This window comes from Nelumbo nucifera, chromosome 8 (genome assembly GCF_055504915.1).
Source record: "Nelumbo nucifera cultivar China Antique chromosome 8, China Antique-T2T, whole genome shotgun sequence".
In the NCBI taxonomy this organism is placed as follows: domain Eukaryota; kingdom Viridiplantae; phylum Streptophyta; class Magnoliopsida; order Proteales; family Nelumbonaceae; genus Nelumbo; species Nelumbo nucifera.
This window is the reverse complement of record NC_142656.1, coordinates 36,334,881-36,406,969: the sequence shown is the minus strand read 5'-3', so window position 1 is coordinate 36,406,969 and position 72,089 is coordinate 36,334,881. Positions and strand designations below refer to the sequence as shown.

The 72,089-nt window shown below is 42.6% G+C and overlaps 1 protein-coding gene across 1 annotated transcript in view; it reads left to right on the top strand.

Moving 5' to 3' along the window:
* The window catches only part of LOC104590926 (uncharacterized), a 4,226-nt gene extending 2,779 nt beyond the window's left edge, over positions 1-1,447 (top strand). Inside the window, exon 3 of the mRNA XM_010249700.3 lies at positions 337-1,447. Within this exon, the coding sequence (XP_010248002.1) occupies positions 337-1,065 (729 nt within the window). The 3' untranslated portion in view covers positions 1,066-1,447. The remainder of the gene's footprint in view (positions 1-336) is intronic.
* The last annotated feature ends 70,642 nt before the right edge of the window (positions 1,448-72,089 follow it).

The following is a 72,089-nucleotide window of genomic DNA, read 5'->3' as shown; positions in this document are numbered from 1 at the left end:
CTTCTACAAGTTAAACTGGATGTAAGCATAGACTGCAGTGTTATTTTGATCCTCTGTTCCATACCTTTTCATTGTTTTTTTCTTTTCGAATACTTTTTGCAGAGTAAAATGGTTAATTAACACTTTACAACCACCTGATAGGTTCAATTAATACACCCATTCTAATAGGTTGGACCGCATTTAGGACCAGTAGATCCTCACATTTTCATCCAGTGTACTGTTTTATGTTGCAGTAGCTTCGTTTTGTTCCTGCTGATGGGGAATTTTGCTTTCCTTTCTTTCATTTCAAGTTTTTAGTGTCATGAATCTAAATACTAAGATAAATGAATGATGCAGGTAAGAGAACTCCATCGGCTGTATAATGTTCAGAAGATGCTCATGTCTGAGCTTAGAAATAAGGAGCAGAAGCTCAACCAACAAACCAATTCAACCAATCAAGTAATTCGGCGGATTGGACCTGACTTCAGTGTCTCAGATAATTCAACTGGGTTTTGGAGTCCTGGGACTGGCTCCCAGCCTAACTACCCCTTTGGTATCTGGAACCAACCCTCTACCCCAACAAAATCTAGTTTTTATGGCACGATAGCTGATCCAGGCTCTCAAGATCGATGCAGTAGCTCTGGGGATGCTTTCAGAATTCCTAGAGGCTTTGATCTTGAAAGACCTGCTAAAGAGGATATCTCAGCTAAAACCAGTGTAATTGAAGACCACTCTGGACCTATCCTCCAAAGGCCCTCAAAGGATAAGATGATCATTGATGGCTCTCATGATCCACAGATCTATGCAGATACAGAAAGCAACCTGGAGCTGACACTGACTACTGGATGTGGCAGTAGAACGAGGAAACCTCAAAAGCATCACGAACATTCTTCTCTTAAATTATTGGGTTGTCGAGAACGTGATGAAACCAGGCAGCTGACCTTTTCCATGATGTTCAGATCAGATCAACAGGAGGAATTTTGTGACACCAACACCATCACTCGTGCTTCTACTGCAACATTTGATCGAGAGAGCTTGCAGCAGCCACAATGGTTTTTCCAAGCTCTAAGTTTTAATAGGGCATGAACGTTGACTTTGTGTGTATGCTGGTGATGTTCTTCCAACGCTATATGAACCATCATACAGAATGGGTATGCATTGGCATGTGATAAAAGCTACCATTGATAGATTTATTGAAGTATCTGAATCAATTCAGAGACCATTAACCAATTACTCAGTCAATGTTACCCTGGTTTTTGTACATAACATTTCTTACATTTCTTACCCTGATCCTATAAATCTCCCAGATGTTTTTAACTAATATTCAAGACTCAAGAGAAATCCATCTGAGTGCATTTATGAAAAGTTACTGAAATTACTTTCACTACTAACTGTGTGAATTATAATCTGGATCAAGTTTCTTTTCTTTGAAACCATGTGAGATTGAATAATAGATTTCTTTCTTCTCTCACAAGCAAAATTTCTATGGGTTCATCACAGAACACCCTACGTTAAATTCATACATGAGTTACATGTAGGAGAAATTGAGACAAGAACTTGGGATGTAAAGATCTAGGGTTTGCAACTGCTGGAAGTGTTAGAGTTCAGATTAGAAATGACCGAACCAGATCTAGTAGTTGGCCCTATTTTAAAAATTTTCTAACCCATCCCAAGAACTGGTTTTCTGGTGATTTTGAAATCTGAAATTTCAAGGTCGATCTTGCACTGATCTGAATCAGATTTGAAACCCAAATTAATTTCCGATCATCCCTGATATGGGGTCCACAAATGCAAATCCCAAAGTGGTAGTTCATGCCCAATGTTAGACCCAAACTGGCCTCCGCTGAAGATGGCACAACAATAAAGTGAAGCTGATTTAACAACGTAATTTTTTGCACTTCGGACCTCCAATCTTCTTGGGATTGATGCAACAATGTGAGCCTTCTTACGACTGATGTTATTTTCCAAAAACATAGTTAGTAATTGAAAGAAAAACATCCCTACTAGGGCTGGAACAATCTAGGGTTTTATGGGAGCAAGGGAGGAGAGAGAGTGGTAGAGAGAGCTTATGATAGAATGGTTTGCCCATCTCTTTCTTCCCTTATATAGAGTACTCCCCTAGTCGCCCCAAGTTGCAAGACCCCTAATTGCCCCTAAGATAGCATGGTTTTCCCATCCTTATGACTAAACTCTAATTTTATTACATGAATAGGTGCTCCATACCCATATTCATGACCCAAAATTGCCCCAAGTCACATGACATTATATGATGTGAGTGTTAGACAGTTTTGTATGCCCTTAGCTTCAATCAGAATGATGTACTTTATGAGTTTATTGTAAATGAATAAAGATACATATTTAATTCATGTTCCCTTGGTATGTTTCTGTGTAATACCCTTAAACTGGACACTTAATGAGACTCGTGTTAGTTTAGAATGTTCACAGCCAGTGGGTCGGTCTGGGGAGACCTATCCTGACAAGGCTGACACTGTGGTGCCACCAAGTCGGTTGGGGTGGCCTGTCTCAGCTGCCAGGGTGAGACCCTAGGCACATACAGTGTAGGATTAATTGAATCTTTGAACTGGACCAGATTTCCAGTATTGCCCTGGACCTTGGAGATTGATGGGCAAAACTGGAAAGTTACACCCGACCCCTAGACTCGATTATGATACTACACTAGGTGTCGGATTGGGCTATCTTTGATGTACCAATCAGTGAGATCCTTAGCGGGGGTCAAAACCTGGGTATGTTGGGACAGTCCGAGAATTCATCTGAGTGGGTGATCATAGTGACAGGATCAGCCCCTTTGTCGGACAAAGGTAATGATCAGGGATGCACTCTCACTGATGGAAACCAAGACTGCCGGCAGCCGATTTCAACCGTTGAGATTTGTTTTGCAAAATATATTTTATATAAGATATAAAAGTATATATGTATGGTTTCTAAATTGTTTGCAAGAAGGTTTTAATTCCCGGGATCCATATAAGTGGAGAGTGCAACACTGTTCCTTGCAGCCGAGGGAGAGGTCCTCTCTTGTCGGGCAGTGTATAATCATTATGGAAAGAGAGGTTAAGTCTAAGACCATTGAGGATAATGCCTGATGGGCTAATCTTGCATCTGCCCACAGTCCCTGGGTGTTACAAGGTGGCTTGGCCCAGGGACCACTTAGTGTAAGTGTTGGGCCCATAGAGCTCATTTGATGAGTTTCAGGGGGTACACTGTCTTCAGCAGTGCATTCGGCCAGGCCTTGTAACAAAGGCTGGGCTGAACCCATGTGGCTGATGTGTAGATCAATGCTTGGGTCCCACGCCATACAAGGAAGCCCAACTGGGTAGCAATTTGGAAGCCTTTTGAGTACATAACCTTAAATGGGCCTTAAGCCCATTTCGAACTGGGCTGATTTGATCAGTCATTTAAAGGGGGCAAATTCTGAAGTGGGTCAGCTAAAAGGATTGGGCTTAGACCCTATCCACTCAGAGAGTCCAAGATCTAAATAAGATTTAGATCTAGAAACCTCCTAATTAGATTAGGAGACAGCTGATCTGATTTGCAGATAAGATAAGGATTATCCCTTATCACTAAGGGACTTCTAACCCAAATATGATTTGGATTAGCAGCTCCTAATCTGATTAGGAGCTGATCCCTTTGAGATTATAAAAGGGGAAGGGGGCAGCAGCCTTTTACATCATCAACAGCATTCTTCTCTTAAAGAAAGAGAGATTGAGAGATTTCCTGCATACTGCGAATTCTCTCCTACCGCCACCTTCCTGCCATTGCCATTCCTTCAGTTCGATCTCCAGTTCTTGGGAGCAATCAAGATTGGATCTTGATTTCAATCTTTTGTGAAAAGATTGGTTGGAGCTGTACTCAAGTCGTCCAGTTGATCCTTACGAAGGATCAAGTTCTTTTGAAGAACGTTGCTGATTCTGCTCCACCCTGCACTGCGCCATCTTCAGTGGGAGCAGATTTTGGATTCTTCCTTGGGCGTGAACACCTCCATTGGGAGATAGTATTACTCCGTATCAGGTATAATCCTCTCCCACTCCTTTTGGTTCAGATCTGGTTCAGTTTATGGTTCAAGATTGATCATTGAAAATATGATTTTCTAAATAGGGAATACGATTCCCAGTTGAAGGGAGAGATAAAATTTTTGAAATTCGCCCCTTATTCCGCAATCATTGGGCGTACATGGGATGGATCTCTCATCCCTTCAGTGGTATCAGAGCCATGGTTCAAATCTTGAACCAGTTTGTTTCAGATCTGAACCAGCGCAAATGGGCAGAAGGTGTTCTACCCGATTTGCGCAGATATGGGTTTTGGGAAATTTTGTTCCCAAAATTAATGGGCGAATAATCTGAAATTAATTTTATATAAATCTGATTATTATTTAGAATTGTTCTTTTTGATTTTCTTGATTTATGGGCTGTTCGTACAAGAGGAGATCGAAATCTTGGTTTGCACAGGGAACCTGCAAGATTTGCAGTTTCCTGATTTATTTATTACATTTGGTCTGTAAATAATTTTTTTTAATTTTAGACTCAATGTATAGGCATTCGATCTGATGTAATAATTAATAGAAATAGGATTTCTATTTTATTTTATTTTGGATCGAAGATGGCGGCGCAGAAAGGGAGAAATCGCAGAGAAGAAGATTTCACAGATGGGAGAATCGCTATCTGCGATTTGCAGTTTGTGAAACTGCATTCTATGATCTAACCTCTGTTTTGCAGGATGGATTGTGCGAACAGCCCTGATTTACTGATTGTTGTTTTTCTTTTATCAGTAATTAATTTCAGATTATTTTCTTGAATTAAAGATTTAATTAAAGATCAAACCCTAGACCCATTCGAACCAAGATCGGTTCAAACTGTTTGGACCGAATCTAGGGTTTAATCAAGGCTGAAAGTCAGCCCTAATTTTCCCACTGATGGGCCTAAGGATTGATATTTAATTGAATGGTTAATTCGGCCCAACCTGTAAAGGCCCAGTTTTAAACAGTTAAAACTGCTAAAAGCCCACTTAACCTTTAAAGCTATTGTTAGACAGTTTTGTATGCCCTTAGCTTCAATCATTTTGATGTACTTTTGTTATTTAGTGGAAATAAATAAAGTGCATGTTTGATTCATGTTGTTTGGTTTAATTCTGTGTAAAACCCTAAAACTGGACATTTGTAGAGACTCATGTTAGTTTTAAATGTTCACAGCCGTTGGATAAGTCTGGGGAGATTTATCCTGTCAAGGCTGATACTGGTGTGCCACCAAGTGTTGGGATGGCCTGTCTCAGCCATCAGGGTAAGACCCGAGGCACATACAGCATGGGATTACTTGAATCCTTGAACCGGACCAGATTTCCAGTCTTGCCCTGGACCTTGGAGATAGATGGGCAAAATTGGAAAGTTACACCTGACCCCTAGACTCGATTATGACACTTCACTAGGTGCTGGATCAGGCTGCCTTTGATATGCCAATCAGTGAGATCCTTAGTGGGGATCAAAACCTGGGTATGTTGGGGCAGTTTGAGAATTCATCTGAGTGGGTGGTCATAGTGACAGAATCGGCCACTTTGTCGGACAAAGGGTAATGATCGGGAATGCACTCTCTCTGATGGAAACCAAACTGCCGGCAGTTGATTTCAATCGTTGGAATTTTGTTTTTGCAAAATTAATATATTTACATATATATGTACGGTTTCAAAATGTTTGCAAATGGTTTTAATTCCCGGGATCCATGTGAGAGGAGAGTGCGGCACTGTTCCTTGCAGCCGAGGGAGAGGTCCTCTCTTGTCGGGCAGTGCTTGATCATTAAGGGCTGAGTGGTTAAGTGTAAGACCATTTAGGATAATACCTGATGGGCTAATCTTGCACCTGCCCACAGTCCCTGGGTTTTTATAAGATGGCTTGGCCCAGGGACCACTTAATGTAAGTGTTGGGCCCATAGGGTTCATACGATGGACTCAAGGGGTTCATTGAGATTTTCAGTGAATTCGGCTGGGCCTTGTATTAAAGGCTGGGCCGAACCCATGTGGCTGGTGTGTAGATCAATGCTTGGGTCCCACGCCATACAAAGAAGCCCAACTGGGCAGCAGATTGGAAACTAATTAAACACTGAATACTTAATGGGCCAAAAGCCCATTTCGAAGTGGGCTGATATGATCACCCATCAATGGGGCGAATTTGAGATTGCAGTTAGCAAAAAGGATTGGGCTCTTAGCCTTATCCACTCTTAGAGACCAAATTCAAATCAGATTTGAATCTGGTAACCTTCTGATAAGATCAGGAGTAAGCTAACTCTATCTGGGAAAGGGATTAAGATTATCCCCTATCCAAATACTGATTTGGATTGGGATAACTCCTAATTAGGAGATTTCTTAATCAAGAAGAAAAGAGAGGAGAATTTCGAATGAACCAAGACAGGGAAATCAGATTTCGATCCAAGAGGTTCTGGTAAGCAAGAAAGGTTCCTGCGAATTGAGATTAGATCTCATTCTCTCCAGAAAAGGAAACAATTCAGCTTTTTCGTTTCTGGAAATCTCCTCCTGCCGCCGCCATCTGCATTGTTGCAAGATTTGATCTTTGCAGAAAAGAAAGTCAAGAAACCAGTTCTTGACATCAGTCTTGCATGAAAGACTGAAAGAATTCAGTGTTTAGTACATCCAGGGGATTCTTGTGAAGGATCCAGTGTGTAGGACGCACCCTGCTGGTTCTGTTCCATCCACAGCTGTGTCATCTTCAGCAGGGACAGATCTTGGAGCATTCTTTGGGCGTGAACACCAACTTTGGGAGATACTGCTTCTCCGGATCAGGTATAATGCTCCCATTTATCTTTTGGTACAGATCTGGTTTGATTAGGGTTCAAGTAGATCCTTGAATATTGTATTCTAAATTCAGGGAATATGATTCCCAGTTGGGAGAAGGTAGGAAATTTTGAAATTCGCCCCACCCATTCCGCAACCTTTATGGCGTCCATTAGATGGATCCTACCATTCTTTCAGTGGTATCAGAGCCACAGGTTCGAATCTTGAACCAAAAGAAAATCAGATCTGACCCTGCGCAGATGGATAGAAGGTGTTCTTTCAAGATTTGCGCAGATTGTTTCCTTTTTTTTTCAAGAAACTGTTTCTTGTTAAGGGCGATTGATCTGAAATTAATTTCTATTAAATCCAAAATTTATTTGGAATTGTTCTTTATTTATTTTGATTTAATGGACTGTTCAAACCTGGAGATCGCAGTGCAGTTTTAGCGCAGATGGTCTGTGCACCCTTTTTCTTTTCTATTTATTTATTTCATTCAATTCGGTCTGTAAATAATTTTTTTTATTTTTTAGACTGAATGTATAGGATTTGATCAAGAATGTAATTAATAGAAATAGGATTTCTGTTATTTTTCTTGATTAAAGAAGATGGAAGATGATGGCGGCGCTGGAGATTTGCAGATGGAGAAATCGTTTTCTGCGATTTGCAGTTTATGAAACTGCAACCCTTGTGATTAACCTCTGTTTTGCAGGTGGTGCAAACAGTCCATAATTGTTTTGTGTTTGCTAGAAATCAAAACTATTAATTTCAGATCATTCAATAATTAATTCTTGAATTGAAAATCAGTTTTGGACCATTTCGGACTAGATTGGACCAAAACTGTTTGGACCAAATCTGGGTTTCGAAAGGGGCTGTTCTCAGTCCAATTGTCTCACACTTTTGTTCCAAATCTGATGTTCAATTACAGGGATTAATTCGGCCCACCTGTAAAGCCCAGTTTTAAAGGGTTAAAACTGCAAAAGCCCATTATTGTGAGATAAGCTGTATGGGCCGAACTGCTATCTGCGATTCAGCCCATACACCTAGTGGACATTAATCGTTAATGACTTAGTTTTTAAATGGGCCGTTGAATGGGCTTTACAGCAATTAATTGATTGGATCAATTCCTCCTTTACATGTGATGTTTGGATGTTTGATGTGCTGCGACCATGGGCCATAAGTACTTGGCCCGTGATGACTCGTTAGTGGCTCTTGCGCACACCATGGCTGAATGCACATCATTGCCATGGTGTCCCTGAAGGTCATTGGATGACCCCCCTCTTTGCCTGGTGGGCCCCACAACCCTGAAAAGGGATGCGTACGGAACCCCTAGCCGATTAAGGCCCACCAGAAATCTGACTTTATGAAAGTCACTGGGAGCCACTTTGGTTTGACCTAAATTAGAACTAGGCCGTGATTTTGTTCCCTCCAGCAAATATGAATGCAAGTGATAGGGAGATCCATATGATGGACTCTCTAAAGGCCTTCCGTCATTAGCACAATGATGGGTCCATCAGTAATGAGGAAACGCACCATAAAATTGGGCTATCCATTTGCTGTTGGATCTGTTAGAGTGTTTCATAAGATGATAGGGGCGTCATAGACCGATGTGGGAGGGGCTTCACCAGAAAATGGGAACTCTCTCACGGTACCTTGGCGTAACCTGAATATGATGGGTGTGCACTCACTGACAGAAGGGTTTACCTGAAAACGGCTCTGAACCTTGTCTGACAGAGGCCAAAGGGAAACTCATTTGATGAGTGGATATGATCCGTCACAGAAAGGTGGTGGGGTTATGCAGCTGAAACAGTTGGCTTCACGCACCCCATGTGATTTCCCACATTTCCAGAGACATTTCGTCGTCTCCGTCACTGAGATAGGAGGGAAATCTCAGAGATGAACAAATGGGAATGGAACATAGATTAAAAGCCATATCTATGTAGGTAAACATGAATCAAACTAAGGTTGTGGACTAATGATTTTGCTGTTTTTATCAGAAAATGGCAAACGGTCAATTTGCAAAGCTTCTAGACGATAACAAGCTTAAGGGCCCAAACTATGCCGACTGGTACAGAAATCTTATGTTGGTCCTAACTTCTGAAAAGTTAGACAAGGTAGTGAAAAATCCTGCCCCGGAACGTCCGGGTGATAGGGCTTCTGAGGCCCGTAGGAGGGACTACCAAGATTGGGAGGATAAGAACTCCCTAGCCCGCTGCTTTGTCATTGCCTCATTAGACAACTCAATACAGAGGCAGTTCGATCAGATCGAACTTGCCAAGGACATATTGGACAGTCTAAGGACAATGTATGAGGAGCAGAACCGTTCTACTCGACAGAAGGTCCAGAAATTGTTCAAGATCCGGGCTAGATCTTGGCACGCAAGTGGATGCCATCCTAAATTCTTTGCCCTCTTCCTTCAATGCGTTCACTATGAACTACAATATGAATAAGCTGAATGTCAGCGTCCAGGAACTCAGCAATATGTTGCAGAGGGCCGAGGATTTACTCAAGAAGGATGAGCCTGTGGTTATGCTTGCTGAAGCTAACAAATCGGGCAAGAGAAAGAGAAAGGCAAAGAAGCCCCAGAAGAAGACTACCAAACCCAAGAAGCAGAAGAAGAACAAGGCATCTGATGTCTGTCACTTCTGCAAGCAGACCGGCCACTGGAAGAGGAACTGTCCTACCTACCTGGAATCTAAGAAAGGTAATATCGAAACTTGTGTCATAGAAACTAATATGTTAGTTACTTCTGTGTCCTGGTGTGTTGACTCCGGGGCTTCAACTCATGCGTGTAATTCACTGCAGGGGTTCAAAGTTAGCAGAAGGCTGAGTGAAGGTGAAGTGACACTGTTCTTGGGAACAACTGCAAGTGTTGCAGCTGCGGCAATAGGAACCGTAGAATTAGTTTTTAAAGAAGGAGTCCTTGTACTTAAAGATTGTCTTTATGTACAGAACTTGAGAAGGAATTTAATTTCTGTTTCAAAATTGTGTGCTGATGGATATACTGTTTACTTTAGTAATATGATTACTGTTAAACGGAATAATAAATTCATCGCATGCGGGGAACTAGAGAACGGTCTCTATGTTCTGCATCCTTCTTTGGAAACTAACTTAACCGAAACTACGTCGGTCGAAAATCCCAAGAAAAGGACTCGTGATACAGTAAATCTCACGTGCCTCTGGCATTACCGACTTGGCCACATCGGTGTCGACCGAATCACAAGACTGGTAAAGGATGGTCCTTTGGATTTTCTAACCGTAGAAAATCTTCCCACTTGTGAACCTTGCCTCCAAGGTAAGATGACTAAGCGGCCATTTGACGGTAAGCCTGAAAGATGTGCAGGCACACTTGACCTAATACATACTGATGTATGTGGTCCCCTGACTGTTAGGACACGGAATCAACACGTGTACTTCATCACCTTTACAGATGATTTTTCACGATATGGTTACGTGTACCTAATGAGACATAAGTCTGAATCATTTGAAAAGTTCAAAGAGTTCAGACAGGAAGTCGAGAAACTGTTAGGGAGAGAAATTAAGGCCCTTCGATCAGATCGAGGTGGCGAGTATCTCTCTGACGAATTCAGGGACTACTTAAAGGCCAATGGGATAGTGTCACAACTAGCTCCTCCTGCTACACCTCAACTCAACGGTGTTTCAGAGAGGAGAAATAGGACCTTATTAGACATGGTCCGGTCACTTCTCGTACGCTCAGAATTACCCACATCCTTTTGGGGATACGCATTAGAGACTGCTACCTACGTGCTGAATAGGGTTCCAACCAAATCAGTTCCGAAAACTCCATATGAACTTTGGACCGGAAGGAAGCCAAGTGTGAGACACTTGAAGATTTGGGGTTGTCCTGCACACGTTAAAAGAACAAGTGCGGACAAGTTGGAATCTAAAACCAGCCGTTGCCTGTTTATAGGCTACCCAAAAGATTCGGTGGGTTATCTATTCTATGACCCAAGTGAGCAGAAAGTGTTCTGCAGTCGAAACGCCCGATTCTTAGAATCCGATTACATCCTGGACACCCATCGTCAGGAAATAGTTCTTGATGAGGAGAGCTCAGGAGCAGTGGGAGATGACCCACAAGTTCCAGGTAATGACCAACCTAGAAGGTCCACCCGGGTATCCAGACCACCAGTCCGATATGGTTATGACCAGGATAGTTACCTGGTGGAAGCCTTGACTAGTGAAGAGGATCCCGTGTCTTACGCGGAAGCTATGTTAGACATAGACTCCCAGAAGTGGGTGGAGGCCATGAGAGCCGAGATGGACTCAATGGAGACCAATGGAGTCTGGACTCTAGTGGATCCGCCCTCCGGGGTAAAAGCAATTGGTTGCAAATGGATCTACAAGAGGAAGAAGGGCCCCGATGGCAGGATTGAGACCTTTAAAGCTCGTTTGGTGGCGAAAGGGTATACTCAGAAAGAAGGCATCGACTATGAGGAAACCTTTTCACCGGTGGCCATGCTTAAATCCATTAGGATCCTGCTAGCTGTAGCAGCGTACCATGATTACGAGATTTGGCAAATGGATGTCAAAACACCGTTCCTGAATGGAGATCTTAGTGAAGATATCTACATGCAGCAGCCGCAAGGCTTCATTGCTGCTGGTCAGGAACACATGGTATGTAAACTTAATAGATCCATATATGTACTTAAGCAGGCTTCTAGGAGTTGGAACATCCGTTTTGATTCTGCAGTCAAAACGTTTGACTTTGAGCAGAATCCGGATGAGCCCTGTGTTTACAGGAAATCCAGTGGGGATAAGATCACCTTTTTAGTCTTGTATGTGGACGATATCCTACTCATTGGGAATGATGTAGGAATGTTGACTTCGGTCAAGGTATGGCTATCACAGCAGTTCTCCATGAAAGATCTTGGAGAAGCTTCATACATACTGGGTCTTCGACTCTATAGAGATAGATCGAAGCGGATAATTGGATTATCCCAGGCTGCTTACATTGACAAAATTGTCAAAAGATACAGCATGGAAAACTCCAAGAAAGGAAACGTTCCTTTCAGGCACGGAGTCACTCTCTCCAAGAAGATGTCTCCTAAGACTTCTGAGGAGATTGAGAGCATGAGAGACGTTCCCTATGCCTCAGCTGTGGGGAGCATCATGTATGCCATGTTGTGCACTCGCCCGGACATAGCTCAGGCGGTGAGTGTGGTAAGCAGATTCCAGGCAAACCCAGGACAGGAGCATTGGACTGCTGTGAAGAACATACTCAAATACCTTCGAAGGACGAAAGAGTTTTGTCTGGTATTCGATGGTAGTTCACTGCAAGTTCTAGGATATACCGATGCCGATTTCCAGTCGGATCCAGATGATAGAAAGTCTACATCTGGGTATGTTTTCACGATAGGATCGTGTGCTGTTTGCTGGAAAAGCAGCAAACAGGGGTCCACTGCAGACTCCACAACCGAGGCCGAGTACATTTCCGCAAGTGAAGCTGCCAAGGAAGCCGTGTGGATGAAGAAATTCATACACGAATTGGGAGCGATTCCATCCAGCACATCACCCATCCCGTTGTTGTGTGACAACAATGGAGCGATCGCCCAGGCTAAAGAGCCTCGGGCCCACTCGAAGTCAAAGCACATCGAGAGGAAGTACCATGTACTGCGGGAGATCGTTGGTAGAGGGGACGTCCTAATTCAAAAGGTAGCATCAGCGGATAATGTGGCAGACCCATTGACTAAGCCACTGACACAGAAGGTGTTTGAGAAACACGTGGAAAGTATGGGACTCCGGCTTGTACCAGATTGGACCTAAGTGCAAGTGGGAGCTGTTAGACAGTTTTGTATGCCCTTAGCTTCAATCATTTTGATGTACTTTTGTTATTTAGTGGAAATAAATAAAGTGCATGTTTGATTCATGTTGTTTGGTTTAATTCTGTGTAAAACCCTAAAACTGGACATTTGTAGAGACTCATGTTAGTTTTAAATGTTCACAGCCGTTGGATAAGTCTGGGGAGATTTATCCTGTCAAGGCTGATACTGGTGTGCCACCAAGTGTTGGGATGGCCTTTCTCAGCCATCAGGGTAAGACCCGAGGCACATACAGCATGGGATTACTTGAATCCTTGAACCGGACCAGATTTCCAGTCTTGCCCTGGACCTTGGAGATAGATGGGCAAAACTGGAAAGTTACACCTGACCCCTAGACTCGATTATGACACTTCACTAGGTGCTGGATCAGGTTGCCTTTGATATGCCAATCAGTGAGATCCTTAGTGGGGATCAAAACCGGGGTATGTTGGGGCAGTTTGAGAATTCATCTGAGTGGGTGGTCATAGTGACAGAATCGGCCACTTTGTCGGACAAAGGGTAATGATCGGGAATGCACTCTCTCTGATGGAAACCAAACTGCCGGCAGTTGATTTCAATCGTTGGAATTTTGTTTTTGCAAAATTAATATATTTACATATATATGTACGGTTTCAAAATGTTTGCAAATGGTTTTAATTCCCGGGATCCATGTGAGAGGAGAGTGCGGCACTGTTCCTTGCAGCCGAGGGAGAGGTCCTCTCTTGTCGGGCAGTGCTTGATCATTAAGGGCTGAGAGGTTAAGTGTAAGACCATTTAGGATAATACCTGATGGGCTAATCTTGCACCTGCCCACAGTCCCTGGGTTTTTATAAGATGGCTTGGCCTAGGGACCACTTAATGTAAGTGTTGGGCCCATAGGGTTCATACGATGGACTCAAGGGGTTCATTGAGATTTTCAGTGAATTCGGCTGGGCCTTGTATTAAAGGCTGGGCCGAACCCATGTGGTTGGTGTGTAGATCAATGCTTGCGTCCCACGCCATACAAAGAAGCCCAACTGGGCAGCAGATTGGAAACTAATTAAACACTGAATACTTAATGGGCCAAAAGCCCATTTCGAAGTGGGCTGATATGATCACCCATCAATGGGGCGAATTTGAGATTGCAGTTAGCAAAAAGGATTGGGCTCTTAGCCTTATCCACTCTTAGAGACCAAATTCAAATCAGATTTGAATCTGGTAACCTCCTGATAAGATCAGGAGTAAGCTAACTCTATCTGGGAAAGGGATTAAGATTATCCCCTATCCAAATACTGATTTGGATTGGGATAACTCCTAATTAGGAGATTTCTTAATCAAGAAGAAAAGAGAGGAGAATTTCGAATGAACCAAGACAGGGAAATCAGATTTCGATCCAAGAGGTTCTGGTAAGCAAGAAAGGTTCCTGCGAATTGAGATTAGATCTCATTCTCTCCAGAAAAGAAAACAATTCAGCTTTTTCGTTTCTGGAAATCTCCTCCTGCCGCCGCCATCTGCATTGTTGCAAGATTTGATCTTTGCAGAAAAGAAAGTCAAGAAACCAGTTCTTGACATCAGTCTTGCAAGAAAGACTGAAAGAATTCAGTGTTTAGTACATCCAGGGGATTCTTGTGAAGGATCCAGTGTGTAGGACGCACCCTGCTGGTTCTGTTCCATCCACAGCTGTGTCATCTTCAGCAGGGACAGATCTTGGAGCATTCTTTGGGCGTGAACACCAACTTTGGGAGATACTGCTTCTCCGGATCAGGTATAATCCTCCCATTTATCTTTTGGTACAGATCTGGTTTGATTAGGGTTCAAGTAGATCCTTGAATATTGTATTCTAAATTCAGGGAATATGATTCCCAGTTGGGAGAAGGTAGGAAATTTTGAAATTCGCCCCACCCATTCCGCAACCTTTATGGCGTCCATTAGATGGATCCTACCATTCTTTCAGCTATATGGGTTGAACCGTTCGGCCCATATACCTAGATAATGTTAATGGTTAATGTTATGGATTTAAAATGGGCTTCAAATGGGCTTTACAGATAATTAATTGATTGGATCAATTTATCCCTGCATGTGATGTATGGATGTGTGATGTGCTACGTACATGGGCCATAAGTACTTGGCCCATGCTCAATCGACAGTGGCTCTTTCGCACACCATGGCTGAATGCACATCATTGCCATGGTGTCCCTTTTGGTCATTGGATGACCTCCCTCAGTGGTGGGCCCCACACCTCATCATGAGGCCTCGTGCGGAACCCTAGCCGATTTAGGCCCACCAAAATCTGGCTTTATGAAAGTCAGTGGGAGCCACTTTGGTTTGACCTAAAGATAAAACTAGGGCGTAATTATCAGTTCCCTCCAGATAATATGAGTAAATGTGATAGGGAGATTCATATCATGAACTCTCTAAAGGCCTTCCATCATTAGCACAAGGATGGGTCCTTCAGTAATGAGGAAACGCACCAGAAAATGGGCTATCCATTTGCTGTTGGGCTTGTCTAAGTGTTTCATAAGATGATAGGGGCGTCATAGACCGATGTGGGAGGGGCTTCACCAGAAAATGGGAACTCTCTCACGGTACCTTGGCGTTCACGAACATGATGGGTAAGCACTCACTGGATAGAAAGGTTTACCTGAAAACGGCTCTGAACCTTGTCTAACAGAGGCCAAAGGGAAAACTCATATGATGAGTGGATATGATCCTTCACAGAAAGGTGGTGGGGTTATGCAGCTGAAACAGTTGGCCTCATGCACCCTATGTGATTTCCCACATTTCCAGGGACAACCCGTAGTCTCCGTCACTGAGAAATGAGGGAAATCTCAGAGACGAATAAATGGAAATGGATCGTAGATTAAAATCCATATCTATGAAATGAACATGAATCAAATTAGGTCGTGGACTGATGTTTGCTCTTTTATCAGAAAATGGCAAACGGATCATTTGCAAAGCTACTTGATGACAACAAGTTGAAAGGCCCAAACTGTGCTGACTGGTATAGGAACCTTATGTTGGTCTTAACCTCTGAGAAATTGGACAAGGTAGAAAAGAATCCTGCCCCGGATCGTCCGGGAGATAGGGCTTCTGAGGCCCGAAGAAGAGAATACCAAGAATGGGAGGAGAAAAACTCCCTTGCCCGCTGCTATATCATTGCCTCCTTGGACAATCCAATTCAGAGGCAGTTCGATCAGATCGAACTTGCTAAAGACGTATTGGACAGTCTTAGGACAATGTACGAAGAGCAGAATCGTTCTACTCGGCAGAAGGTCTTGAAACAGTTCATGACCGCGCAGATGTCCAAGGGCCAACAAGTTCACGACCATTGTCTTCGGATGATGGGCTATATCAACGAACTAGAGGCTCTTGGATCCGGGCTGGATCTGGTAACTCAGATCGATGCTATTCTCAACTCTCTGCCTCCATCCTTTAATCCATTCATCATGAACTACAACATGAACAACCTGAACGTCAGCTTGCAGGAACTCAGCAATATGTTACAGAGGGCCAAAGAATTGATTAAAAAGGATGAGCCCATTGCCATGCTTGTTGAAACTGGCAAATCGGGCAAGAAAAGGAAGGTGAAGAGAAAGTCCCAGAAAAAGGCTGCCAAACCCAAGAAACAGAGGAAGGACAAGGCATTAGATGCCTGTCATTTTTGCAAGAAGACCGGCCACTGGAAAAGGAATTGTCCTGCCTACCTGGAATCCAAGAAAGGTAATTTCGAAACATGTGTTATAGAAACCAATTTGTTGGTAGCTTCTGCGTCCTGGTGTATTGACTCCGGGGCTTCAACTCATGCGTGTAACTCACTGCAGGGGTTCAAGGTAAGCAGAAGGTTGAGTGAGGGAGAAGTCACACTCTACTTGGGGACCACTGCAACTGTTCCAGCCGCGGCCAAAGGAACCGTGGAATTATATTTTAGAGAAGGAATAATTGTATTGAAAAATTGTCTTTATGTACAAAATTTAAGAAGAAATTTGATTTCTGTCTCAAAACTGTGTGCAGATGGTTATTCTGTCTTCTTTAGTAACACGATTACTATTAAAAAGAAACAACAGATTCATCGCATACGGGGAACTGGAGAACGGTCTCTATGTTCTACATCCTTCTCTAGAAACTAACATAACCGAAACTACGTCGGTTGAAAACCCCAAGAAGAGAGCCCGTGATACAGTTAATCCCACGTGTCTGTGGCATTACCGACTTGGCCACATCGGTGTTGACCGAATCACAAGGTTGGTAAAGGATGGTCCTTTGGATTTTCTAGCTGTAGAAGATCTTCCCACCTGTGAGCCTTGCCTACAAGGCAAGATGATGAAACGGCCATTTGACGGTAAGCCTGAAAGATGTACAGGCACACTTGACCTAATACATACTGATGTATGTGGTCCCCTGAGTGTTAGGACACGAAATCAACACGTGTATTTCATCACCTTCCCAGATGATTTTTCACGATATGGTTACGTGTACCTAATGAGACACAAGTCTGAATCCTTTGAAAAGTTCAAAGAGTTTAGACAAGAGGTCGAGAAACAGTTAGGGAGAGAAATTAAAGCCCTTCGATCCGATCGAGGTGGTGAATATCTCTCTGATGAATTCAGGGACTACTTAAAGGACAATGGGATAGTATCACAATTAGCTCCTCCTGCTACACCACAACTTAACGGTGTTTCAGAGAGGAGGAATAGGACCTTATTAGATATGGTCCGGTCGCTTCTCATACACTTAGAGTTACCCACATCCTTTTGGGGTTACGCATTAGAGGCTGCGATTTACGTGCTGAATCGGGTTCCAACCAAATCGGTTCCGAATACTCCATATGAACTTTGGACCGGAAAGAAACCAAGTGTCAGACACTTGAAGATTTGGGGTTGTCCAGCACACGTCAAAAGAACGAGTGTAGACAATTTGGAATCCAAGACCAGCCATTGCCTATTTGTAGGCTACCCAAAAGGCTCTATAGGTTACCTTTTCTATGACCCAAGTGAGCAGAAAGTGTTCTGCAGTCGAAATGCACAGTTCTTGGAAACCGACTATATCCTGGACACCCATCGTCAGGAAGTTATTCTGGATGAGGAGAGCTCAAGAGCAGTGGGAGATGTCCCACAAGTTCCAGGTAGTGACCAACTTAGAAGATCCACTCGGGCATCCAGGCCACAAGTCCGTTATGGTTATGACCAGGATAGTTACCTGGTGGAAACCTTGACTAGTGAGGAGGATCCCGTGACTTACGCGGAAGCTATGTTGGACATAGATTACCAGAAGTGGGTGGAGGCCATGAGGGCAGAGATGGACTCAATGGAAACCAATGGAGTCTGGACTCTAGTAGATCCGCCCTCCGGGGTAAAGGCAATCGGTTGCAAATGGATTTACAAGAGGAAGAAGGGCCCTGATGGTAAAGTTGAGACCTTCAAGGCTCGTCTGGTGGCGAAAGGGTACACTCAGAAAGAGGGCATCGATTATGAGGAAACCTTTTCGCCTGTGGCCATGCTTAAATCCATTAGGATCCTGCTAGCTGTAGCAGCATACCATGATTATGAGATTTGGCAGATGGATGTCAAAACTGCATTCCTGAATGGAGATCTTACTGAAGATATCTATATGCAGCAGCCGCAAAGCTTCATTGCTGCAGGTCAGGAATACATGGTATGTAAACTTAACAGATCCATTTATGGGCTTGAGCAAGTTTCTAGAAGTTGGAACATCCGTTTTAACTCTGCTGTTAAATCGTTTGACTTCGAGCAGAATCCGGATGAACCCTGTGTCTACAGGAAGTACAATGGGGATAAGGTTACCTTCTTGGTTCTGTATGTAGATGACATTCTACTCATTGGGAATGATGTAGGAATGTTAACTACGGTGAAAGTATGGCTTTCGCAGCAATTCTCCATGAAAGATCTTGGAGAAGCTTCCTATATACTGGGTCTTCGACTCTATAGAGATAGATCGAAGCGGATAATAGGATTATCCCAATCTGCTTACATTGACAAAATAGTCAAAAGATACAGCATGGAAAACTCCAAGAAAGGAAATGTTCCTTTCAGGCACGGAGTCACTCTCTCCAAGAAGATGTCTCCCAAGACTTCTGAGGAGATTGATGGCATGAAAGACGTTCCATATGCCTCTGCCGTAGGGAGTATCATGTATGCCATGCTGTGCACTCGTCCTGACATTGCTCAGGCAGTGAGTGTAGTAAGCAGATTTCAGGCCAACCCAGGGCAGGAGCATTGGACTGCTGTGAAAAACATACTTAAGTACTTTTGAAGGACAAAAGAGTTTTGTCTGGTGTTCGACGGTAGCTCAGTATAGATCCAGGGGTTTACAGATGCCGATTTCCAGTCAGACCCAGATGATAGAAAGTCTACATCTGGATATGTCTTCACGATAGGATCGTGTGTTGTTTCCTGAATGTCAGCAAACAGGGGTCCTAACTAGCAAATTAATAGTCCACAACCCAAGCCGAAAGCATTGCCGTAAGTGAGGCTGCCTTATGAATGAAGGTGTTCATTCCTGAATTTGGAATTCAGCACATCACCCATTCCACTGTTGTATGACAACGCTGGACCTACGGGAGGATAGTGTAAAGAGGTAGCATCAGCGGAGAATGTGGTAGACCTATTGACTAAGCCACTATCACAGAAAGGGTTTGAGAAACACGTGGAAAGCATGGGACTTCGGCTAGTACCTGATTGGACCTAAGTGCAAGTGGGAGCTGTTAGACAGTTTTGTATGCCCTTAGCTTCAATCAGAATGATGTACTTTATGAGTTTATTGTAAATGAATAAAGATACATATTTAATTCATGTTCCCTTGGTATGTTTCTGTGTAATACCCTTAAACTGGACACTTAATGAGACTCGTGTTAGTTTAGAATGTTCACAGCCAGTGGGTCGGTCTGGGGAGACCTATCCTGACAAGGCTGACACTGTGGTGCCACCAAGTCGGTTGGGGTGGCCTGTCTCAGCTGCCAGGGTGAGACCCTAGGCACATACAGTGTAGGATTAATTGAATCTTTGAACTGGACCAGATTTCCAGTATTGCCCTGGACCTTGGAGATTGATGGGCAAAACTGGAAAGTTACACCCGACCCCTAGACTCGATTATGATACTACACTAGGTGTCGGATTGGGCTATCTTTGATGTACCAATCAGTGAGATCCTTAGCGGGGGTCAAAACCTGGGTATGTTGGGACAGTCCGAGAATTCATCTGAGTGGGTGATCATAGTGACAGGATCAGCCCCTTTGTCGGACAAAGGTAATGATCAGGGATGCACTCTCACTGATGGAAACCAAGACTGCCGGCAGCCGATTTCAACCGTTGAGATTTGTTTTGCAAAATATATTTTATATAAGATATAAAAGTATATATGTATGGTTTCTAAATTGTTTGCAAGAAGGTTTTAATTCCCGGGATCCATATATGTGGAGAGTGCAACACTGTTCCTTGCAGCCGAGGGAGAGGTCCTCTCTTGTCGGGCAGTGTATAATCATTATGGGCTGAGAGGTTAAGTCTAAGACCATGAGGATAATGCCTGATGGACTAATCTTGCATCTGCCCACAGTCCCTGGGTGTTACAAGGTGGCTTGGCCCAGGGACCACTTAGTGTAAGTGTTGGGCCCATAGAGCTCATTTGATGGGTTTCAGGGGGTACACTGTCTTCAGCAGTGCATTCGGCCAGGCCTTGTAACAAAGGCTGGGCTGAACCCATGTGGCTGATGTGTAGATCAATGCTTGGGTCCCACGCCATACAAGGAAGCCCAACTGGGCAGCAATTTGGAAGCCTTTTGAGTACATAACCTTAAATGGGCCTTAAGCCCATTTCGAACTGGGCTGATTTGATCAGTCATTTAAAGGGGGCAAATTCTGAAGTGGGTCAGCTAAAAGGATTGGGCTTAGACCCTATCCACTCAGAGAGTCCAAGATCTAAATAAGATTTAGATCTGGAAACCTCCTAATTAGATTAGGAGACAGCTGATCTGATTTGCAGATAAGATAAGGATTATCCCTTATCACTAAGGGACTTCTAACCCAAATATGATTTGGATTAGCAGCTCCTAATCTGATTAGGAGCTGATCCCTTTGAGATTATAAAAGGGGAAGGGGGCAGCAGCCTTTTACATCATCAACAGCATTCTTCTCTTAAAGAAAGAGAGATTGAGAGATTTCCTGCATACTGCGAATTCTCTCCTACCGCCACCTTCCTGCCATTGCCATTCCTTCAGTTCGATCTCCAGTTCTTGGGAGCAATCAAGATTGGATCTTGATTTCAATCTTTTGTGAAAAGATTGGTTGGAGCTGTACTCAAGTCGTCCAGTTGATCCTTACGAAGGATCAAGTTCTTTTGAAGAACGTTGCTGATTCTGCTCCACCCTGCACTGCGCCATCTTCAGTGGGAGCAGATTTTGGATTCTTCCTTGGGCGTGAACACCTCCATTGGGAGATAGTATTTCTCCGTATCAGGTATAATCCTCTCCCACTCCTTTTGGTTCAGATCTGGTTCAGTTTATGGTTCAAGATTGATCCTTGAAAATATGATTTTCTAAATAGGGAATACGATTCCCAGTTGAAGAGAGAGATAAAATTTTTGAAAGTTGCCCCTTATTCCGCAATCATTGGGCGTCCATGGGATGGATCTCTCATCCCTTCAGTGAGACCATGTAATGGAACTTAGGCCCATTTTCTTTAATGGCACACTTTCCTATGCATTTACAAGGACATGTAGGCCTGAACATTATATGATGTGAGACCCACAAATGTATTACACAAGTCCATAAGGATTCAGCCCCACCTCTAGAAGAGGCTAGGCCAAATTACACAAGTCCTTAGACACCCTCCATTTAGATAAACTATTAGACAGTTGTATGCCCTTAGCTCCAATCAGAATGATGTACATTATGACATTTATTGTAAATGAATAAAGTACACATATTTGATTCATGTTATTGTGGTGTGTTTCTAGGTAATGCCCTTAAACTGAACACATAATGAGACTCATGTTAGTTTAGAAGATTCACAGCCGATGGATAAGTCTGAGAAGATTTATCTTGCTAAGGCTGACACTGGTGTGCCGCCAAGTGTTGGAGTGGCTTGTCTCAGCTGCCAGGGTGAGACTCGAGGTACATGTAGTGTAGGTTTACATGAAACCCTGAATCGGACAGATTTCCAGTATTGCTCTAGACCTTGGTGATTAGTGGGCAAAACTAGAAAGTTACACCTGACCCCTAGGTGTCGGATTGAGCTGTCTTTGATAGGCCAATCAGTGAGATCCTTAGCGGGGGTCAAAACCTGGGTATGTTGGGACAGTCCGAGAATTCATTTAAGTGGGTGATCATAGTGACAGGATCAGCCCCTTTGTCGGACAAAGGTAATGATCGGGGATGCACTCTCTCTAATGGAAACCAAGACTACTTGCAGCCGATTTCAATCGTTGAAATTTGTTTTGCAAAATATATTTTATATATGGATATAAATATATATATTAAGGTTTCAATCTGTTTGCAAAAAAGTTTTAATTCCCGGCATCCATGTAAGTAGAGAGTGCAACACTGTTCCTTGCAGCCGAGGGAGAGGTCATCTCTTGTCGGGAAGTGTATGATCATTATGGGCTGAGAGGTTAAGTATAAGACCATTGAGGGTAATACCTGATGAGCTAATCTTGCATCTGCTCACAGTCTCTGAGTGTTACAAGGTGGCTTGGCCCAGGGGCCACTTAGTGTAAGTGTTGGGCCCATAGATTCTATGTGATGGGCTCAAGGGGTTCATTGGGCTTTCTAATGAATTCGGCTAGGCCTTGTAACAAAGGCTGCACCGAACCCTTGTGGCTTATGTGTAGATCAATGCTTGAGTCCCACTGTTAGACAGTCTTGTATGCCCTTAGCTTCAATCCGATTTGATGTACTTTTGACATTTAGTGTAAATAAAAAAAGTGCACGTTTGATTCATGTTGTTTGGATTAATTCTGTGTAAGACCCTAAAACTGGACACTTATAGAGACTCCTGTTAGTTTTAAATGTTCACAGCCATTGGATAAGTCTGGGGAGATTTATCCTACCAAGGCTGATACTGGTGTGCCACCAAGTGTTGGGATGGCCTGTCTCGGCCACCAAGGTAAGACCCAAGGCACATGCAGTATGGGATTACTCGAATCCTTGAACCGAACCAGATTTCCAGTATTGCCCTGGACCTTGGAGACAGATGGTCAAAACTGGAAAGTTACACTGACCCCTAGACTCGATTATGATACTTCACTAAGTGTCAGATCAGGTTGTCTTTGATATGCCAATCAGATAGATCCTTGGTGGGGATCGAAACCTGGGTATGTTGGGATAGTCTGAGAATTCATCTGAGTGGGTGATCAAAGTGACAAGATCAGCCCCTTTGTCGGACAAAGGTAATGATCGAGAATGCACTCTCTCTGATGGAAACCAAACTGCCGGCAGTTGATTTCAATCGTTGGAATTTTGTTTTGCAAAATTAATATACATATATATATATATATATGTACGTTTTCAAAATGTTTGCAAATGGTTTTAATTGCCGGGATCCATGTGAGTAGAGAGTGCGACAATATTCCGTGCAGCCGAGGGAGAGGTCCTCTCTTGTCGGGCAGTGCTAGATCATTAAGGGCGGAGAGGTTAAGTGTAAGACCATTTAGGATAATACCTGATGGGCTAATCTTGCACCTACCCACAGTCCTTGGGTTTTTATAAGATGGCTTGGCCCAGGGACCACTTAATGTAAGTGTTGGGCCCATAGGGTCCATGTGATGGGCTCAGGGGTTCACTGAGCTTTTCAGTGAATTCGGCTAGGCCTTGTAATAAAGGCTGGGCCGAACCCATGTGGCTGGTGTGTAGATCAATGCTTGGGTCCCACGCCATACAAAGAAGCCCAACTGGGTAGCAGATTGGAAAATAGTTAAACACTGAACACTTAATGGGCCAAAAGCCCATTTCGAGCTGGGCTGATATGATCACCCATCTATGGGGCGAATCTGAGATTAATGTTAGTAAAAGGATTGGGCCTTTAACCTTATCCACTCTGGGAGACCATATTCAAATCAGATTTGAATCTGGTAACCTCCTGATAAGATCAGGAGTAAGCTAACTTAATATGCAGATAGGATTAAGATAATCCCCTATCCAAATACTGATTTGGATTGGGATAACTCCTAATTAGGAGGTTTCTTAATCAAGATGAAAAGAGGAGAAACCCTAAGAGAAATATATCAGATTTCAAACTAGGGGTAGTGTGCAAGAAATTATCCTGCGAATTGAGATCAGATCTCACACATACTCTAGAGAGAAGAGAAGCAGTTCAGCTATCTTTGTCACAGGAGTTCTCCTCCAGTCGCCCCCATTCCCTCTTGCAAGATTTGGTCTTTGCAGCAATAGGAAGTCAAGAAATCAGTTCTTGACATCAGTCTTGCAAGAAAGATTGAAAAAGATTCAGTGTTCAGAGTTTCTAGAGGGTTCTTGCGAAGGATCCAGTGTGTAGGATGCACCCTGCTGGTTTCATTCCACCCACAGCTGTGTCATCTTCAGCAGGATCGGTTCTTGGTGTCTTCTTTGGGCATGAACACCAACTTTAGGAGATACTATTTCTCCGGATTAGGTATAATCCTCCCTTCTTCCTTTCGGTTCAGATCTGGTTTGATTATGGTTCAAGTAAAATCCTTGAATATTGTATTCTAAATTCACCCACCCATTCCACAACTTTTATGGCGTCCATTAGATGGATCCTACCATTCTTTCAATGGTATCAGAGCCACAGGTTCGAATCTTGAACCAAAAGAAAATCATATCTGAACTTGCACAGATGGACAGAAGATGTTCTGCCAAGATTTGCGCAGATTGTTTTCTTTATTTCAAGAAACTGTTTTTGGTTAAGGGAGATTGATCTGAAATTAATTTTTAAATCCAAAATTTATTTAGAACTATTCTTCATTTATTTTGATTTAATGGACTATTCGAACCTGGAGATCATAGTGCAGATTGGGCGCAGATGGTTTGCGCAACCTTTTTTCCCTTTTATTCATTTATTTTATTCAATTTGGTCTGTAAAATATTTTTTTTATTTTTTCTAGACTGAATGTATAGGATTTGATCAAGAATGTAATAAATTAATACAAATAGGATTTCAGTTTTTTATTTTTTTCTTGATTGAAGAAGAAGGAAGAAGAAGGTGGCACTAAAGATTTGCAGATGGAGAAATCACTTTCTGTGATTTGCAATGTGTGAAACTGCAACCCTAGTGATTAACCTATGTTTTGTAGGTGGTGCAAACAGTCCATAGTTGATTTGTGATTGCTTAAAATCAAAATTATTAATTTCAAATCTTTCATGAATTAATTCTTGAATTGAAAATTAGTTTCAGACCATTTCGGACCAGATTAGACCAAAACTGTTTGGACTAAATCTAGGGTTCGAAGGGGACTGTTTTTCAGTCCATTCTTCTCACACTTGCTGTTCCAAATCTGATGTTCAATTACAAGGGTTAATTTGGCCCACCTGTAAAGCCCAGTTTTAAAAAGGTTAAAACTGTGAAAGCCCACTCTTGTGAGAAAAGCTGTATGGGCCAAACTGCTAACTGCGATTCAGCCCATACACCTAGTAGACATTAATTGTTAATGTTATGGATTTCAAATGGGCTGTTTAATGGGCTTTACAGAAGTTAATGTTAGACAGTTTTGTATGCCCTTAGCTTCAATCAGAATGATGTACTTTATGAGTTTATTGTAAATGAATAAAAGTGCATATTTGATTCATGTTCCCTTGGTATGTTTCTTTGTAATACCCTTAAACTGGACACTTAATGAGACTCATGTTAGTTTAGAATGTTCACAGCTAGTGGGTCGGTCTGGGGAGACCTATCCTGACAAGGCTGACACTGTGGTGCCACCAAGTCGGTTGGGGTGGCCTATCTCAGCTGCTAGGGTGAGACCCTAAGCACACATAGTGTCGGATTAATTGAATCTATGAACTGGACCAGATTTTCAGAATTGCACTGGACCTTGGAGATTCATGGGCAAAACTGGAAAGTTACACCCGACCCCTAGACTCGATTATGATACTGCACTAGGTGTCGAATTATGATACTGCACTAGGTGTCGAATACTCTCTTGCTGCCTCCCTGTTCTTGCCGCTTTGTTTTCCAGTTCGATCTCCAGTTGTGGGAGAAGTCAAGATTGGATCTTGACATCAGTTCTTTAAGAAAGGATTGAAAGGAAGTTGTGCTCATGTACCATCCTGCTGATTCTTGCGAAGGATAGAGTTCTTGGAGAAGAACACTACTGATTCTGCTTCATCCTGCACTGCATCATCTTCAGTGGGAGCTATTTTTGGATCCTTCCTTGGGCGTTAACACCTTCGTTGGGAGATACAACTTCTCCGTATCAGGTATAATTCTCTCCTACTCCTTTTGGTTCAGATCTGATTCAGTTTAAGGTTCAAGAATGATCCTTGAAAATATGATTTTCTAAATAGGGAATGTGATTCCCAGTTGAAGGGAGAGAAAAAATTTTTGAAATTCGCCCCTTATTCTGCAATCTTTGGGTGTCCATGGGATGGATCTCTCATCCCTTTAGTGGTATCAGAGCCATGGTTCAAATCTTGAACCAGTTTGTTTCAGATCTGAACCTGTGCAAATGGGCAGAAGGTGTTCTACCCGATTTGCACAGATATGGGTTTTGGGAAATTTGTTCCCAAACTTAATGGGCGAATAATCTGAAATTAATTTTACATAAATCTGATTATTATTTAGAATTGTTCTTTATGATTTTCTTGATTTAAGGGCAGTTCGTACAAGAGGAGATCGAATTCTTGGTTTGTGCAGGGAACCTGCGATTCTGCAGTTCTTGAATTATTTTTGGTCTGTAAATAATTTTTTTTTGTTATTTTCTAGACTCAATATATAGGTATTCGATCTGATGTAGTTATTAATAGAAATAGGATTTCTATTTATTTTATTTTGGATCGAAGATGGCGGCACAGAAAAGGAGATTTCCCAGAGAAGGAGATTTTGCAGATGGGAGAATCGCTATCTGCGATTTGCAGTTTGTGAAACTGCATTCTGTGATCTAACCTCTGTTTTGCAGGATGGATTGTGCGAACAGCCCTTATTGACTGATTCTTGTTATTCTTTTATCAGTATTTAATTTCAGATTATTTTCTTGAATTAAAGATTTAATTAAAGATCAAACCCTAGTGGATGCCATCCTAAATTCTTGGATCCGGGCTAGATCTTGGCATGCAAGTGGATGCCATCCTAAATTCTTTGCCCGCTTCCTTCAATGCGTTCACAATGAACTACAACATGAATAAGCTGAATGTCAGCGTCCAGGAACTCAACAATATGTTGCAGAGGGCCGAGGATCTACTCAAGAAGGATGAGCCTGTGGTTATGCTTGCTGAAGCTAACAAATCGAGCAAGAAAAGGAGAAAGGCAAAGAAGCCCTAGAAGAAAGCTGCCAAACTAAAAAGCAGAAGAAGAACAAGGCATCTGATGTCTGTCACTTCTGCAAGCAGACCGGCCATTGGAAGAGGAATTGTCCTGCCTACCTGGAATCTAAGAAAGGTAACATCGAAACTTGTATCATAGAAACTAATATGTTAGTTACTTCTGTGTCCTGGTGTGTTGACTCTGTGGCTTCAACTCATGCGTGTAATGTTAGACAGTTTTGTATGCCCTTAGCTTCAATCAGAATGATGTACTTTATGAGTTTATTGTAAATGAATAAAGATACATATTTGATTCATGTTCCCTTGGTATGTTTCTGTGTAATACCCTTAAACTGGACACTTAATGAGACTCGTGTTAGTTTAGAATGTTCACAGCCGGTAGGTCGGTCTGGGGAGACCTATCCTGACAAGGCTGACACTATGGTGCCACCAAGTCGGTTGGGGTGGCCTGTCTCAGCTGCCAGGGTGAGACCCTAGGCACATACAATGTAGGATTAATTGAATCTTTGAACTGGACCAGATTTCCAGTATTGCCTTGGACCTTGGAGATTGATAGGCAAAACTAGAAGGTTACACCCGACCCCTAGACTCGATTTTGATACTACACTAGGTGTCGGATTGGGCTGTCTTTGATGTACCAATCAGTGAGATCCTTAGTGGGGGTCAAAACCTCGGTATGTTGGGACAGTCTGAGAATTCATCTGAGTGGGTGATCACAGTGACAGGATCAGCCCCTTTGTCGGACAAAGGTAATGATCGGGGATGCACTCTCACTGATGGAAACCAAGACTGCCGGTAGCCAATTTCAACCGTTGAGATTTGTTTTGCAAAATATATTTTATATAAGATATAAAAGTATATATGTATGGTTTCTAAATTGTTTGCAAGAAGGTTTTAATTCCCGGGATCCATATAAGTGGAGAGTGCAACACTGTTCCTTGCAGCCGAGGGAGAGGTCCTCTCTTGTCGGGCAGTGTATGATCATTATGGGCTGAGAGGTTAAGTGTAAGACCATTGAGGTTAATACCTGATGGGCTAATCTTGCATCTGCCCACAGTCCCTGGGTGTTACAAGGTGGCTTGGCCCAGGGACCTCTTAGGGTAAGTGTTGGGCTCGTAGAGCCCATTTGATGGGTTTCAGGGGGTGCACTGTCTTTAACAGTGTATTCGGCCAGGCCTTGTAACAAAGGCTGGGCCGAACCCATGTGGCTGATGTGTAGATCAATGCTTGGGTCCCACGCCATACAAGGAAGCCCAACTGGGCAGCAGTTAAGAGGGTTAAGTGAGCACATAAGCTTAATGGGCCTAAAGCCCATTTCGAACTGGGCTGCTTATTTAGTTAATAAAGGGGCGAAATCTGAAGTGGATCAGCTAATAGGATTGGGCTTAGACCCTATCCACTTAGAGAGTCCAAGATCTAAATAAGATTTAGATCTGGAAACCTCCTAATCAGATTAGGAGATGGCTGATCTGATCTCCAGATAAGATAAGGATTTTCCCTTATCACTTAAAGGGACTTCTAAACCAAATATGATTTGGATTAGCAACTCCTAATCTGATTAGGAGCTGATCCCTTTAAGACTATAAAAGAAGAAGGGGGCGGCAGCCTTTAGAAACAATACACACAGATCATCAGGTTTCTTTGGTGCTGAAATCTAGAAGAGAGAATTCTGCTCCCTGCAAATACTCTCTTGCCGCCTCCCAGCTCTTGCCGCCCTACTTTCCAGTTCGATCTCCACTTGTGGGAGAAGTCAAGATTGGATCTTGACATCAGTTCTTTGAGAAAGGATTGAAAGGAAGCTGTGCTCGCGTGCCATCTTGCTGATTCTTGCGAAGGACAGAGTTCTTGGAGAAGAACACTGCTGATTCTGCTCCACCTGCACTGCGCCATCTTCAGTGGGAGCAGTCTTTGGATCCTTCCTTGGGCGTTAACACCTTCGTTGGGAGATATTACTTCTCCGTATCGGGTATAATCCTTCCCACTTCTTTTTGGTTCAGATCTGGTTCAGTTTATGGTTCAGAATTGATCCTTGAAAATATGATTTTCTAAATGGGGAATACGATTCCCAGTTGAAGGGAGAGAAAAATTTTTGAAATTCGCCCCTTATTCCGCAATCTTTTGGGCGTCCATAGGATGGATCTCTCATCCCTTCAGTGGTATCAGAACCATGGTTCAAATCTTGAACCAGTTTGTTTCAGATCTGAACCTGCGCAATTGGGCAGAAGGTGGTCTACCCAATTTGCGCAAATATGGGTTTTGGGAAATTTGTTCCCAAAATTAATGGGCGAATAATCTGAAATTAATTTTATATAAATCTGATTATTATTTAGAATTGTTCTTTATGATTTTCTTGATTTATGGGCTGTTCGTACAAGAGGAGATCGAAATCTTGGTTTGCGTAGGGAACCTGCAAGATTTGCAGTTTGTTGATTTATTTATTACATTTGGTCTGTAAATAATTTTTTTTATTTTTCTAGACTCAATGTATAGGTATTCGATCTGATGTAATTTTTAATAGAAATAGGATTTCTATTTATTTTAATTATGGATCGAAGATGGCGGCGCAGAAAGGGAGATTTCGCAGAGAAGAAGATTTCGCAGATGGGAGAATCGCCATCTGCGATTTGCAGTTTGTGAAACTGCATTCTGTGATCTAACCTTTGTTTTGCAGGATGGATTGTGCGAACAGCCCTGATTTACTGATTGTTGCTTTTCTTTTATGAGTAATTAATTTCAGATTATTTTCTTGAATTAAAGATTTAATTAAAAATCAAACCCTAGACCCATTCGAACCAAGATTGGTTCAAACTGTTTGGACCAAATCTAGGGTTTAATCAAGGCTGAAAGTTAGCCCTAATTTTCCCACTAATGGGCCTAAGGATTGATATTTAATTGAATGGTTAATTCGGCCCAACCTGTAAAAGCCCAGTTTTAAATAGTTAAAACTGCTAAAAGCCCACTTAACCCTTAAAGCTATATGGATTGAACCGTTCGGCCCATATACCAAGATAATGTTAATGGTTAATATTATGGATTTAAAATGGGCTTCAAATGGGCTTTACAGATAATTAATTGATTGGATCAATTTATCCCTGCATGTGATGTATGGATGTGTGATGTGCTACGTACATGGGCCATAACTACTTGGCCCATGCTCAATCGACAGTGGCTCTTTCGCACACCATGGCTGAATGCACATCATTGCCATGGTGTCCCTTTTGGTCATTGGATGACCTCCCTCCGTGTGGGAGCCACTTTGGTTTGACCTAAAGAAGCCCATATACTCATCATGAGGTCTCGTGCGGAATCCTAGCCGATTTAGGCCCACCAAAATCTGGCTTTATGAAAGTCAGTGGGAGCCACTTTGGTTTGACCTAAAGATAGAACTAGGGCATAATTATCTGTTCCCTCTAGATAATATGAGTGCATGTGATAGGGAGATTCATATGATGAACTCTCTAAAGGCCTTCCATCATTAGCACGAAGATGGGTCCTTCAGTAATGAGGAAACGCACCAGAAAATGGGCTATCCATTTGCTGTTGGGCTTGCCTAAGTGTTTCATAAGATGATAGGGGCGTCATAGACCGATGTGGGAGGGGCTTCACCAGAAAATGGGAACTCTCTCACGGTACCTTGGCGTTCACGAATATGATGGGTAAGCACTCACTGGACAGAAAGGTTTACCTGAAAACGGCTCTGAACCTTGTCTGACAGAGGCCAAAGGGAAAACTCATATGATGACTGGATATGATCCTTCACAGAAAGGTGGTGGGGTTATGCAGTTGAAACTGTTGGCTTCATGCACCCTATGTGATTTCCCACATTTCCAGAGACAACCCGTAGTCTTCGTCACTGAGAAAGGAGGGAAATCTCAGAGATGAATAAATGGAAATGGATCGTAGATTAAAATCCATATCTATGAAATGAACATGAATCAAATTAGGTCGTGGACTGATGTTTGCTCTTTTATCAGAAAATGGCAAACGGATCCTTTGCAAAACTACTTGATGACGACAAGTTAAAAGGCCCAAACTATGCTGACTGGTACAGGAACCTTATGTTGGTCTTAACCTCTGAGAAATTGGACAAGGAAGCCAAGAATCCTGCCCCGGAGCGTCCGGGAGATAGGGCTTTTGAGGCCCGAAGGAGAGACTATCAAGAATGGGAGGAGAAAAACTCCCTTGCCCGGTGTTACATCATTGCCTCCTTGGACAATCCGATACAGAGGCAATTCGATCAGATCGAACTTGCCAAAGACATATTGGACAGTCTCAGGACAATGTATGAAGAGCAGAATCATTCTACTCGACAAAAGGTCTTGAAACAGTTCATGACCACACAAATGTCCAAGGGTCAACAAGTTCATGACCATTGTCTTCGGATGATTGGATACATCAACGAACTGGAGGCTCTTGGATCCGGGCTGGACCTTGCAACCCAGATAGATGCTATCCTTAACTCTTTGCCTCCTTCCTTTAATCTATTCATCATGAACTATAACATGAACAAGCTGAATGTCAGCTTACAAGAGCTCAGCAATATGTTGCAAAGAGCTGAAGAACTGATTAAAAAGGATGAGCCTGTAGCCTTGCTTGTTGAAGCTGGCAAGACAGGCAAGAGAAAGAGGAAGGCAAAGAAACCTCAGAAGAAAGCCACTAAAAGCAAGAAGCAGAAGAAAGACAAAGCATCGGATGCCTGTCACTTCTGCAAGAAGACCGGCCACTGGAAAAGGAATTGTCCTGCCTACCTGGAATCCAAGAAAGGTAACTTCGAAACTTGTGTTATAGAAACCAATTTATTGGTAGATCAATGCTTGGGTCCCACGCCATACAAAGAAGCCCAACTGGGCAGCAGATTGGAAACTAGTTAAACACTGAACACTTAATGGGCCAAAAGCCCATTTCGAGTTGGGCTGATATTATCACCCATTTATGGGGCGAATCTGAGATTAATGTTAGTAAAAGGATTGGGTCTTTAACCTTATCCACTCTGGAACACCAAATTCAAATCAGATTTGAATCTGGTAACCTCCTGATATGATCAGGAGTAAGCTAACTTAATCTGCAGATAGGATTAAGATAATCCCCTATCCAAGTACTGATTTGGATTGGGATAACTCCTAATTAGGAGGTTTCTTAATCAAGAAGAAAAGGGGAGAAACCTTAAGAGAAATATATCAGATTTCGAACCAGGGGTAGTGTGCAAGAAATTATCCTGCGAATTTAGATCAGATCTCACACAGACTCTAGAGAGAAGAGAAGCAGTTCAGCCATCTTTATCCCAGGAGTTCTCCTTCAGTCGCTGCCATTCCCTCTTGCCTGATTTGATCTTTGCAGCAATAGGAAGTCAGGAAATCAGTTTTTGACATCAGTCTTGCAAGAAAGATTGAAAAAGATTCGGTGTTCAGAGTTTCCAAAGGGTTTTTGCGAAGGAGCCAGTGTGTAGGACGCACCCTGCTGGTTCCGTTCCACCCACAGCTGTGTCGTATTCAGCAAGATCGGTTTTTGGTGTCTTCTTTGGGCGTGAACACCAACTTTGGCAGATACTGTTTCTCTGGATCTGGTATAATCCTCCCTTCTTCCTTTTGGTTCAGATCTGTTTGATTAAGGTTGAAGTAGAATCCTTGAATATTGTATTCTAAATTTAGTGAATGCGATTTCCAGTTAGGAGAAGGTAGGAAAATTTTTGAAATTCGCCCACCCATTCTGCAACCTTATGGCATCCATTAGATGGATCCTACTATTCTTTCACCCATGCCATACAAGGAAGCCCAACTGGGCAGCAGTTTGGAGGCTAAGTGAGCACATATACTTATTGGGCCTAAAGCCCATTTCAAACTGGGCTGATTTGATTAGTTAAATAAAGGGGCGAATCTGAGATTAGATTAGCAGATAGGATAAGGTCTTAATCCGATCCACTCAGAGAGTCTAGATCTAAATAAGATTTGAATCTGGAAACCTCCTGATAAGATCAAGAAGGGCTGATCTAATCTACAGATAAGATAAGGGTCTATCCTTATCACTTGTAGGAAATTCATATTCAAATTTGATTTGGATCAGCAACTCCTAATGGGATTAGGAGCTGATCCCTTTAAGGTTATAAAAGGAGGAAGAGGTGGCAGCCTCTTAGCACCATAACATTCTCCCCTACAGAGAAAGATTATAGAAGAGAGAAAACAACTTTCAGTAAGACTATGTTGATTTCTCCCTGTCGCCTCCTTCCTGACCGCCGCCGCCATTCCTAGTGCATCTCCACAACAGTAGGAGTGATCAAGAACATTCTTGATATCAGTCCTTTGTGAAAGGGCTGATTGGGAGTCGTGCTCACGTGTCGTCCCGCTGATTGTTGCGAAGGATCTAGTTCTTTGGAAGAACACTATCGATTCTATTCCATCCTACACTATGCCATCTTCAGTGGGAGCAGTCTTTGGTTCCTTCCTTGGGCGTGAACACCTCCATTGGGAGATATTGTTTCTCCGTATCAGGTATATCCCTCTCTTGCTTCTGGTATCAGATCTGGTTCTGTTTATGGTTCAAGATTGATCATTGAAAATGCAGATTTTCTAAAATAGGGAATGTGATTCCCAGGTGAGGTGAGAGGAAATTTTTGAAATTTTGCCCAACCTACCTGCAGGGTTTGGTCATCCATATGATAGATCTCTCATTCCTTCAGTGGTATTAGAGCCAGGTTCATGTCTTGAACCGAAACAAACCAGATCTGAACCTGTCTAAATGGGCAGAAGGCGTTCTACCCGATTTGTGCAGATTAAAGGTTTTTCTGGGAAATTGTTTCCCAGATAAAGGGCGAATGATCTGAAACTAAATTTTATGAATCTGAATTTTATTTAGAATTGTTCTTTATAATTTTCAAGATTTATGGGCTATTCGTACAAGTGGAGATCGAATTCTTGATTGGCGTAGTGAACCTGCGACTTGTAGTTTCTTGATTTATTACATTTGGTCTGTAAAATATTTTTTTTTTTATTTTTTAGACTGAATGTATGGGATTCGATCTGATGTAATATTAATAGAAATTTTAGGGTTTCTATTTTATTATTTTTTGGATCGAAGATGGCGGCGCAGGAAGGAGATTTCGCAGACGGGAAAATCGCTATCTGCGATTTATAGTTTGTGAAACTGCATACTGTGATCTAACCTCTGTTTTGTAGGATGGAGTGTGTGAAGAACCCACTTTGACTGATTCTTGTTTTTCTTTAATCAGTATTTAATTTTAGATCCGTTTCTTGGATTAAATTCGAACCAGATTGGTCCAAACTGGTTGGACCGATTCTAGGGTTCGATGGAGGCTGATTGTCAGCCCTAATTTCCCACTGATGGGCCTAAGGATTGATATTTAATTAAGAGTTTAATTCGGCACAACCTATAAGGCCCAGTTTTAAATTGTTAAAACTACTAAAAGCCCACATTTGTAGAAAAGCTATGGGGGCCGAACTGCCTAACCCAATTCGGCCCATATACCTGGATAATGTTAATTGTTAATGTTATGGATTAAAATGGGCTTTATTTATGGGCTTTACAGATATTTAATTGATTGGATCAATTTATCCTTGCATGTGATGTGCTACGTACATGGGTCATAAGTACTTGGCCCATGTAGATACAATAGTGCCTCTTGTGCACACCATGGCTAAATGCACATCATTGCCATGGTGTCCCTAAAGATCATTGGATGATTTCCCTCAAAGGTGGGCCCCACACCTCCTGAAGAGGATACGTGCGGAACCCTAGCTGATTAGGGCCCACCGAAATCTGGCTTAATGAAAGTTAGTGGGAGCCACTCTGGTTTGACCTAAATTAAGCTAGGGCGTAATTTTTGTTCCCTCCAGAAATATGAGTGCATGTGATAGAGATATTCATATGATGAACTCTCCAAAAGCCTTCCATCATTAGCATGAAGATGGGTCCTTTAGTAATGAGGAAACGCACTAGAAAATGGGATATCCATTTGCTGTTGGATTTGTCTGAGTGTTTCATAAGATGATAGGGGCATCATAGACCGATGCGGGAGGGGCTTCACCAGAAAATGGGAACACTCTCACGGTACCTTGGCGCTCACAAATGTGATGGGTGAGCACTCACTGGACAGAAAGGTTTAACCTAAAATGGCTCTGAACCTTGTCTGATAGAGGCCAAAGGGAAAGCTCATATGATGAGTGGATATCATCCTTCATAGAAAGGTGGTGGGGTTTTACAGCTGAAACAGTTGGCTCCATGCACCCTATGTGGTTTCCCACATTTCCAGAGACAAGTCGCTGTCTCCGTCACTGAGATGGGAGGGAAATCTTAGAGATGAATAAATGGGAATGGAACATAGATTAAAAGCCATATCTATGTAATGAACATGAATCAAATTAGGTTGTGTACTAATGTTTGCTCTTTTATCAGAAAATGGCAAACAAACGATTTGCAAAGCTTCTTGACGACAACAAGCTTAAGGGCCCAAACTATGCCGACTGGTACCGTAACCTTATGCTGGTCTTAACCTCTAAAAAATTGGATAAGGTGGCCAAGAATCCTGCCCTGGATCGTCCGGGAGATAGGGCTTCTGAGACCTAGAGAAGGGAATACCAAGAATGGGAGGAGAAAAACTCCCTTGCCCACTTCTATATCATTGCCTCATTGGATAATCCAATACAGAGGCAGTTCGATCATATCAAACTTGCCAAAGACATATTGGACAGTCTCAAGACAATGTACGAAGAGCAGAACCATTCTACTCGACAGAAGGTCATGAAGCAGTTCTTGACCGCGTAGATGTCCAAGGGCCAACAAGTTCACGACCATTGTCTTCGGATGATGGGCTACATTAACGAACTGGAGGTTCTTGGATCCGGGTTGGATCTAGTAACCCAGATAGACGCCATTCTCAACTCTTTGCCTCTGTCCTTCAATCCATTCATCATGAACTACAACATGAACAAGCTGAATGTCATCTTGCAGGAACTCAACAATATGTTGCAGAGGGCCAAAAAATTGATTAAGAAGGATGAGCCCATAGCCATGCTTGTTTAAGCAGACAAATTGGGCAAGAAGAGGAGGGCAAAGAGAAAGCCCCAGAAGAAGGCCACCAAACCCAAGAAGCAAAGGAAAGACAAGGCATCAGATGCCTGTCACTATTGCAAGCAGACCGGCCATTGGAAGAGGAAATGTCCTCAATACCTGGAATCCAAGAAAGGTCATTTCGAATCTTGTGTCATAGAAACCAATTTATTGGTAGCTTCTGTATCCTGGTGTATTGACTCTGTGGCTTCAACTCATGCGTGTAACTCACTACAAGGGTTCAAGGTAAGCAGAAGGCTGAGTGAAGGACAAGTAACGCTTTACTTGGGGAATTCTACAAGTGTTGCAGTTGTGGCCGTAGGAACCGTAGTTTTAATTTTTAGAGAAGGAATAATTGTACTTAAAGATTGTCTTTATGTATAGAATTTAAGAAGAAATTTGATTTTTGTATCAAAACTGTGCGCGGATGGTTATTCTGTCTTTTTTAGTAATACAATTACTATTAAAACAAACAACAGATTCATCGCATAAGGGGAACTGGAGAACGGTCTCTATGTTCTACATCCTTCTCTAGAAACTAATATAGCCGAAACTACGTTGGCCATATCAGTGTTGACCGTATCACAAGGCTAGCAAAGGATGGTCCTTTGGATTTTCTAATTGTAGAAGATCTTCCCACTTTTGAGCCTTGCCTTCAGGGTAAGATGACGAAACAACCATTTAACGGTAAGCCTGAAAGATGTACGGGCACGCTTGACCTTATACATAGTGATGTATGTGGTCCCCTGAGTGTTAGGACTCGTAACCAACACGTGTATTTTATTACATATACCGATGACTATTCTCGGTATGGTTACGTGTACCTAATGAGACACAAGTCCGAATCCTTTGAAAAGTTCAAAGAGTTCAGACAAGAGGTCGAGAAATAGTTAGGGAGAGAAATTAAAGCCCTTCGATCGGATCGAGGAGGCGAGTATCTCTCTAACGAATTCAGGGACTATTTGAAGGTCAACGGGATAGTATCACAGTTAGCTCATCCTGCTACACCATAACTTAATGGTGTTTTAGAGAGGAGGAATAGGACCTTATTGGATATGGTCCGGTCGCTTCTCATACACTTAGAGTTACCCACATCCTTTTGGGGATACGCATTAGAGACTATGATATACGTGCTGAATTGGGTTCCAACCAAATCGGTTCCGAATACTCCATATGAACTTTGGACCCGAAAGAAACCAAGTGTCAGACACTTGAACATTTGGGGTTGTCCTGCGCACGTTAAAAGAACGAGTGCAGACAAATTGGAATCCAAGACCAGCCGTTGCCTATTCATAGGAAACCCAAAAGGCTTTGTGGGTTACCTATTCTATGACCCAAGTGAGCAGAAGGTGTTCTGTAGCCAAAATGCATAGTTCTTGGAGAATGATTATATCCTATACATCCATCGTCAGGAAATAGTTCTTGATGAGGAGAGCTCTGGACCAGTAGGAGGGATCCTACAAGTTCCAGGTATTGATCAACCTAGAAGATCTACCCGGGTATCTAGGCCACTAGTCTGTTATGGCTATGATCAGGATAGTTACCTGGTGGAAGCCTTGACCAGTGAGGAGGATCCCGTGACTTATGTGGAATCTATGTTGGACATAGATTCCCTGAAGTGGGTAGATGCCATGAGAGTTGAGATGCACTCAATGGAGATCAATGGAGTTTGTACTCTAGTAGATCCGCCCCCCGGGGTAAAAGCAAATGGTTGCAAATGGATCTACAAGAGAAAAAGGGCCCCAATGGTAAGGTTGAGACCAACAAAGCCCGTCTGGTGAAGAAAGGGTATACTCAAAAAGAGGGCATCAATTATGAGGAAACCTTTTCATCCGTGGCCATGCTTAAATCCATTCAGACCCTGCCTATAGCAGCATACCATGACTACGAGATTTGGCAAATGGAAGTCAAAACAGCGTTCATGAATGGAGATCTTATTGAAGATATTTATGTGCAGCAACTGCAAGGTTTCATAGCTGCGGGTCAGGAACACATGGTATGCAAGTTAAATAGATCCACATATGGACTTAAGCAAGCTTCTAGGAGTTGGAACATCTGGTTTAACTTTGAACAGAATCCGGATGATCCCTATGTTCTGAAAGAATGGTAGGATCCATCTTATGGACGCCAAAAAGATTGGGGAATGGGTGGGCGAATTTCAAAAATTTTCCTACCTTCTCCCAACTGGGCATCGTATACCCTAAAGATTAGACAGTTTTGTATGCCCTTAGCTTCAATCCGATTTGATGTACTTTTGTTATTTAGTGGAAATAAATAAAGCGCATGTTTGATTCATGTTGTTTGGTACAATTCTGTGTAAGACCCTAAAACTGGACACTTATAGAGACTCGTGTTAGTTTTAAATGTTCACAGCCATTGGATAAGTTTGAGGTGATTTATCCTGCCAAGGCTGATACTGGTGTGCCACCAAGTGTTGGGATGGCCTGTCTTGGCCACCAGGGTAAGACCCAAGGCACATGTAGTATGGGATTACTCGAATCCTTGAACCGGACAAGATTTCCAGTATTGCCCTGGACCTTGGAGACAGATGGGCAAAACTAGAAAGTTACACCTGATCCCTAGACTCGATTATGACACTTCACTAGGTGTCAGATCGGGCTGTCTTTGATATGCCAATCAATGAGATCCTTAGATGGGGATCAAAACCTGGGTATGTTGGGACAGTCTGAGAATTCATCTGAGTGAGTGATCATAGTGACAGGATCAGCCCCTTTGTCGGACAAGGGTAATGATCGGGAATGCACTCTCTCTGATGGAAACCAAACTGCCGACAGTTGATTTCAATCATTGGAATTTTGTTTTGCAAAATTAATATATATATATATATATGTACGGTTTTGAAATGTTTGCAAATGGTTTTAATTCCCGGGATCCATGTGAGTGGAGAGTGCGACACTGTTCCTTGCAGCCGAGGGAGAGGTCCTCTCTTGTCAGGCAGTGCTTGATTGTTAAGGGCTGAGAGGTTAAGTGTAAGACCATTTAGGATAATACCTGATGGGCTAATCTTGCACCTACCCACAGTCCCTGGGTTTTTATAAGATGGCTTGGCCCAGGGACCACTTAATGTAACTGTTGGGCCCATAGGGTCCATGTGATGGGCTCAGGGGTTCATTGAGTTTTTCAGTGAATTTGGCTGAGCCTTGTATTAAAGGCTGGGCCGAACCCATGTGGCTGGTGTGTAGATCAATGCTTGGGTCCAACGCCATACAAAGAAGCCCAATTGGGCAACAGATTGGAAACTAGTTAAACACTGAACACTTAATGGGCCAAAAGCCCATTTCGAGCTGGGCTGATATGATCACCCATCTTTGGGGAGAATCTGAGATTAATGTTTGTAAAAGGATTAGGCCTTTAACCTTATCCACTCCAGGAGACCAAATTCAAATTAGATTTGAATCTGGTAACCTCCTGATAAGAGCAGGAGTAAGCTAACTTAATCTGCAGATAGGATTAAGATAATCCCCTATCCAAATACAGATTTGGATTGGGATAACTCCTAATTAGGAGGTTTCTTAATCAAGAAGAAAGGAGGAGAAACCCAAGAGAAATATATCAGATTTCGAACCAAGGGTTGGTGGTTTAAGAAATTATCCTGCAAACAGAGATTAGATCTCATACAGACTACAAAGAGAATACAAGCAGTTCAGCCATCTTCGTCCCAGGTGTTCTCCTCCAGCCGCCACCATTCCCTCTTGCAGGATTTGATCTTTGCAGTAATAGGGAGGGAAGAAATCAGTTCTTGACATTAGTCTTGCGAAAAATATTGAGAAAGATTCAGTGTTTAGAGTTTCCAAAGGATTCTTGCGAAGTATCTAGTGTGTAGGACGCACCCTGCTGGTTCTGTTCCATCCACAGCTGTGTCATCTTCAGTAGGAGCGGATTTTGGTTTCTTCTTTGGGTGTGAACACCAACTTTGGGAGATACTGCTTCTCCGAATCAGGTATATTCCTCCCTTTTGCTTTTTGGTTCAGATCTGGTTCGATTATGGTTCAAGTAGGATCCTTGAATATAGTATTCTAAATTTAGGGAATATGATTCCAGTTGTAAGAAGGTAGGAAAATTTTTGAAATTCGTCCACCCATTCTGCAACCTTATTGGCGTCCATTAGATGGATCATTCCATTCTTTCAGTGGTATCAGAGCCACAGGTTTGAATCTTGAACCAAAAGAAAATCAGATCTGACCCTACGCACATGGATAGAAGATGTTCTACTAAGATTTGCATGGATTGCTTTCTTTTTTTCAAGAAATGGTTTCTTGTTAAGGGCGATTGATCTGAAATTAATTTTTGTTAAATCCAAAATTTATTTAGAATTGTTCTTTATTTATTTTGATTTAATGGACTGTTCGAACCTGGAGATCGCAGTGCAGATTCGGCACAGATGGTCTGCGCACCCTTTTTCATTTATTTCATTCATTTCGGTCTGTAAATATTTTTTCTTTAGACTGAATGTATAGGATTTGATCAGCAATGTAATAAATTAATAGAAATAGGATTTCTGTTTTTTTTATTATTTTCTTGATTAAAGAAGAAGGAAGAAGATGGCGGCGCTGGAGATTTGTAGATGGAGAAATCGCTTTCTGCGATTTGCAGTTTGTGAAACTACAACCCTAATGAATAACCTCTGTTTTGCAGGTGGTGCGAACAGTCCATAGTTGATTTGTGATTGTTTAAAATCAAGATTATTAATTTCAGATCTTTCATGAATTGAAAATCAGTTTCGGACCATTTCGGACTAGATTGGACCAAAACTGTTTGGACCGAATTTAGGGTTCGAAGGGGACTGTTTTTCAGTCCATTCTTCTCACACTTGCTGTTCCAAATCTGTTGTTCAATTACAGGGGTTAATTCGGCCCACCTATAAAGCCCAGTTTTAAAAGGTTAAAACTACAAAAGCCCACTCTTGCGAGAAAAGTTGTATGGGCCGAACTGGTAACTGCGATTCTGCCCATACACATAGTCGACATTAATTGTTAATGTTAGGTTTTTAAATGGGATATTAAAATGGGCTTTACAGCAGTTGATTGATTGGATCAATTCCTCCTTTACATGTGATGATTGGATGTTTGATGTGCTGCGACCAGGGGCCATAAGCACTTGGCCCATGAAGACTCGTTACTGGCTCTTGCGTGCACAATGGCTGAATGCACATCATTGCCATGGTGTCACTTAAGGTTATTGGATGACCCCTCCTTGCTTGGTGGGCCCCACAACCCTGAAAAGGGATGCGTACGGAACCCCTAACCGATTAAGGCCCACCAGAAATCTGACTTTATGAAAGTCAGTGGGAGCCACTTTGGTTTGACCTAAAATTAGAACTAGGGCGTAATTTAGTTCCGTCCAGCAAATATGAATGCATGTGATTGGGAGATCCATATGATGGACTCTCTAAAGGCCTTCCATCATTAGCACAATGATGGGTCCTTCAGTAATGAGGAAACGCACCATAAAATTGGACTATCCATTTGCTATTGGATCTATCAGAGTGTTTCATAGGATGATAGGGGCGTCATAGACCGATGTGGGAGGGGCTTCACCAGAAAATGGGAACTCTCTCACGGTACCTTGGCGTAACCTGAATATGATGGGTGAGCACTCACTGGACAGAAATGTTTACCTGAAAACAGCTCTGAACCTTGTCTGACAGAGGCCAAAGGGAAACTCATTCGATGAATGGATATGATCCATCACAGAAAGGTGGTGGGGTTATGCAGCTGAAACAGTTGGCTTCACGCACCCCATGTGATTTCCCACATTTCCAGAGACATTTCGTCGTCTTCGTCGCTGAGAAAGGAGGGAAATCTCAGAGATGAACAAATGGGAATGGAACATAGATTAAAAACCATATCTATGTAGGTAACATGAATCAAACTAAGGTTGTGGACTAACGATTTTGCTGTTTTATCAGAAAATGGCAAATGGTCAATTCGCAAAGCTTCTAGACAATAACAAGCTTAAGGTAGTGAAAAATCCTGCCCCAGAGCGTCCGGGTGATAGGGCTTCTGAGGCCCGTAGGAGGGATTACCAAGATTGGGAGGACAAGAACTCCCTAGCCCGCTGCTTTGTCATTGCCTCATTGGACAACTCAATACAGAGGCAGTTCGATCTGATCGAACTTGCCAAGGACATATTGGACAGTCTAAAGACAATGTATGAAGAGCAGAACCATTCTACTCGACAGAAGGTCTTGAAACTGTTCATGACCGCGCAGATGTCCAAAGGGCAGAAAGTTCATGACCATTATCTTCGGATGATGGGCTACATTAACGAACTCGAAGCCCTTGGATCCGGGCTAGATCTTGGCATGCAAGTGGATGCCATCCTAAATTCTTTGCCCTCTTCCTTCAATGCGTTCACAATGAACTACAACATTAATAAGCTGAATGTCAGCGTCCAGGAACTCAGCAATATGTTGCAGAGGGCCGAGGATCTACTCAAGAAGGATGAGCTTGTGATTATGCTTGCTGAAGCTAACAAATCAGGCAAGAAAAGTAGAAAGGCAAAGAAGCCCCAGAAGAAAGCTACCAAACCCAAGAAGTAGAAGAAGAACAAGGCATCTGATGTCTGTCACTTCTGCAAGCAGACCGACCACTGGAAGAGGAATTGTCCTTTCTACCTGGAATCTAAGAAAGGTAACATCAAAACTTGTGTCATAGAAACTAATATGTTAGTCACTTCTGTGTCCTGGTGAGTTGACTCCGGGGCTTCAACTCATGCGTGTAACTCACTACAGGGGTTCAAAGTTAGCAGAAGATTGAGTGAAGGCGAAGTGACACTATTCTTGGGAACGACTGCAAGTGTTGCAACTGCGGCAATAGGAACGGTAGAATTAGTATTTAGAGAAGGAGTGCTTGTACTTAAAAATTGTCTTTATGTACAGAACTTGGGAAGAAATTTAATTTCTGTTTCTAAGTTGTGTGCTGATGGATATACTGTTTATTTTAGTAATATGATTACTGTTAAACGGAATAACAAATTCATCGCATGACGGGAACTGGAGAAGGGTCTCTATGTTCTACATCTTTCTCTAGAAACTAACTTAACCGAAACTACATCGGTCGAAAATCCCAAGAAAAGGAATCGTGATACAGTAAATCCCACGTGCCTCTGGCATTACCGACCTGGCCAGATCGGTGTTGACCGAATCACAAGGCTGGTAAAGGATGGTCCTTTGGATTTTCTAACCGTAGAAAATCTTCCCACTTGTGAACCTTGCCTACAAGGTAAGATGACTAAGCGGCCATTCGACGGTAAGCCTGAAAGATCTACAGGCACACTTGACCTAATACATACTGATTTATGTGGTCCCCTGAGTGTTAGTACACGAAATCAACAAGTGTATTTCATCACCTTTACAGATGATTTTTAACGATATGGTTACGTGTACCTAATGAGACATAAGTCTGAATCCTTTGAAAAGTTCAATGAGTTCAGACAGGAAGTCGAGAAACAGTTAGGGAGAGAAATTAAGGCCCTTCAATCAGATCGAGGTGGCGAGTATCTCTCTGACGAATTCAGGGACTACTTAAAGGTCAATGGAATAGTGTCACAATTAGCTTCTCCTGCCACACCTCAACTCAATGGTGTTTTAGAGAGGAGGAATAGGACCTTGTTGGACATGGTTCAGTCACTTCTCGTACACTTAGAATTACCAACATGCCTTTGGGGATATGCATTAGAGACTGCTATCTACGTGCTGAATCGTGTACCAACCAAATCAGTTCCGAAAACTCCAAATCAACTTGGACCGGACGGAAGCCAAGTGTGAGACACTTGAAGATTTGGGGTTGTCCTGCACACGTTAAAAGAACAAGTGCGGACAAGTTGGAATCCAAAACCAGTCGTTGCCTATTAATAGGCTACCCAAAAGATTCGGTGGGTTATCTATTCTATGACCCAAGTGAGCAGAAAGTGTTCTGCAGTCGAAATGCCCAATTATTAGAAACCGAATACATCCTTGGCACCCATCGTCAGGAAATAGTTCTTGATGAGGAGAGCTCAGGAGCAGTGGGAGATGTCCCACAAGTTCCAGGTAGTGACCAACCTAGAAGGTCCACCCGGGTATCCAGACCACCAGTCTGAAATGGTTATGACCAGGATAGTTACCTAGTGGAAGCCTTGACTAGTGAGGAAGATCCCGTAACTTATGCGAAAGCTATGTTAGACATAGATTCCCAGAAGTGGGTGGAGGCCATGAGAGCTAAGATGGACTCGATGGAGACCAATAGAGTATGGACTCTAGTAGATCCGCCCTCCGGGGTAAAAGCAATTGGTTGCAAATGAATCTACAAGAGGAAGTAGGGCCCCGATGGCAGGATTGTGACCTACAAAGCACGTTTGGTGGCGAAAGGGTATACTCAAAAAGAAGGCATCGATTATGAGGAAACCTTTTCGCCCGTGGCCATGCTCAAATCCATAAGGATCCTGCAAGCTGTAGTAGCGTACCATGACCTTGAGACTTGGCAAATGGATGTCAAAAATGCATTCCTGAATGGAGATCTTAGTGAAGATATCTACATGCAGCAGCCACAAGGCTTCATTGCTGCTGGTCAGGAACACATGGTATGTAAACATAATAGATCCATATATGGACTTAAGCAGGCTTCTAGGAGTTGGAACATCCGCTTTGATTCAGCTGTCAAAATGTTTGATTTTAAGCAGAATCCGGATGAGCCCTGTGTATACAGAAAGTCCAGTGGAGATAAGATGACCTTTTTGGTGTTGTACGTGGACGATATCCTACTCATTGGGAATGATGTAGGAATGTTGATTTCGGTCAAGGTATGGCTATCACAGTTGTTCTCCATGAAAGATCTTGGAGAAACTTCATATATAATTGGTCTTCAACTCTGTAGAGATAGATCGAAACGGATAATTGGATTATCCCAGGTAGGTTACATTGACAAAATTGTCAAAAGATACAACATGGAGAACTCCAAGAAAGGAAACATTCCTTTCAGGCATGGAGTCACTCTCTCGAAGAAGATTTCTCCAAAGACTTCTGAGGAGATTGAGAGCATGAGAGATGTTCCCTATGCCTCAGTCATGGGGAGCATCATGTATGCCATGCTGTGCACTCGCCCGAACATTGCTCAGGCAGTGAGTGTGATAAGCAGATTCCAAGCCAACCCAAGGCAGGAGCATTGGACTGCTGTGAAGAACATACTCAAATACCTTCGAAGGACAAAAGAGTTTTGTTTGGTATTCGATGGTAGTTCACTGCAAGTTCAAGGGTATACCGATGCCGATTTTCAGTCGGATCCAGATGATAGAAAATCTACATCTGGGTATGTTTTCACGATAGGATCGTGTGCTGTTTGCTAGAAAAGCAACAAACAGGGGTCCACTGCAGATTCCACAACCGAGGCCGAGTACATTGCCGCAAGTGAAGCTGTCAAGGAAGCCGTGTAGATGAAGAAATTCATACACGAATTGGGAGTGATACCGTCCAGCACATCACCCATCCGGTTGTTGTGTGACAACAATGGAGCGATCGCCCAGGCTAAAGCGCCTCGGGCCCACTCGAGGTCAAAGCACATCGGGAAGAAGTACCACGTACTACGAGAGATCATTGGTAGATGGGACATCCTAATTCAGAAGGTAGCATCAGCAGATAATGTGGCAGACTTATTGACTAAGCCACTGACACAGAAGGTGTTTGAGAAACACGTGGAAAGTATGGGACTCCGGCTTGTACCAGATTTGACCTAAGTGCAAGTGGGAGCTGTTAGACAGTTTTGTATGCCCTTAGCTTCTATCCGATTTGATGTACTTTTGTTATTTAGTGGAAATAAATAAAGTGGATGTTTGATTCATGTTGTTTGGTACAATTCTGTGTAAGACCCTAAAACTGGACACTTATAGAGACTCGTGTTAGTTTTAAATGTTCACAGCCATTGGATAAGTCTAGGGAGATTTATCCGGCCAAGGCTGATACTGGTGTGCCACCAAGTGTTGGGATGGCCTGTCTCGGCCACCAGGGTAAGACCCAAGGCACATGCAGTATGGGATTACTCGAATCCTTGAACCGGACCAGATTTCCAGTATTGCCCTGGACCTTGGAGATAGATGGGCAAAACTAGAAAGTTTCACCTGACCCCTAGACTCGATTATGACACTTCACTATGTGTCGGATCGGGCTATCTTTGATATGCCAATCAGTGAGATCCTTAGATGGGGATCAAAACCTGGGTATGTTGGGATAGTCTGAGAATTCATCTGAGTGAGTGATAATAGTGACAGGATCAGCCCCTTTGTCGGACAAGGGTAACGATCGGGAATGCACTCTCTCTGATGGAAACCAAACTGCCAGTAGTTGATTTCAATCGTTGGAATTTTGATTTGCAAAATTAAAATATATATATATGTACGATTTCGAAATGTTTGCAAATGGTTTTTATTCCCCAGATCCATGTGAGTGGAGAGTGCGGCACTGTTCCTTGAAGCCGAGGGAGAAGTTAAGTGTAAGACCATTAAGGATAATACCTGATGGGCTAATTGAAAGGGATGGGATATCCATCACATGGACGCCCGAATCTTGCGGAAGGGATGGGGCGAATTTCATAAATTTCTCCCATCTTTGCAGGGAATCGAATTCCCTATTTCTGAAAACATATTTTCAAGGATCAATCTTGAATCAAGAACCAAATCAGATCTGAACCAAAAGTAGTAGAAGGGAGGATATACCTAATACAGAGAATCAATATCTCCCAATGGAGGTGTTCACGCTCAAGGAAGGATCCAAAATCTGCTCCCACTGAAGATGGCGTAGTGTAGGATGGAGCAGAATCAGCAACGTTCTTCCAAAAGAACTTGACCCTTCGCAAGAATCAACTGGATGGCTTGTGGGTACAGCTCCAAGCAATCTTTTCCCCAAAAGATTGAGATCAAGATCAAATCTTGATTTCTCCCTGTAACTGGAGATCAAACTAAAAGGAATGGCAATGACAGGAAAGAGGTGGCAGAAGATAATTCGCAGTATGCAGGAAATCTCTCTTTCTCTCTTTCTTTTTTCTCTAAAGAGAAAATATGTTGTGAATCATATATCTTAAGGCTGCCGCCCCCTTCTTCTTTTACAATCTTAAAGGGATCAGTGAGAGAATGGTAGGATCCATCTAATGGACGCCATAAAGGTTGCGGAATGGGTGGGGCGAATTTCAAAAATTTCCTACCTTCTCCCAACTGGGAATCATATTCCCTGAATTTAGAATACAATATTCAAGGATCTACTTGAACCCTAATCAAACCAGATCTGTACCAAAAGATAAATGGGAGGATTATACCTGATCCGGAGAAGCAGTATCTCCCAAAGTTGGTGTTCACGCCCAAAGAATGCTCCAAGATCTGTCCCTGCTGAAGATGACACAGCTGTGGATGGAACAGAACCAGCAGGGTGCGTCCTACACACTGGATCCTTCACAAGAATCCCCTGGATGTACTAAACACTGAATTCTTTCAGTCTTTCTTGCAAGACTGATGTCAAGAACTGGTTTCTTGACTTTCTTTTCTGCAAAGATCAAATCTTGCAATAATGCAGATGGCGGCGGCAGGAGGAGATTTCCAGAAACGAAAAGGCTGAACTGTTTTCTTTTCTGGAGAGAATGAGATCTAATCTCAATTCGCAGGAACCCTTCTTGCTTACAAAAACCTCTTGGATCGAAATCTGATTTCTCTCCCTCTTGGTTTATTCGAAAATCTCCTCCCTTACTTCTTGATTAAGAAATCTCCTAATTAGGAGTTATCCCAATCCAAATCAGTATTTGGATAGGGGATAATCTTAATCCCTTTCCCAGATAGAGTTAGCTTACTCCTGATCTTATCAGGAGGTTACCAGATTCAAATCTGATTTGAATTTGGTCTCTAAGAGTGGATAAGGCTAAGAGCCCAATCCTTTTTGCTAACTTCAATCTCAAATTCGCCCCATTGATGGGTGATCATATCAGCCCACCTCGAAATGGGCTTTTGGCCCATTAAGTATTCAGTGTTTAATTAGTTTCCAATCTGCTGCCCAGTTGGGCTTCTTTGTATGGCGTGGGACCCAAGCATTGATCTACACACCAGCCACATGGGTTCGGCCCAGCCTTTAATACAAGGCCCAGCCGAATTCACTGAAAATCTCAATGAACCCCTTGAGTCCATCGTATGAACCCTATGGGCCCAACACTTACATTAAGTGGTCCCTGGGCCAAGCCATCTTATAAAAACCCAGGGACTGTGGGCAGGTGCAAGATTAGCCCATCAGGTATTATCCTAAATGGTCTTACACTTAACCTCTCAGCCCTTAATGATCAAGCACTGCCCGACAAGAGAGGACCTCTCCCTCGGCTGCAAGGAACAGTGCCGCACTCTCCTCTCACATGGATCCCGGGAATTAAAACCATTTGCAAACATTTTGAAACCGTACATATATATGTAAATATATTAATTTTGCAAAAACAAAATTCCAACGATTGAAATCAACTGCCGGCAGTTTGGTTTCCATCAGAGAGAGTGCATTCCCGATCATTACCCTTTGTCCGACAAAGTGGCTGATTCTGTCACTATAACCACCCACTCAGATGAATTCTCAAACTGCCCCAACATACCCAGGTTTTGATCCCCACTAAGGATCTCACTGATTGGCATATCAAGGGCAGGCTGATCCAGCACCTAGTGAAGTGTCATAATCGAGTCTAGGGGTCAGGTGTAACTTTCCAGTTTTGCCCATCTATCTCCAAGGTCCAGGGCAAGACTGGAAATCTGGTCCGGTTCAAGGATTCAAGTAATCCCATGCTGTATGTGCCTCGGGTCTTACCCTGATGGCTGAGACAGGCCATCCCAACACTTGGTGGCACACCAGTATCAGCCTTGGAAGGATAAATCTCCCCAGACTTATCCAACGGCTGTGAACATTTAAAACTAACATGAGTCTCTACAAATGTCCAGTTTTAGGGTTTTACACAGAATTAAACCAAACAACATGAATCAAACATGCACTTTATTTATTTCCACTAAATAACAAAAGTACATCAAAATGATTGAAGCTAAGGGCATACAAAACTGTCTAACAATCAGCTCCTAATCTAATTAGGAGGTTTCCAAATCTAAATCTCATTTAGATCTTGGACTCTCTAAGTGGATAGGGTCTAAGCCCAATCCTATTAGCTGATCCACTCCAGAATTCGCCCCTTTTTAATTGACTGATCAAATTATCCCAGTTCGAAATGGGCTTAAGGCCCATTTAAGGTTAGGTACTCAAAAAGCCTTCCAAACTGCTGCCCAGTTGGGCTTCCTTGTATGGCGTGGGACCCAAACATTGATCTACACATCAGCCACATGGGTTCAGCCCAGCCTTTGTTGCAAGGCCTGGCTGAATACACTGTTAAAGATAGTGCACCCCCTGAAAACCCATCAAATGGGCTCTATGGGCCCAACACTTACCCTAAGTGGTCCCTGGGCCAAGCCACCTTGTAACACCCAGGGACTGTGGGCAGATGCAAGATTAGCCCATCAGGTATTATCCTCAATTGTCTTACACTTAACCTCTCAGCCCATAATGATCATACACTGCCCGACAAGGGAGGACCTCTCCCTCGGTTGCAAGGAACAGTGTTGCACTCTCTACTTATATGGATCCCAGGAGTTAAAACCTTTTGCAAACATTTTAGAAACCAAAATATAAACTTTTATATCTCATATAAAATATAATTTGCAAAAACAAATCTCAACGGTTGAAATCGGCTGCCGGCAGTCTTGGTTTCCATTAGAGAGAGTGCATCCCCGATCATTACCTTTGTCCGACAAAGGGGCTGATCCTGTCACTATTATCACCCACTCAGATGAATTCTCGGACTGTCCCAACATACCCAGGTTTTGACCCTCGCAAAAGATCTCACTGATTGGTACATCAAAGACAGCCCAATCCTACATCTAGTGTAGTATCATAATCGAGTCTAGGGGTTAGGAGTAACTTTCTAATTTTGCCCATCTATCTCTAAGGTCTAGGGCAATATTGGAAATCTGGTCCGGTTCAAAGGTTCTATTAATCCTACACTGTATGTGCCTAGGGTCTCACCCTGGCAGCTGAGACAGGCCACCCCAACCGACTTGGTGGCACCACAGTGTTAGCCTTGTTAGGATAGGTCTCCCCAAACCGATCCACTGGCTGTGAACATTCTAAACTAATACGAGTCTCATTAAGTGTCCAGTTTAAGGGTATTACCCAGAAACATACCAAGGGAACATGAATCAAATATGCACTTTTATTCATTTACAATAAACTCATAAAGTACATCATTCTTGATTGAAGCTAAGGGCATACAAAACTGTCTAACACTAATCTTGCACCTGCCCACAGTCCCTGGGTTTTTATAAGATGGCTTGGCCCAGGGACCACTTAATGTAAGTGTTGGGCCCATAGGGTCCATGTAATGGGCTCAGGGGTTCACTGAGTTTTTCAGTGAATTCGACTGAGCCTTGTATTAAAGGCTGGGCCGAACCCTTGTGGCTAGTGTGTAGATCAATGCTTGGGTCCCACGCCATACAATGAAGACCAACTGGGCAGCAGATTGGAAACTAGTTAAACACTGAACACTTAATGGGCCAAAAGCCCATTTCGAGCTGGGCTGATATGATCACCCATCTATGGGGCGAATCTAAGATTAATGTTAGTAAAAGGATTGGGCCTTTAACCTTGTCCACTTCAGGAGACCAAATTCAAATTAGATTTGAATCTGGTAACCTCTTGTTAAGATCAGGAGTAAACTAACTTAATCTGCAGATAGGATTAAGATAATCCCCTTTCCAAATACTGATTTGGATTGGGATAACTCCTAATTAGGAGGTTTCTTAATCAAGAAGAAAGGGGGAGAAACCCAAGAGAAATATGTCAGATTTCGAACCAAGGGTTGGTGGTGCAAGAAATTATCCTGCAAACAGAGATTAGATCTCATACAAACTCCAGAGAGAAGAGAAGCAGTTCAGCCGTCTTCATCCCAAGAGTTCTCCTCCAGCCCCTGCCATTCCCTCTTGCAAGATTTGATCTTTGCAGTAATAGGGAGTCATGAAATCAGTGTTCAGAGTTTTCAGGGGATTCTTGCAAAGGATCCAGTGTGTAGGATGCACCCTGCTGGTTTTGTTCCATCCACAGCTATGTCATCTTCAGCAGAAGCGGATCTTGGTTTCTTCTTTGGGCGTGAACACCAATTTTGGGAAATACTGCTTCTCCGGATCCGGTATATTCCTCCCTTTTGCTTTTTGGTTCAGATCTGGTTCGATTATGGTTCAAGTAGGATTCTTGAATATAGTATTCTAAATTTAGGGAATATGATTCCCAATTGGAAGAAGGTAGGAAAATTTTTGAAATTCATCCACCCATTCCACAACCTTATTGGCGTCCATTAGATGGATCCTTCCATTCCTTCACTAAATTTTTAATACAATATTCAAGGATCCTAATTGAACCATAATCGAACCAGATCTGAACCAAAAGGAAAAGGGAGGATTATACCTGATCTGGAGAAGCAGTATCTCCCAAAGTTGGTGTTCACGCTCAAAGAGGACACCAAGATCCGCTCCTGCTGAAGATGACACAGTTGTACGTGGAATGGAACCAGTAGAGTGCGTCCTACACACTAGATCCTTCGCAAAAATCCTCTGGAAACTCTGAGCATCAAATCTTTTCAGTCCTTTTGCAAGACTGATGTCAAGAACTGATTTCATGACTTCATTCTTCTTCAAAGATCGAATCTTGTCAGAAAGAGAGGCGGCGGCTGGAGATCTCCTGAGATGAAGATGGCTGAATTGCTTCTCTTCTCTCTAGAGTGTGTATGAGATCCTATCTCGATTCGCAGGAAGCTTTCTTGCTTGCTCACAACCCTTGGTTCGAAAATCTCTTTTTTCTCTTAGGGTTTCTCCTCTTTTCTTCTTGATTAAGAAACCCCCTAAATTAGGAGTTATCCCAATCCAAATCAGTATTTGGATAGGGGATTATCTTAATCCTATTTGCAGATAAAGTTAGCTTATTCCTGATCTTATCAGGAGGTTACCAGATTCAAATCTGATTTGAATTTGGTCTTCCAGAGTGGATAAGGTTAAAAGCCCAATCCTTTTGCTAACATTAATCTTAGATCCACCCCATAGATGGGTGAACATATCAGCCCAGCTCGAAATGGGCTTTTGGCCCATTAAGTGTTCAGTGCTTAACTAGTTTCTAATTTGCTGCCCAGTTGGGCTTCTTTGTATGGCATGGAACCCAAGCATTGATCTACATTCCTGCCACATGGGTTCGGCCCAGCCGAATTCACTGAAAAGCTCAGTGAACCCCTGAGCCAATCACATGGACCCTATGGGCCCAACACTTACATTAAGTGGTCCCTAGGCCAAGCCATCTTATAAAAACCCAGGGACTGTGAGCAGGTGCAAGATTAGCCCATCAGGTACTAGCCGGAGTCCCATAATTTCCACGTGTTTCTCAAACACCTTCTATATCAATGGCTTAATCAATGGGTCTGCCACATTATCTGCTGATGCTACCTTCTGATACCACTATGCAGGGTCAGATCTGATTTTCTTTTGGTTCAAGATTCGAACCTGTGGCTCTGATACCACTGAAAGAATGGTAGGATCCATCTAATGGATGCCAATAAGGTTGCGGAATGGGTGGATGAATTTCAAAAATTTTCCTACCTTCTCCCAACTGGGAATCGTATTCCCTAAATTTAGAATACAATATTCAAGGATCCTACTTGAACCATAATCAAACCAGATCTGAACCAAAAGGAAAAGGGTGGATTATACCTGATCTGGAGAAGTACTATCTCCCAAAATTGGTGTTCACGCCCAAAGAGGACACCAAGTTCCGCTCCTACTGAAGATGACACAGCTGTAGGTGGAACGGAACCAACAGAGCGCATCCTACACACTGGTTCCTTCACAAGAATCCTTTAGAAACTCTGAGCACCAAATCTTTTCAGTCCTTTTGCAAGACTGATGTCAAGAACTGATTTCTTGACTTCTTTCTTCTTTAAAGAACGAATCTTGTCAGAATGAGAGGCGGCGGCTGGAGGAGATCTCTTGAGACGAAGATGGCTGAATTCCTTCTCTTCTCTCTGAAGTGTGTATGAGATCCTATCTCAATTCGCAGGAAGCATTCTTGCTTGCTCATAACCCTTGGTTCGAAAAACTCTTTTTTCTCTTAGGGTTTCTCCTCTTTTCTTCTTGATTAAGAAACCTCCTAAATTAGGAGTTATCCCAATCCAAATCAGTATTTGGATAGGGGATTATCTTAATCCTATTTGCAGATAAAGTTAGCTTATTCCTGATCTTATCAGGAGGTTACCAGATTCAAATCTGATTTGAATTTGGTCTTCCAGAGTGGATAAGGTTAAAAGCCCAATCCTTTTGCTAACATTAATCTTAGATCCACCCCATAGATGGGTGAACATATCAGCCCAGCTCGAAATGGGCTTTTGGCCCATTAAGTGTTCAGTGCTTAACTAGTTTCCAATCTGCTGCCTAGTTGGGCTTCTTTGTATGGTGTGGGACCCAAGCATTGATCTACACACCAGCCACATGTGTTTGGCCCAGCCTTTATTACAAGGCCCAGCCGAATTCACTGAAAAGCTCAGTGAACCCCCGAGCCCATCACATGGACGCTATGGGCCCAACACTTACATTAAGTGGTCCCTGGGCCAAGCCATCTTATAAAAACCTAGAGACTGTGGGCAGGTGCAAGATTAGCCCATCAGGTACTATCCTAAATGGTCTTACACTTAACCTCTCGGCCCTTAATGATCAAGCACTGCGCGACAAGAGAGGACCCCTCCCTCGGCTGCAAGGAACAATGCCGCACTCTCTGCTCACATGGATCCTAGGAATTAAAACCATTTGCAAACATTTTGAAACCGTACAAATATATTAATTTTTCAAAACAATATTCCAACGATTGAAATCAACTGCTGGCAGTTTGGTTTCCATCAGAGAGAGTGCATTCTCGATCATTACCCTTGTCCGACAAAGGGGCTGGTCTTGTCACTATGATCACCCACTCAGATGAATTCTCAGATTGTCCAAACATACCCAGGTTTTGATCCCCGCTAAGGATCTCACTGATTGGCATATCAAAGACAACCCGATCCGACACCTAGTGAAGTGTCATAATCGAGTCTAGGGGTTAGGTGTGACTTTCCAGTATTGCCCATCTATCTCCAAGGTCCAGGGCAATACTAGAAATCTGGTCCAATTCAAGGATTCGAATAATCCCATACTGCATGTGTCGGTGGCCGAGACATGCCCATCCCAACACTTGGTGGCACACCAGTATCATCCTTGGCAGGATAAATCTCCCCAGACTTATCCAACGGCTGTGAACATTTAAAACTAACACGAGTCTCTATAAGTGTCCAGTTTTACGGTCTTACACAGAATTATACCAAACAACATGAATCAAACATGCACATTATTTATTTACACTAAATATCAAACGTACATCAAATCGGATTGATGCTAAGGGCATACAAAACTGTCTCACAGCTCTCACTTGCACTTTGGTCCAATTTGGTACAAGCCGAAGTCACATACTTTCCATGTGTTTCTTAAACACCTTCTGTGTTAGTGGCTTAGTCAATGGGTCTGCCACATTGTCCGTTGATGCTACCTTCTGAATTAGGATGTCCCCTCTACCAACGATCTCCCGTAGTACGTGGTACTTCCACTCGATGTGCTTTGACTTCGAGTGGGCCCAAGGCTCTTTAGCCTGGGCGATCGCTCCATTGTTGACACACAACAACAAGATGGCTGATGTGCTGGACGGAATCACTCCCAATTCGTGTATGAATTTCTTCATCCACACGGCTTCCATGGCAGCTTCACTTGCTGCAATGTACTCGGGCTCGGTTGTGGAATCTATAGTGGACCCCTATTTGCTGCTTTCCCAGCAAACAACACACGATCCTATCGTGAAAACATATCCAGATGTAGACTTTCTATCATCTGGATCAAACTGAAAATCGGCATCAGTATACCCTAGAACTTGTAGTGAATTACCATCGAATACCAGACAAAACTCTTTTGTCCTTCGAAGGTATTTGAGTATGTTCTTTACAGCAGACCAATGCACCTGCCCTGGGTTGGCCTGGAATCTGCTTACCACACTCACTGCCTGAGCAATGTCCGGGCGAGTGCACAGCATGGCATACATGATGCTCCCTACGGATGAGGCAGAGGGAACGTCTCTCATGCCCTCAATCTCCATAGAAGTCTTGGGAGACATCTTCTTGGAGAGAGTGACTCCATGCCTAAAAGGAACATTTCCTTTCTTGGAGTTCTCCATGCTGTATCTTTTGACAATTTTGTCAATGTAAGCAGCCTGGGATAATCCAATTATCCGCTTGGATCTATCTCTATAGAGTCGAAGACCCAGTATATATGAAGCTTCTCCAAGATCTTTCATGGAGAACTGTTGTGATAGCCATACCTTGACCGAAGTAAACATTCCTACATCATTCCCGATGAGTAGGATATCGTTCACGTACAACACAGGGTTCATCCGGATTCTGCTCAAAGTCAAACGTTTTGACTACAGAATCAAAACGGATGTTCCAACTCCTAGAAGCTTGCTTAAGTCCATATATGGATCTATTAAGTTTACATACCATGTGTTCCTGACCAGCAGCAATGAAGCTTTGCAGCTACTACATGTAGATATCTTCACTAAGATCTCTATTTAGGAATGCAGTTTTGACATCCATCTGCCAAATCTTGTAATCATGGTATGCTTCTACAACTAGCAGGATCCTGATGGATTTGAGCATGGCCACGGGCAAAAAAGTTTCCTCATAATCGATGCCTTCTTTCTGAATATACCCTTTTACCACCAAACGAGCTTTGTAGGTCTTAATCCTGCCATCGGGCCCCTTCTTCCTCTTGTAGATCCATTTGCATCCAATTGCTTTTACCCTAGAGGGTGGATCTACTAGAGTCCAGACCCCATTGGTCTCCATCGGGTCCATCTCAGCTCTCATGGCCTCCACCCACTTCTGGGATCCTCCTCACTAATCAAGGCTTCCACTAGGTAACTATCCTGGTCATAACCATATCGGACTGGGGGCCTGGATACCCGAGTGGATCTTCTAGGTTGGTCACTATTGGGAACTTGTGGAACATCTCCCACTGCTCCTGAGCTCTCCTCATCAAGAACAATTTCCTGACGATGGGTATCTAGGATGTATTCGGTTTCTAAGAATTTAGCGTTTCGACTGCAGAACACTTTCTGCTCTCTTCGGTCAAAGAATTGATAACCCACCAAATCTTTTGAGTAGCCTATAAATAGGCAACGACTGGTTTTGGATTCTAACTTGTCCACACTTGTTCTTTTAACGTGTGTAGGACAACCCCAAACCTTCAAGTGTCTCACACTTGGCTTCCTTCTAGTCCATAGTTCATATGGAGTCTTCGGAACCGATTTGGTTGGAACCCGATTCAGTACATAGATAGCAGTCTCTAATGCATATCCCCAAAAGGATGTGGGTAATTCTGAGCGTACGAGAAGTGAACGGACCGTGTCCAACAAGGTCCTATTTCTCCTCTCTGAAACACCGTTGAGTTGAGGTGTGGCAGGAAGAGCTAATTGTGACACTATCCTGTTGACCTTCAAGTAGTCCTTGAGTTCGTCAGAGAGATACTCGCCACCTCGATTCGATCGAAGGGCCTTAATTTCTCTCCCTAACTATTTCTCGACTTCCTGTCTAAACTCTTTGAACTTTTCAATGGATTCAGACTTGTGTCTCATTAGGTACACGTAACCATATCGTGAAAAATCATCTGCAAAGGTGATGAAATACATGTGCTGATTTCGTGTCCTAACACTTAGGAGACCACATACATCAGTATCTATTAGGTCAAGTGTGCCTGTAGATCTTTCAGGCTTACCGTCAAATGGCCGCTTAGTCATCTTACCATGAAGGCAAGGCTCACAAGTGGGAAGATTTTCTACGGTTAGAAAATCCAAAGGACCATCCTTTACCAACCTTGTGATTCGGTCAAAACTGATATGGCCAAGTCGGTAATGCCAGAGGCACGTGGGATTTACTGTATCACCATTCCTTTTCTTGGGATTTTTGATCGATGTAGTTTCGGTTAAATTAGTTTCCAGAGAAGGATGTAGAACATAGAGACCGTTCTCCAGTTCCCCGCATGCGATGAATTTGTTATTCCGTTTAAGAGTAATCATATTACTAAACTAAACAGTATATCCATCAGCACACAGTTTAGAAACATAAATTAAATTTCTTCTCATGTTCTGTACATAAAGACAATCTTTAAGTACAAGCACTCCTTCTCTAAAGACTAATTCTATGGTTCCTATTGCCGCAGCTGCAACACTTGCAGTCGTTCCCAAGAATATTGTCACTTCACCTTCACTCAATCTTCTGCTAACTTTGAACCCCTTTCTTAGATTCCAGGTAAGTAGGACAGTTCCTCTTCCAGTGGCCGGTCTGTTTGCAGAAGTGACAGACATCAGATGCCTTGTTCTTCTTCTACTTCTTAGGCTTGACAATTTTCTTTTGGGGCTTGTTTGCCTTTCTCTTTTCCTTGTCTGATTTGTTAGTTTCAGCAAGTATAACCATAGGCTCATCCTTCTTGAGTAGATCCTCGACCCTCTGCAACATATTGCTGAGTTCCTGGACGTTGACATTCAGCTTATTCATGTTGTAGTTCTTTGTGAACGCATTGAAGGAAGAGGGCAAAGAATTCAGGATGGCATCCACTTGCATGCCAAGATCTAGCCCGGATCCAAGGGCTTCGAGTTCGTTAATGTAGCCCATCATCCGAAGACAATGGTCATGAACTTTTTGCCCTTTGGACATCTGTGCAGTCATGAACAGTTTCAAGACCTTCTGTCGAGTAGAACGGTTCTGCTCTTCATACATTGTCTTTAGACTGTCCAATATGTCCTTGGCGAGTTCGATCTGATCGAACTGCCTCTGTATTGAGTTTTCCAATGAGGCAATGACAAAGCAGTGGGCTAGGGAGTTCTTATCCTCCCAATCTAGGTAGTCCCTTCTATGGGCCTTAGAAGCCCTATCACCTGGACGCTCCGGGGCAGGATTTTTCACCACCTTATCTAACTTTTCGGAAGTTAGGACCAGCATAAGATTTCTGTACCAGTCGGCATAGTTTGGGCCCTTAAGCTTGTTATCGTCTAGAAGTTTTGCGAATTGACCGTTTGCCATTTTCTGATAAAACAACAAAGACGTTAGTTCACAACCTTAGTTTGATTCATGTTACCTACATAGATATGGTTTTTAATCTATGTTCCATTCCCATTTGTTCATCTCTGAGGTTTCCCTCCTTTCTCAGTGACAGAGACGACAAAATGTCTCTGGAAATGTGGGAAATCACATAGGGTGCATGAAGCCAACTGTTTTAGCTGCATAACCCCACCACCTTTCTATGGCGGATCATATCCACTCATCGAATGAGTTTCCCTTTGGCCTTTGTCAAACAAGGTTCAGAGCCATTTTCAGGTAAACCTTTCTGTCCAGTGAGTGCTCACCCATCATATTCAGGTTATGCCAAGGTACCGTGAGAGAGTTCCCATTTTCTGGTGAAGCCCCTCCCACATCGGTCTATGATGCCCCTATCATCTTATGAAACACTCTGACAGATCCAACAGCAAATGGATTGCCCAATTTTATGGTGTGTTTCCTCATTACTGAAGGACCCATCATTGTGCTAATGACGGAAGGCCTTTAGAGAGTCCATCATATGGATCTCCCTATCACACACAGTCATATTTGCTGGAGGGAACAAAATTACGCCCTAGTTCTAATTTTAGGTCAAACCAAAGTTGCTCCCACTGACTTTCATAAAGTCAGATTTTTGGTGGGCCTCAATCGGCTAGGGGTTCCGTACGCATCCCTTTTCAGGGTTGTGGGGCCCACCAAGCAAGGAGGGGTCATCCAATGACCTTAAGGGACACCATGGCAATGATGTGCATTCAGCCATGGTGTGCGCAAGAGCCACTAATGAGTCTTCATGGGCCAAGTGCTTATGGCCCATGGACATAGCACATCAAACATCCAAACATCACATGTAAAGGAGGAATTGATCCAATCAATTAACTACTGTAAAGCCCATTGAACAGCCCATTTGAAATCCATAACATTAACATCAAATGTTGACTAGGTGTATGGGCTGAATCACAGTTAGCAGTTCGGCCCATACAGCTTTTCTCACAATAGTGGGCTTTTGCAGTTTTAATCATTTAAAACTAGGCTTTACAGGTGGGCCGAATTAATCCCTATAATTGAACATCAGATTTGGAACAGCAAGTGTGAGAAAAATGGACTAAAAAACAGTCCCCTTCAAAACCTAGATTCGGTCCAAATAGTTTTGGTCCAATCTAGTCCAAAATGGTCCGAAACTGATTTTCAATTCAAGAATTAATTCATTAAAGATCTGAAATTAATAATTTTGATTTTCAACAATCATAAATCAAATATGGACTATTCGCACCACCTGCAAAACAGAGGTTAATCACTAGGGTTGCAGTTTCACAAACTGCAAATCGCAGAAAGCGATTTCTCCATCTGCAAATCTCCAGCGCCGCCTTCTTCTTCCTTCTTCTTCAATCAAGAAAATAAAAAAAAACAGAAATTCTATTTCTATTAATTTATTACATTCTTGATCAAATCCTATACATTCAGTCTAGAAAAATAAAAAAAATATTTACAGACCGAATTGAATAAAATAAATGAATAAAAAGGAAAAAGGGTGGTTTGCGCCAACTTTGCACTACAATCTCCAGGTACGAACAGTCCATTAAATCAAAATAAATAAAGAATAGTTCTAAATAAATTTTGGATTTAACAAAAATTAATTTATGATCAATCGCCCTTAACAAGAAACAGTTTCTTGAAATAAAGAAAACAATATGCGCAAATCATGGCAGAACAACTTCTATCCATCTGCGTAGGTTTAGATCTGATTTTCTTTTTGTTCAAGATTCGAACCTGTGGCTCTGATACCACTGAAAGAATGGTAGGATCCATCTTATGGATGCCTAAAAGATTGCGGAATGGGTGGGCGAATTTCAATAATTTTCCTACCTTTTCCCAATTGGGAATCGTATTCCCTAAATTTAGAATACAATATTCAAGGATCCTACCTGAACCATAATCGAACCAGATCTGAACCAAAAAGATTGCGGAATGGGTGGGCGAATTTCAATTTGTTGTTCTTCCCTAGAACAACAAATTGCAAGTCTGACCTTTCTTGTCCGTCAAATGGTTGTAGATAAAATGCAAACGGTGAAAGCTTGCGAGATTTGTTCATCTATGGGACATCCAACCGACATGTGCCCTACACTTCAAGATGAACCCTATGAACAAGCCAATGCTGTTGGAGGCTTCCCACAGAAGAGATACAATCCCTACTGAAATACCTACAATGCAGGATGGAGGGATCATCCTTACCTTAGCTATGGAGCCAAGCCCTTTGGCTTCCACCAACAATATCAGTCTAGACCACCAGCTCCACAATATTCATCGTCTAACCCAGATATGTCTCTAGATGAAATTGTTAAAGCACTTGCAATTGACACTCAACAATTTCAACAGGAGACAAGGACAAGCATCCGAAAGTTGGAGAATCAAGTCAGCCAATTGGCAACTGCTATGAGTTGAATGGAATCTCAAGTATCAGGAAGGCTACCCTCCCAGACCATGGTCGACCCTAAGCAAAATGCTAGTGCGATCACTTTAAGAAGCGGAAGGGAGCTGAATAGGCCTAGCAAGGAAGTGCCTAAGAATACAATTGAAGAAGAAATAGAAAAGGAAGTACCTCCACCCCAAACTCAAGATGCAAGCAGTGAACAACCCCAAGTCATAGTGATAACTCCACCCTTTCCTAGCCGCTTTGAAAAATCCAAGAAGGAGGGATTTGGAATTTTCATTACTAAGCATCCTGAGAAAGAGGAGTCAACCTTGAGTTCTAAATTGCAGGAAACCGTTGCAGCATTGAATGGTTCTCCAGAGCTACAACAGTTAGGTAATGCTCCTTATATTATATTATCGATTTCTGACAGGAAACTTTTACCCTCTGTTTTGCAGGCTCCTATTCCAGATTTGAACCCACCCATGATGGATGAAAGGGGAAGACACCGGAAGTTGCAACTACAAAAGTTAGAGGATCCAGTTTATGATAGGGAAGTTTGTCTTTTCTTTTTCTTCTTGTTTTTTCATCTATAATTTAGTTATTTCCCTTTTTCTTTACATTTCAACAATGCACAGATTAAGTGGGGGGGGGGGGAAGTATAGGCTCTGATAAGTAGTATTTATTTCCGTCAAAAAGAAAAAAAAAACTCAACTCTTTTGAAATCAATTGAAACAATATTCTGGGAAAATTTTTGTGGACCTAGTAATGGGGTGAAAGTAAGAAGTACACAACCTATCTAAAGTCATCCCCTTTGAAGCTAGTCCTAAATTCAGGTTTAAGTAAATGGGGCAAACATTGCTACAATTGGTAGGATGGAGCATAAAATGCACCTACTGGTTAAGTAATCCAATGGTAGGATGGAGCATAAAATGCACCTACCAGCCAAGTCATCTGATAGTAGGACGGAGCATAAAATGCACCTACTAGCTAGCAATTCAAACAGTAGGATGGAGCATAAATTGCACCTATTGTTTGAATTTTGACTTGCCCGAGGACGGGCAAAGTTTTAAGTGGGGGGATTTGATGAGAATAAAATTTGTCATATCTTTATCCCTCAATATTCAGTATTTTACACTTAATTGGTACCTAATTGGACTCATTACTCTTGTATTTCGATTCAGGGCAAGCAAGAAGGCGATTGGAAGAAAACAAGGCTAATCAAATGATTTTGCATAGTTTCGGCACCGATCAGTGATCTGGGAATAACTCTCAATTCCAGACTCCGATTTGGACAGTTCAAGAAGCTTTGGAAAGATAAGGAAAAAACCCACAACTTTTATGTTTTAGGTTTTGGCAGAATCGGTTAGCATCGAAGACGAATTCGGGCCCAAAGTCAGAGTAATTTCGCAGCAAAGCCCATTTCATAAGCTGAAGCCCATTTCGCAGAAGAGTCTTGAAGCAAGCCCGAATTGTTAAAGAAGCCCAGTTCGAATTCAAAATCCAAGAGTCCCATTAGAATAGAAGTTGAATGTAATCTCAATAAAAGAGTTTTATGAGATTTAAATTCTCAAATTGTAATCCTAGAAAGATAAGAGATAAGAGTTAGATAGGATAAGTTCAAATTAGATTAGGATTTTCCAGTTTGAGGATAATCTCCTTAAGGGAGTTGGAGAGCAGCCCTCTCCCCAAAACCTATATAAAGGGGGGCAGACCAGCACCCAAGGCATCAATTCCTCCAAAAGAGCTTCAGTCTTCAGAGAGGGAAATCAACAACCAAGGAGGAAGAAGCAAGAGTTCGCCCCCCTTTCTCATCTAGAAGCTACGTTTTCATCATGAAGTGTCTGTAAGTTTTTATTTCTGGTTGAAGGGTTAGGGAAGCCTTGATTCTGTAATATTGTGAGATCTAATTGATTTTTATTTTAGTTCATTATTTATGGGTATTCATATGTTTTTTGCTAATTAACTGTGAGGATTATTTTTGTTGATTAAGCAAGAAGGGCTCCTTGCTCATTCAATGGAAATAATCTATGGCCGATTGAACCTCCAGTTTCGTATATGATTGGTAGGTTCGATCATGGTGGCAACTAACATAAACTGATTACAAAAAAGTTTTCAATCTATGTTAGGAAAATATATGATCTGGTTTAAACGATCCGAGCTTGTGAGATCGCTGACCAGAATTGGGTCTCTCCCCTCTTAATGCTATTAATAGGTTAAATCCTAAGAGCTTGTTTAGGACTGCCTATTAATAAGGGAAGCAATCAAAGAGCTTGTTTTGGTTGTCGAATAATAAGAGTAGAGGCTGGCTGTTAGAGCTTGTTAATAGCTATAACCAATTTATTTATAAACATATGAATCTATCTTTGCATCAAGGATCAATGCTACGAATCAAAGCTAAACTTATCCCTTCAATCGGAAGTTTTCTCCCATCGATTTAATCTTTTGTTTTCTGTTATTTTCTGCTATTTACTCGTTTTCCTTAGCTTTACAAATCCCCCTTAATCCATCTACTTGGAAATAAATCCACCCAATCCCTGTGGAGAACGACCTTGCTCATCACTATCTGCAAATTATTAACCCAGAGCAAGAATATTTATCTTTGGTTGGGTTCGGCACCCATCAATACCAGGATTCGGAGAAGCAGTATCTCCCAAAGTTGGTGTTCACACCCAAAGAGGACACCAAGTTCCGCTCCAGCTGAAGATGACACCGCTATAGGTGGAACGAAACCAGCAGAGTGCGTCCTACACACTGGATCCTTCTCAAGAACCCTCTGGAAACTCTGAGCACCAAATCTTTCACAGTCTTTTCTGCAAGACTGATGTCAAGAATTGATTTCTTGATTTCTTTCTTCTGCAAAGATCAAATCTTGCAAGAAGGAATGGTGGCGGCTGGAGGAGAACTCCTGGGACGAAGATGGCTGAATTGCTTCTCTTCTCTCTGGAGTGTGTATGAGATCCTATCTCAATTCGCAGGATGCTTTCTTGCTTGAACCCTTGGTTCGAAAATCCCTTTTTTTTCTCTTAGGGTTTCTCCTCTTTTCTTCTTGATTAAGAAACCTCCTAAATTAGGAGTTATCCCAAGCATTGATCTACACATCAGCCACATGGGTTCGGCCCAGCTTTTAAAACAAGGCGCAGCCGAATTCACTGAAAGACTCAATAAACTCCTGAGCCCATCATATGGACCCTATGGGCCCAACACTTACATTAAGTGGTCCCTGGGCCAAGCCATCTTATAAAAACCCAGGGACTATGGGCAGGTGCAAGATTAGCCCATCAGGTACTACCCTAAATGGTCTTACACTTAACCTCTCAGCCCTTAATGATCAAGCATTGCCCAACAAGAGAGGACCTCTCCCTCGGCTATAAGGAACAATGCCGCACTCTCCACTCACATGGATCCCGGGAATTAAAACCATTTGCAAACACTTTGAAACCGTATATAAATATATCATATATAAATTTTGCAAAACAAAATTCCAACGATTGAAATCAACTGCTGGCAGTTTGGTTTCCATCAGAGAGAGTGCATTCCCGATCATTACCTTTGTCTGACAAAGGGGCTGATACTGTCACTATGATCACCCACTCAGATGAATTCTAAGATTGTCCCAACATACCCAGGTTTTGATCCCCGCTAAGGATCTCACTGATTGGCATATCAAAGATAGCCCAATCCAACACTTAGTGAAGTGTCATAATTGAGTCTAGGGGTTAGGTGTAACTTTCCAGTTTTGCCCATCTGTCTCCAAGGTCTAGGGCAATACTGGAAATCTGGTTCGGTTCAAGGAGTCGAGTAACCGCATACTGCATGTGCCTTGGGTTTTACACTGGTGGCCGAGACAGGCCATCCCAACACTTGGTAGCACACCAGTATCAGCCTTGGCAGGATAAATCTCCCCAGACTTATCTAATGGTTGGGAACATTTAAAACTAACACGAGTCTCTATAAGTGTCAAGTTTTAGGGTCTTCCACAGAATTAAACCAAACAACATGAATCAAACATGCACTTTATTTATTTACACTAAATATCAAAATTACATCAAATCAGATTGAAGTTAAGGGCATACAATGAAGGGATGAGAGATCCATCCCATGGACGCCCAAAGATTGCGGAATAAGGGGGCGAATTTCAAAAATTTTTCTCCCTTCAACTGGGAATCGCATTCCCTATTTAGAAAATCACATTTTCAATGATCATTCTTGAACCATAAACTGAACCAGATCTGAACAAAAAAGAGTAGGAGAGGATTATACCTGATACGGAGAAACAGTATCTCCCAATGGAGGTGTTCACACCCAAGGAAGGATCCAAAATCTGCTCCCACTGAAGAAGGCGTAGTGCAGGATTGAGTAGAATCAGCAATGTTCTTCTCCAAGAACTCTGTCCTTCGCAAGAAACAGCAGAATGGCATGTGAAAACAGCTTCCTTTCAATTCTTCCTCCAAGAACTGATGTCAAGACCAAATCTTGACTTCTCCCACTGGTGGAGATCGAACTGGCAAAACAGGGCAGTAAGAACAGGGAGGCGGCAAGAAAGAATTCGCAGGGTGCAGAGTTCTCTCTTCTTGTGATTTCAGCACTGAAGAAAATCTGATTGTGTGTCTCCTAAAGGCTGCCGCCCCCTCCTTCTTTTGTTAACCTAAAAGATCAGCTCCTAATCCAATTAGGAGCTGCATATCCAAATATGATTTGGATAAGATCCCTTTTAGGTGATAGGGATAAACCCTTATCTTATCTGCAGATTAGATTAGCTTTCTCCTAATCTCATTAGGAGGTTTCTAGATCTGAATCACATTCAGATCTGGACTCTATGAGTGGATAGGGTCAAGACCCTATCCTATCTGCTAATCCATCTAAGAAAGGTAACATCGAAACTTGTGTCGTAGAAACTAATATGTTAGTTACATCTGTGTCCTGGTGTGTTGACTCCGGGGCTTCAACTCATGCATGTAACTCAGTGTAGGGGTTCAAAGTTAGCAGAAGATTGAGTGAAGGGGAAGTGACACTATTTTTGGGAACAACTGCAAGTGTTGCAGCTGCGGCAATAGGAACCGTAGAATTAGTTTCTAGAGAAGGAGTACTTGTGATTAAAGATTGTCTTTATGTACAGAACTTGAGAAGAAATTTAATTTCTGTTTCTAAACCGTGTGCTGATGGATATACTGTTTATTTACGTAATATGATTACTGTTAAATGGAATAACAAATTCATCGCATGCGGGGAACTGGAGAACGGTCTCCATGTTCTACATCCTTCTCTGGAAACTAACTTAACCGAAACTACGTCGGTCGAAAATCCCAAGAAAAGGAATCGTGATACAGTAAATCCCACGTGCCTCTGGCATTACCGATTTGGCCATATCGGTGTTGACCGAATCACAAGACTGGTAAAGGATGGTCCTTTGGATTTTCTAACCATAGAAAATCTCCCCACTTGTGAACCTTGCCTTCAAGGTAAGATGTCTAAGCGGCCATTTGATGGTAAGCCTAAAAGATCTGAACGCACACTTGACCTAATACATACTGATGTATGTGGTCCCCTGAGTGTTAGGACACGGAATCAACACGTGTATTTCATCACTTTTACAGATGATTTTTCACGATATGGTTACGTGTACCTAATGAGACATAAGTCTGAATCCTTTGAAAAGTTCAAAGAGTTTAGACAGGAAGTCGAGAAACAATTAGGGAGAGAAATTAAGGCCCTTCGATCAGATCAAGGTGGCGAGTATCTCTCTGACGAATTTAGGACTACTTAAAGGACATTGGGATAGTGTCACAATTAGCTCCTCCTGCTACACTTCAACTCAACGGTGTTTCAGAGAGGAGGAATAGGACCTTGTTGGACATGGTCCGGTCACTTCTCGTACGCTCAGAATTACCCACATCCTTTTAGGGATATGCATTAGAGACTATTATCTATGTGCTAAATCGGGTTCCAACCAAATCAGTTCCGAAAACTCCATATGAAGAGGATCCCGTGACTTACGCGGAAGCTATGTTAGACATAGACTCCCAGAAGTGGGTGGAGGCCATGAGAGCTGAGATGGACTCGATGGAGACCAATGGAGTCTGGACTCTAGTAGACCCACCCTCCGGGGTAAAAGCAATTGGTTGCAAATGGATCTACAAGAGGAAGAAGGGTCCCGATGGTTGGATTGAGACCTACAAAGCTCGTTCGGTGGCGAAAGGGTATACTCAGAAAGAAGGCATCGATTATGAGGAAACTTTTTTGCCCGTGGCCATGCTTAAATCCATTAGGATCCTTCTAGCTGTAGCAGCATACCATGACTATGAGATTTGGCAAATGGATGTCAAAACCACGTTCCTGAATGGAGATCTTAGTGAAGATATCTACATGCAGTAGCCGCAAGGCTTCATTGCTGCTGATCAGGAACACATGGTATGTAAACTTTATAGATCCATATATGGACTTAAGCAGGCTTCTAGGAGTTGGAACATCCGATTTGATTCTGTAGTCAAAATGTTTGACTTTGACCAAAATCTGGATGAGCCCTGTCTTTACAGGAAATCCAGTGGGGATAAGATCACCTTTTTGGTGTTGTACGTGGACAATATCCTACTCATTGGGAATGATGTAGGAATGTTGACTTCAGTCAAGGTATGACTATCACAGCAGTTCTCCATGAAAGATCTTGGAGAAGCTTCATACATACTTGGTTTTCGACTCTATAGAGATAGATCGAAGCGGATAATTGGATTATCCCAAGCATGGAAAACTCCAAGAAAGGAAATGTTCCTTTCAGGCACGGAGTCACTCTCTCCAAGAAGATGTCTCCCAAGACTTCTTAGGAGATTGAGAGCATGAGAGACGTTCCCTATGCCTCAGCCGTAGGGAGCATCATGTATGCCATGCTGTGCACTCGCCCGGACATTGCTCAGGTGGTGACTGTGGTAAGTAGATTCCAGGCAAACCTAGGGCAGAAGGATTGGACTGCTGTGAAGAACATAATCAGATACCTTCGAAGGACAATAGAGTTTTGTCTGGTGTTCGATGGTAGTTCACTACAAGTTCTAGGGTATACCGATGTCGATTTCCAATCGGATCCAGATGATAGAAAGTCTACATCTGGGTATGTTTTCACGATAGGATCATGTGCTGTTTGCTGGAAAAGCAGCAAACAGGGGTCCACTACAGACTCGACAACCAAGGCCGAGTACATTGCCGCAACTGAAGCTGCCAAGGAAGCCATGTGGATGAAGAAATTCATACACAAATTGGGAGCGATTCCATCCAGCACATCACCCATCCCGTTGTTGTGCGACAACAATGGAGCGATCGCCCAGGCTAAAGAGCCTTGGGCTCACTCGAGAGAAAGTACCATGTACTACGGGAGATCATTGGTAGAGGGGACGTCCTAATTCAGAAGGTAGCATCAGCAGATAATGTGGTAGACTCATTGACTAAGCAACTAACACAGAAGGAGTTTGAGAAACACGTGGAAAGTATGGTACTCCGGCTTGTACCAGATTGGACCTAAGTGCAAGTGGGAGCTGTTAGACAGTTTTGTATGCCCTTAGCTTCAATCCAATTTGATGTACTTTTGTTATTTAGTGGAAATAAATAATGTAAATGTTTGATTCATGTTGTTTGGTTTAATTCTGTGTAAGACCCTAAAACTGGACACTTATAGAGACTCGTGTTAGTTTTAAATATTCACAGCCGTTGGATAAGTTTAGGGAGATTTATCCTGCCAAGGCTGATACTGGTGTGCCACCAAATGTTGGGATGGCCTGTCTCAGCCACCAGGGTAAGATCCAAGGCACATGCAGTATGGGATTACTTGAATCCTTGAACCGGACCAGATTTCCAGTATTGCCCTGGACCTTGGAGACAGATGGGCAAAATCGAAAAGTTACACCTGACCCCTAGACTCGATTATGACATTTCACTAGGTGTCGGATTGGGCTGTCTTTTATATGCCAATCAGTGAGATCCTTAGATGGGGATCAAAATCTGGGTATGTTGGGACAGTTTGAGAATTCATCTGAGTGGGTGATCATAGTGACAGGATCAGCCCCTTTGTCGGAACAAAGGGTAATGATCGGGAATGCACTCTCTCTGATGGAAACCAAACTGCCGGCAGATGATTTCAATCATTGGAATTTTGTTTTGCAAAATTAATATATTTATATATATATATATGTACGGTTTCGAATTGTTTGCAAATGGATTTAATTCCCAGGATCCATGTGAGTGGAAAGTGCGACACTGTTCCTTGCAACCGAGGGAGAGGTCCTCTCTTGTCGGGCAATGCTTGATCATTAAGGGCTGAGAGGTTAAGTGTAAGACCATTTAGGGTAGTACCTGATGGGCTAATCTTGCACCTGCCCATAGTCCCTGGGTTTTTATAAGATGGCTTGGCCCAGGGACCACTTAATGTAAGTGTTGGGCCCATAGGGTCCATATGATGGGCTCAGGAGTTTATTGAGTCTTTCAGTGAATTCGGCTGCGCCTTGTTTTAAAAGCTGGGCCGAACCCATGTGGCTGATGTGTAGATCAATGCTTGGGTCCCACGCCATACAAAGAAGCCCAATTGGGCAGCAGATTGGAAACTGGTTAAACACTGAACATCTAATGGGCCAAAAGCCCATTTCGAGCTGGGCTGATATGATCACCCATCTATGGGGAGAATCTGAGATTAATGTTAGTAAAAGGATCTTTTGCAAATGGATCTTTTGCAAAACTGCTTGATGACAACAAGTTGAAGGGCCCAAACTATGCTGATTGGTACAGGAACCTTATGCTGGTCCTAGCTTCTAAAAAGCGGGACAAAGTGGCAATGAATCCTGCCCCGGAGCGTCCGGGTGATAGGGCTTCTGAGGCCCGAAGGAGAGACTATCAAGAATGGGAGGAGAAAAACTCCCTTGCCCAGTGTTACATCATTGCCTCCTTGGACAACCCGATACAGAGGCAGTTCAATCAGATCGAACTTCCCAAAGACATATTGGACAGTCTCAGGACAATGTATGAAGAGCAGAATCGTTCTACTCGACAAAAGGTCTTGAAACAGTTCATGACCGCACAAATGTCCAAGGGTCAACAAGTTCATGACCATTGTCTTCGGATGATGGGATACATCAATGAACTAGAGGCTCTTGGATCCGGGCTGGACCATGCGACCCAGATAGACGCTATGCTTTATTCTTTGCCTCCTTCTTTTAATCCGTTCATAATGAACTATAACATGAACAAGCTGAATGTCAGCTTGCAAGTGCTCAGCATTATGTTGCAAAGAGCTGAAGAACTGATTAGAAAGGATGAGCCTGTCGCCATGCTTGTTGAAGCTAGCAAGACAAGCAAGAGAAAGAGGAAGGCAAAGAAGCCTCAGAAGAAAGCCACTAACAGCAAGAAGCAGAAGAAAGACAAAGCATCAGATGCCTGTCACTTCTGCAAGAAGACCGGCCACTGGAAAAGGAATTGTCCTGGCTACCTAGAATCAAAGATAGGTAACTTCGAAATTGTGTAATAGAAACCAATTTGTTGGTAGGTTTTGCATCCTGGTGTATTGACTCCGGGGCTTCAACTCATTAATGTAACTCACTGCAGGGGTTCAAGGTAAGCAGAAGGCTGAGTGAAGGAGAAGTCACACTCTACTTGGGGACTAATGCAATTGTTGCAGCCGCGGCCATAGGAACCGTGGAGTTATTTTTTAGAGAATGAACGATTGTACTGAAAGATTGTCTTTATGTACAAAATTTAAGAAGAAATTTGATTTCTGTCTCAAAACTGTGTGCAGATGGTTATTCTGTCTTCTTTAGTAATATGATTACTATTAAAAGAAATAACAGATTCATCACATACAGGGAACTGGAGAACGGTCTCTATGTTTTATATCCTTCTCTAGAAACTAACATAACCGAGAATACATCAGCTAAAATCCCCAAGAAGATAGCCCGTGATACAGTTAATCCCACGTGTCTGTGGCATTACCGACTTGGTCACATCGGTATTGACCGAATCACAAGGTTGGTAATGGATGGTCCTTTGGATTTTCTAACTGTAGAAGATCTTCCTACCTGTGAACCTTGCCTACAAGGCAAGATGAAAAAACGGTTGAAAGAATGGTAGGATCCATCTAATGGACGCCAACAAGGTTGCAGAATGGGTGGGCGCATTTCAAAAATTTTCCTTCCTTCTTCCAACTGGGAATCATATTCCCTAAATTTAGAATACTATATTCAAGGATCCTACTTGAACCATAATCGAACCAGATCTGAACCAAAAAGCAAAAGGGAGGAATGTACCTGATCCGGAGAAATAGTATCTCCCATAGTTGGTGTTCACGCCCAAAGAAGAAACCAAGATCCGCTCCTGGTGAAGATGACACAGCTGTGGATGGAACGAAACCAGCAAGGTGCGTCCTACACACTGGATCCTTTGCAAGAATCCTCTGAAAACTCTGAACACCGAATCTTTCTCAGTCATTTTCGCAAGACTAATGTCAAGAACTGATTTCTTGACTCCCTATTACTGCAAAGATCAAATCTTGCAAGAGGGAATGGCGGCAGCTGGAGGAGAACTCTTGGGATGAAGACGGCTGAATTGCTTCTCTTCTCTCTGGAGTTTGTATGAGATCTAATCTCTATTTGCAGGATAATTTCTTGCACCACCAACCCTTGGTTCGAAATTTGATATATTTCTCTAGGGTTTCTCCCCCTTTCTTCTTGATTAAGAAACCTCCTAATTAGGAGTTATCCCAATCCAAATCTGTATTTGGATAGGGGATTATCTTAATCCTATCTGCAGATTAAGTTAGTTTACTCCTGATCTTAACAAGAGGTTACCAGATTCAAATCTAATTTGAATTTGGTCTCCTGGAGTGGATAAGGTTAAAGGCCCAATCCTTTTACTAACATTAATCTTAGATTTGCCCCATAGATGGGTGATCATAGCAGCCCAGCTCGAAATGGGCTTTTGGCCCATTAAGTGTTCAGTGTTTAACTAGTTTCCAATCTGCTGCCCAGTTGGTCTTCTTTGTATGGTGTGGGATGCAAGCATTGATCTACAAACCAGCCACATGGGTTCAGCCCAGCCTTTAATACAAGGCTCAGCCGAATTCACTGAAAAACTCAGTGAACCCTAGAGCCCATCCCATGGACCCTATGGGCCCAACACTTACATTAAGTGGTCCCTGGGCCAAGCCATCTTATAAAAACCCAGGGACTGTGGGTAGGTGCAAGATTAGTGTTAGACAGTTTTGTATGCCCTTAGCTTCAATCAAGAATGATGTACTTTATGAGTTTATTGTAAATAAATTAAAGTGCATATTTGATTCATGTTCCCTTGGTATGTTTCTGTGTAATACCCTAAAA